This window comes from Pseudorca crassidens, chromosome 10, assembly GCF_039906515.1.
Source record: "Pseudorca crassidens isolate mPseCra1 chromosome 10, mPseCra1.hap1, whole genome shotgun sequence".
Taxonomy (NCBI): Eukaryota; Metazoa; Chordata; class Mammalia; order Artiodactyla; family Delphinidae; genus Pseudorca; species Pseudorca crassidens.
The window spans coordinates 24,927,988-25,000,076 of NC_090305.1; positions in this window are offsets into that span (position 1 = coordinate 24,927,988).

Consider the following 72,089-nt stretch of genomic DNA (forward strand, 5'->3'; position numbering starts at 1 on the left):
CACCCGTCCCCTAATCCTAACCCGTACGCTAACACTAACCCGCGCCCTCACACGTACGCTCCCCCTAAAGCATTGTCGTACCCTCACCTGGACCCTAAACCCTCCCCGTGCCCTAACCCTAACCCTAGCCCGAACCCTAACCCTAACCCTTCCCCGAAGCCTGACCCTCACCGGTCCCCTAATCCTAACCCGTACGCTAACACTAACCCGCACCCTCACACGTACGCTCCCCCTAAAGCGTTGTCGTACCCTCACCTGGACCCTAAGCCGTCCCCGTCCCCTAACCCTAAGCCTAACCCGAACCCTAACCCTAACCCTTCCCCAAAGCCTGACCCTCACCCGTCCCATAATCCTAACCCGTACGCTAACACTAACCCGCGCCCTCACACATACGCTCCCCCTAAAGCGTTGTCGTACCCTCATCTGGACCCTAAACCCTCCCCGTCCCCTAACCCTAACCCTAGCCCGAACCCTAACCCTAACCCTTCCCCGAAGCCAGACCCTCACCCGTCCCCTAATCCTAACCCGTACGCTAACAGTAACCCGCGCCATCACACGTACGCTCCGCCTAAAGCGTAGTCGTACCCTCACCTGGACCCTAAACCGTCCCCGTCCCCTAACCCTAACCCTAGCCCGAACCCTAACCCTAACCCTTCCCCGAAACCGGACCCTCACCCGTCCCCTAATCCTAACCCGTACGCTAACACTAACCCGCGCCCTCACTCGTACGCTCCACTTAAAGTGTTGTCGTACCCTCACCTGGACCCTAAACCGTCCCTGTCCCCTAACCCTAACCCTAGCCCGAACCCTAACCCTAACCCTTCCTCGAAGCCTGACACTCACCCGTCCCCTAATCCTAACCCGTACGCTAACAATAACCCGCGCCCTCACACGTACGCTCCCCCTAAAGCGTTGTCGTACCCTCACCTGGACCCTAAACCGTCCCCGTCCCCTAACCCTAACCCTAGCCCGAACCCTAACCCTAACCGTTCCCCGAAGCCTGACCCTCACCCGTCCCCTAATCCTAACCCGTACGCTAACACTAACCCGCGCCCTCACACGTACGCTCCCCCTAAAGCGTTGTCGTACCCTCACCTGGACCCTAAACCCTCCCCGTCCCCTAACCCTAACCCTAAACCTTCCCCGAAGCCTGACCCTCACCCGTCCCCTAATCCTAACCCGTACGCTAACACTAACCCGCGCCCTCACACGTACGCTCCCCCTAAAGCGTTGTCGTACCCCCACCTGGACCCTAAACCGTCCCCGTCCCCTAACCCTAACCCTAGCCCGAACCCTAACCCTAACCCTTCCACGAAGCCTGACCCGTACCCGTCACCTAATCCTAACCCGTACGCTAACACTAACCCGCGCCCTCACACGTACGCTCCCCCTAAAGCGTTGTCGTACCCTCACCTGGACCCTAAACCATCCCCGTCCCCTAACCCTAACCCTAGACCGAACCCTAACCCTAACCCTTCCCCGAAGCCTGACCCTCAACAGTCCCCTAATCCTAACCCGTACGTTAACACTAACCCGCGCCCTCACACGTACGCTCCCCCTAAAGCATTGTCGTACCCTCACCTGGACCCTAAACCGTCTCCGTCCCCTAACCCTAACCCTAGCCCGAACCCTAACCCTAACCCTTCCCCGAAGCCTGACCCTCACCCGTCCCCTAATCCTAACCCGTACGCTAACACTAACCCGCGCCCTCACACGTATGCTCCCCCTAAAGCGTTGTCGTACCCTCACATGGACCCTAAAACGTCCCCGTCCCCTAACCCTAACCCTAGCCCGAACCCTAACCCTAACCCTTCCCCGAAGCCTGACCCTCACCCGTCCCCTAATCCTAACCCGTACGCTAACACTAACCCCCGCCCTCACACGTAAGCTCCCCCTAAAGCGTTGTCGTACCCTCACCTGGACCCTAAACCCTCCCCGTCCCCTAACCCTAACCCTAGCCCGAACCCTAACCCTAACCCTTCCCCGAAGCCTGACCCTCACCCGTCCCCTAATCCTAACCCGTACGCTAACACTAACCCGCGCCCTCACACGTACGCTGCCTGTAAAGCGTTGTCGTACCCTCACCTGGACCCTAAACCCTCCCCTAACACTAACCCTAGCCCGAACCCTAACCCTAACCCTTCCCCGAAGCCTCACCCTCACCCGTCCCCTAATCCTAACCCGTACGCTAACACTAACCCGCGCCCTCATATGTACGCTCCCCCTAAAGCGTTGTCGTACCCTCACCTGGACCCTAAGCCGTCCCCGTCCCCTAACCCTAACCCTAGCCCAAATCCGAACCCTAACCCTTCCCCGAAGCCTGACCCTCACCCGTCCCCTAATCCTAACCCGTACGCTAACACTAACCCGCGCACTCACACGTACGCTCCCCCTAAAGCGTTGTCGTACCCTCACCTGGACCCTAAGCCATCCCCGTCCCCTAAACATAACCCTAGCCCGAACCCTAACCCTAACACTTCCCCGAAGCCTGACCCTCACCCGTCCCCTAATCCTAACCCGTACGCTAACACTAACCCGCGCCCTCACTCGTACGCTCCCCCTAAGGCGTTGTCGTACTCTCACCTGGACCCTAAACCCTCCCCGTCCCCTAACCCTAACCCTAGCCTGAACCCTAAGCCTAACCCTTCCCCGAAGCCTGACCCTCACCCGTCCCCTTATCCTAACCCGTACGCTAACACTAACCGCGCCCTCACATGTACGTTCCCCCTAAGGCGTTGTCGTACCCTCACCTGGACGCTAAACCCTCCCCGTCCCCTAACCCTAACCCTAGCCCGAACCCTAACCCTAACCCTTCCCAGAAGCCTGACCCTCACCCGTCCCCTAATCCTAAACCGTACGCTAACACTAACCCGCGCCCTCACACGTACGCTCCGCCTAAAGCGTTGTCGTACCCTCACCTGGACCCTAAACCCTCCCCTAACCCTAACCCTAGCCCAAACCCTAACCCTAACCCTTCCCCGAAGCCTGACCCTCACCCATCCCCTAATCCTAACCCGTACACTAACACTAACCCGCGCCCTCACACGTACGCTCCCCCTAAAGCGTTGTCGTACCCTCACCTGGACCCTAAACCATCCCCGTCCCCTAACCCTAACCCTAGCCCGAACCCTAACCCTAACCCTTCCCAGAAGCCTGACCCTCACCCGTCCCCTAATCCTAACCTGTACGCTAACACTAACCCGCGCCCTCACATGTACGCTCCCCCTAAAGCATTGTCGTACCCTCACCTGGACCCTAAACCATCCCCGTCCCCTAACCCTAACCCTAGCCCGAACCCTAACCCTAACACTTCCCCGAAGGCTGACCCTCAACCGTCCCCTAATCCTAACCCGTACGCTAACACTAACCCTCGACCTCACACGTACGCTCCCCCTAAACCGTTGTCGTACCCTCACCTGGACCCTAAACCGTCCCTGTCCCCTAACCCTAACCCTAGCCCGAACCCTAACCCTAACCCTTCCCCGAAGCCTGACCCTCACCCGTCCCCTATTCCTAACCCGTACGCTAACACTAACCCGCGCCCTCACACGTACGCTCCCCCTAAAGCGTTGTCGTACCCTCACCTGGACCCTAAACCATCCCCGTCCCCTAACCCAAACCCTAGCCCGAACCCTAACCATAACTCTTCCCCGAAGCCTGACCCGTACCCGTCACCTAATCCTAACCCGTACGGTAACACTAACCCGCGCCCTCACACGTACGCTCCCCCTAAAGCGTTGTCGTACCCTCACCTGGACCCTAAACCATCCCCGTCCCCTAACCCTAACCCTAGCCCGAACCTTAACCCTAACACTTCCCCGAAGCCTGACCCTCACCCGTCCCCTAATCCTAACCCGTACGCTAACACGAACGCGCGCCCTCACACGTACGCACCCCCTAAAGCGTTGTCGTACCCTCAACTGGACCCTAAACCGTCCCCGTCCCCTAACCCTAACCCTGGTCCGAACCCTATCCCTAACCCTTCCCCGAAGCCTGACCCTCACCTGTCCCCTAATCCTAACCGGTACGCTAACACTAACCCGTGCCCTCACACGTACGCTCCCCCTAAAGCGTTGTCGTACCCTCACCTGGACCCTAAACCCTCCCCGTCCCCTAACCCTAACCCTAGCCCGAACCCTAACCCTTCCCCGAAGCCTGACCCTCACCCGTCCCCTAATCCTAACCCGTACGCTAACACTAACCCACGCCCTCACACGTACGCTCCCCCTAAAGCGTTGTCGTACCCTCACCTGGACCTTAAACCCTCCCCGTCCCCTATCCCTAACCCTAGCCCGAACCCTAACACTAACCCTTCCCCGAAACCTGACCCTCATCCGTCCCCTAATCCTAACCTGTACGCTAACACTAACCCCCGCCCTCACACGTAAGCTCCCCCTAAAGCGTTGTCGTACCCTCACCTGGACCCTAAACCCTCCCCGTCCCCTAACCCTAACCCTAGCCCGAACCCTAACCCTAACCCTTCCCCGAAGCCTGACCCTCACCCGTCCCCTAATCCTAACCCGTACGCAAACACTAACCCGCGCCCTCACACGTACGCTGCCCCTAAAGCGTTGTCGTACCCTCACCTGGACCCTAAACCCTCCCCTAACCCTAACCCTAGCCCGAATCCTAACCCTAACCCTTCCCCGAAGCCTGACCCTCACCCGTCCCCTAATCCTAACCCGTACGCTAACACTAACCCGCGCCCTCACACGTACGCTCCCCCTAAAGCGTTGTCGTACCCTCACCTGGACCATAAAGAGTCCCCGTCACCTAACCCTAACCCTAGCCCGAACCCTAACCCTAACCCTTCCCCGAAGCCTGACACTCACCCGTCCCCTAATCCTAACCCGTACGCTAACACTAACCCGAGCCCTCACACGTACGCTCCCCCTAAAGCGTTGTCGTACCCTCACCTGGACCCAAAACCGTCCCCGTCCCCTAACCCAAACCCTAGCCCGAACCCTAACCCTAACCCTTCCCCGAAGCCTGACCCGTACCCGTCACCTAATCCTAACCCGTACGCTAACACTAACCCGTGCCCTCACACGTACGCTCCCCCTAAAGCGTTGTCGTACCCTCACCTGGACCCTAAACCATCCCCGTCCCCTAACCCAAACCCTAGCCCGAACCCTAACCATAACTCTTGCCCGAAGCCTGACCCGTACCCGTCACCTAATCCTAACCCGTACGGTAACACTAACCCGCGCCCTCACACGTACGCTCCCCCTAAAGCGTTGTCGTACCCTCACCTGGACCCTAAACCATCCCCGTCCCCTAACCCTAACCCTAGCCCGAACCTTAACCCTAACACTTCCCCGAAGCCTGACCCTCACACGTCCCCTAATCCTAACCCGTACGCTAACACGAACGCGCGCCCTCACACGTACGCACCCCCTAAAGCGTTGTCGTACCCTCAACTGGACCCTAAACCGTCCCCGTCCCCTAACCCTAACCCTGGTCCGAACCCTATCCCTAACCCTTCCCCGAAGCCTGACCCTCACCTGTCCCCTAATCCTAACCGGTACGCTAACACTAACCCGTGCCCTCACACGTACGCTCCCCCTAAAGCGTTGTCGTACCCTCACCTGGACCCTAAACCCTCCCCGTCCCCTAACCCTAACCCTAGCCCGAACCCTAACCCTTCCCCGAAGCCTGACCCTCACCCGTCCCCTAATCCTAACCCGTACGCTAACACTAACCCGCGCCCTCACACGTACGCTCCCCCTAAAGCGTTGTCGTACCCTCACCTGGACCTTAAACCCTCCCCGTCCCCTATCCCTAACCCTAGCCCGAACCCTAACACTAACCCTTCCCCGAAACCTGACCCTCATCCGTCCCCTAATCCTAACCCGTACGCTAACACTAACCCCCGCCCTCACACGTAAGCTCCCCCTAAAGCGTTGTCGTACCCTCACCTGGACCCTAAACCCTCCCCGTCCCCTAACCCTAACCCTAGCCCGAACCCTAACCCTAACCCTTCCCCGAAGCCTGACCCTCACCCGTCCCCTAATCCTAACCCGTACGCAAACACTAACCCGCGCCCTCACACGTACGCTGCCCCTAAAGCGTTGTCGTACCCTCACCTGGACCCTAAACCCTCCCCTAACCCTAACCCTAGCCCGAATCCTAACCCTAACCCTTCCCCGAAGCCTGACCCTCACCCGTCCCCTAATCCTAACCCGTACGCTAACACTAACCCGCGCCCTCACACGTACGCTCCCCCTAAAGCGTTGTCGTACCCTCACCTGGACCATAAAGAGTCCCCGTCACCTAACCCTAACCCTAGCCCGAACCCTAACCCTAACCCTTCCCCGAAGCCTGACACTCACCCGTCCCCTAATCCTAACCCGTACGCTAACACTAACCCGCGCCCTCACACGTACGCTCCCCCTAAAGCGTTGTCGTACCCTCACCTGGACCCAAAACCGTCCCCGTCCCCTAACCCGAACCCTAGCCCGAACCCTAACCCTAACCCTTCCCCGAAGCCTGACCCGTACCCGTCACCTAATCCTAACCCGTACGCTAACACTAACCCGCGCCCTCACACGTACGCTCCCCCTAAAGCGTTGTCGTACCCTCACCTGGACCCTAAACCATCCTCGTCCCCTAACCCTTACCCTAGCCCGAACCCTAACCCTAACCCTTCCCCGAAGCCTGACCCTCACCCGTCCCCTAATCCTAACCCGTACGCTAACACTAACCCGCGCCCTCACATGTACGCTCCCCCTAAAGCGTTGTCGTACCCTCACCTGGACCCTAAACCGTCCCGGTCCCCTAACCCTAACCCTAGCCCGAACCCTAACCCTAACACTTCCCCGAAGCCTGACCCTCACCCGTCCCCTAATCCTAACCCGTACGCTAACACTAACCCGCGCCCTCACACATACGCTCCCCCTAAAGCGTTTTCGTACCCTCACCTGGACCCTAAACCGTCCCCGTCCCCTAACCCTAACCCTAGCCCGAACCCTAACCCTAACCCTTCCCCGAAGCCTGACCATCACCCGTCCCCTAATCCTAACCCATACGCTAACACGAACCCGCGCCCTCACACGTACGCTCCCCCTAAAGCGTTGTCGTACCCTCACCTGGACCCTAAACCGTCCCCGTCCCCTAACCCTAACCCTAGCCCGAACCCTAACACTAACACTTCCCCGAAGCCTGAACCTCATCCGTCCCCTAATCCTAACCCGTACGCTAACACTAACCCACGCCCTCACACGTAAACACCCCCTAAAGCGTTGTCGTACCCTCACCTGAACCCTAAACCCTCCCCGTCCCCTAACCCTAACCCTAGCCCGAACCCTAACCCTAAACCTTCCCCGAAGCCTGACCCTCACCCGTCCCCTAATCCTAACCCGTACGCTAACACTAACCCGCGCCCTCACACGTACGCTGCCCCTAAAGCGTTGTCGTACCCTCACCTGGACCCTAAACCCTCCCCTAACCCTAACCCTAGCCCGAAAAATAACCCTAACACTTCCCCGAAGCCTGACCCTCACCCGTCCGCTAATCCTAACCCGTACGCTAACACTAACCCGCGCCCTCACACTTACGCTCCCCCTAAAGCGTTGTCGTACCCTCACCTGGACCCTAAACCATCCCCGTCCCCTAACCCAAACCCTAGCCCGAACCCTAACCATAACTCTTCCCCGAAGCCTGACCCGTACCCGTCACCTAATCCTAACCCGTACGCTAACACTAACCCGCGCCCTCACACGTACGGTCCCCCTAAAGCGTTGTCGTACCCTCACCTGGACCCTAAACCATCCCCGTCCCCTAACCCTAACCCTAGCCCGAACCCTAACCCTAACCCTTCCCCGAAGCCTGACCCTCACCCGTCCCCTAATCCTAACCCGTACGCTAACACTATCCCGCGCCCTCACACGTTCGCACTCCCTAAAGCGTTGTCGTACCCTCACCTGGACCCTAAGCCGTCCCCGTCCCCTAACCCTAACCCTAGCCCGAACCCTATCCCTAACCCTTCCCCGAAGCCTGACCCTCACCCGTCCCCTAATCCTAACCCGTACGCTAACACTAACCCGCGCACTCACACGTACGCTCCCCCTAAAGCGTTGTCGTACCCTCACCTGGACCCTAAGCCATCCCCGTCCCCTAAACATAACCCTAGCCCGAACCCTAACCCTAACACTTCCCCGAAGCCTGACCCTCACCCGTCCCCTAATCCTAACCCGTACGCTAACACTAACCCGCGCCCTCACTCGTACGCTCCCCCTAAGGCGTTGTCGTACTCTCACCTGGACCCTAAACCCTCCCCGTCCCCTAACCCTAACCCTAGCCTGAACCCTAAGCCTAACCCTTCCCCGAAGCCTGACCCTCACCCGTCCCCTTATCCTAACCCGTACGCTAACACTAACCGCGCCCTCACATGTACGCTCCCCCTAAGGCGTTGTCGTACCCTCACCTGGACGCTAAACCCTCCCCGTCCCCTAACCCTAACCCTAGCCCGAACCCTAACCCTAACCCTTCCCAGAAGCCTGACCCTCACCCGTCCCCTAATCCTAAACCGTACGCTAACACTAACCCGCGCCCTCACACGTACGCTCCGCCTAAAGCGTTGTCGTACCCTCACCTGGACCCTAAACCCTCCCCTAACCCTAACCCTAGCCCAAACCCTAACCCTAACCCTTCCCCGAAGCCTGACCCTCACCCATCCCCTAATCCTAACCCGTACGCTAACACTAACCCGCGCCCTCACACGTACGCACCCCCTAAAGCGTTGTCGTACCCTCACCTGGACCCTAAACCATCCCCGTCCCCTAACCCTAACCCTAGCCCGAACCCTAACCCTAACCCTTCCCAGAAGCCTGATCCTCACCCGTCCCCTAATCCTAACCTGTACGCTAACACTAACCCGCGCCCTCACATGTACGCTCCCCCTAAAGCATTGTCGTACCCTCACCTGGACCCTAAACCCTCCCCTAACCCTAACCCTAGCCCAAACCCTAACCCTAACCCTTCCCCGAAGCCTGACCCTCACCCATCCCCTAATCCTAACCCGTACGCTAACACTAACCCACGCCCTCACACGTACTCTCCCCCGAAAGCGTTGTCGTACCCTCACCTGGACCCTAAACCGTCCCCGTCCCCTAACCCTAACCCTAGCCCGAACCCTAACCCTAACACTTCCCCGAAGCCTGACCCTCAACCGTCCCCTAATCCTAACCCGTACGCTAACACTAACCCTCGCCCTCACACGTACGCTCCCCCTAAACCGTTGTCGTACCCTCACCTGGACCCTAAACCGTCCCTGTCCCCTAACCCTAACCCTAGCCCGAACCCTAACCCTAACCCTTCCCCGAAGCCTGACCCTCACCCGTCCCCTATTCCTAACCCGTACGCTAACACTAACCCGCGCCCTCACACGTACGCTCCCCCTAAAGCGTTGTCGTACCCTCACCTGGACCCTAAACCATCCCCGTCCCCTAACCCAAACCCTAGCCCGAACCCTAACCATAACTCTTCCCCGAAGCCTGACCCGTACCCGTCACCTAATCCTAACCCGTACGGTAACACTAACCCGCGCCCTCACACGTACGCTCCCCCTAAAGCGTTGTCGTACCCTCACCTGGACCCTAAACCATCCCCGTCCCCTAACCCTAACCCTAGCCCGAACCTTAACCCTAACACTTCCCCGAAGCCTGACCCTCACCCGTCCCCTAATCCTAACCCGTACGCTAACACGAACGCGCGCCCTCACACGTACGCACCCCCTAAAGCGTTGTCGTACCCTCAACTGGACCCTAAACCGTCCCCGTCCCCTAACCCTAACCCTGGTCCGAACCCTATCCCTAACCCTTCCCCGAAGCCTGACCCTCACCTGTCCCCTAATCCTAACCGGTACGCTAACACTAACCCGTGCCCTCACACGTACGCTCCCCCTAAAGCGTTGTCGTACCCTCACCTGGACCCTAAACCCTCCCCGTCCCCTAACCCTAACCCTAGCCCGAACCCTAACCCTAACCCTTCCCCGAAGCCTGACCCTCACCCGTCCCCTAATCCTAACCCGTACGCAAACACTAACCCGCGCCCTCACACGTACGCTGCCCCTAAAGCGTTGTCGTACCCTCACCTGGACCCTAAACCCTCCCCTAACCCTAACCCTAGCCCGAATCCTAACCCTAACCCTTCCCCGAAGCCTGACCCTCACCCGTCCCCTAATCCTAACCCGTACGTTAACACTATCCCGCGCCCTCACACGTTCGCACTCCCTAAAGCGTTGTCGTACCCTCACCTGGACCCTAAGCCGTCCCCGTCCCCTAACCCTAACCCTAGCCCGAACCCTATCCCTAACCCTTCCCCGAAGCCTGACCCTCACCCGTCCCCTAATCCTAACCCGTACGCTAACACTAACCCGCGCACTCACACGTACGCTCCCCCTAAAGCGTTGTCGTACCCTCACCTGGACCCTAAGCCATCCCCGTCCCCTAAACATAACCCTAGCCCGAACCCTAACCCTAACACTTCCCCGAAGCCTGACCCTCACCCGTCCCCTAATCCTAACCCGTACGCTAACACTAACCCGCGCCCTCACTCGTACGCTCCCCCTAAGGCGTTGTCGTACTCTCACCTGGACCCTAAACCCTCCCCGTCCCCTAACCCTAACCCTAGCCTGAACCCTAAGCCTAACCCTTCCCCGAAGCCTGACCCTCACCCGTCCCCTTATCCTAACCCGTACGCTAACACTAACCGCGCCCTCACATGTACGCTCCCCCTAAGGCGTTGTCGTACCCTCACCTGGACGCTAAACCCTCCCCGTCCCCTAACCCTAACCCTAGCCCGAACCCTAACCCTAACCCTTCCCAGAAGCCTGACCCTCACCCGTCCCCTAATCCTAAACCGTACGCTAACACTAACCCGCGCCCTCACACGTACGCTCCGCCTAAAGCGTTGTCGTACCCTCACCTGGACCCTAAACCCTCCCCTAACCCTAACCCTAGCCCAAACCCTAACCCTAACCCTTCCCCGAAGCCTGACCCTCACCCATCCCCTAATCCTAACCCGTACGCTAACACTAACCCGCGCCCTCACACGTACGCACCCCCTAAAGCGTTGTCGTACCCTCACCTGGACCCTAAACCATCCCCGTCCCCTAACCCTAACCCTAGCCCGAACCCTAACCCTAACCCTTCCCAGAAGCCTGATCCTCACCCGTCCCCTAATCCTAACCTGTACGCTAACACTAACCCGCGCCCTCACATGTACGCTCCCCCTAAAGCATTGTCGTACCCTCACCTGGACCCTAAACCCTCCCCTAACCCTAACCCTAGCCCAAACCCTAACCCTAACCCTTCCCCGAAGCCTGACCCTCACCCATCCCCTAATCCTAACCCGTACGCTAACACTAACCCACGCCCTCACACGTACTCTCCCCCGAAAGCGTTGTCGTACCCTCACCTGGACCCTAAACCGTCCCCGTCCCCTAACCCTAACCCTAGCCCGAACCCTAACCCTAACACTTCCCCGAAGCCTGACCCTCAACCGTCCCCTAATCCTAACCCGTACGCTAACACTAACCCTCGCCCTCACACGTACGCTCCCCCTAAACCGTTGTCGTACCCTCACCTGGACCCTAAACCGTCCCTGTCCCCTAACCCTAACCCTAGCCCGAACCCTAACCCTAACCCTTCCCCGAAGCCTGACCCTCACCCGTCCCCTATTCCTAACCCGTACGCTAACACTAACCCGCGCCCTCACACGTACGCTCCCCCTAAAGCGTTGTCGTACCCTCACCTGGACCCTAAACCATCCCCGTCCCCTAACCCAAACCCTAGCCCGAACCCTAACCATAACTCTTCCCCGAAGCCTGACCCGTACCCGTCACCTAATCCTAACCCGTACGGTAACACTAACCCGCGCCCTCACACGTACGCTCCCCCTAAAGCGTTGTCGTACCCTCACCTGGACCCTAAACCATCCCCGTCCCCTAACCCTAACCCTAGCCCGAACCTTAACCCTAACACTTCCCCGAAGCCTGACCCTCACCCGTCCCCTAATCCTAACCCGTACGCTAACACGAACGCGCGCCCTCACACGTACGCACCCCCTAAAGCGTTGTCGTACCCTCAACTGGACCCTAAACCGTCCCCGTCCCCTAACCCTAACCCTGGTCCGAACCCTATCCCTAACCCTTCCCCGAAGCCTGACCCTCACCTGTCCCCTAATCCTAACCGGTACGCTAACACTAACCCGTGCCCTCACACGTACGCTCCCCCTAAAGCGTTGTCGTACCCTCACCTGGACCCTAAACCCTCCCCGTCCCCTAACCCTAACCCTAGCCCGAACCCTAACCCTAACCCTTCCCCGAAGCCTGACCCTCACCCGTCCCCTAATCCTAACCCGTACGCAAACACTAACCCGCGCCCTCACACGTACGCTGCCCCTAAAGCGTTGTCGTACCCTCACCTGGACCCTAAACCCTCCCCTAACCCTAACCCTAGCCCGAATCCTAACCCTAACCCTTCCCCGAAGCCTGACCCTCACCCGTCCCCTAATCCTAACCCGTACGCTAACACTAACCCGCGCCCTCACACGTACGCTCCCCCTAAAGCGTTGTCGTACCCTCACCTGGACCATAAAGAGTCCCCGTCACCTAACCCTAACCCTAGCCCGAACCCTAACCCTAACCCTTCCCCGAAGCCTGACCCTCACCCGTCCCCTAATCCTAACCCGTACGCAAACACTAACCCGCGCCCTCACACGTACGCTGCCCCTAAAGCGTTGTCGTACCCTCACCTGGACCCTAAACCCTCCCCGTCCCCTAACCCTAACCCTAGCCTGAACCCTAAGCCTAACCCTTCCCCGAAGCCTGACCCTCACCCGTCCCCTTATCCTAACCCGTACGCTAACACTAACCGCGCCCTCACATGTACGCTCCCCCTAAGGCGTTGTCGTACCCTCACCTGGACGCTAAACCCTCCCCGTCCCCTAACCCTAACCCTAGCCCGAACCCTAACCCTAACCCTTCCCAGAAGCCTGACCCTCACCCGTCCCCTAATCCTAAACCGTACGCTAACACTAACCCGCGCCCTCACACGTACGCTCCGCCTAAAGCGTTGTCGTACCCTCACCTGGACCCTAAACCCTCCCCTAACCCTAACCCTAGCCCAAACCCTAACCCTAACCCTTCCCCGAAGCCTGACCCTCACCCATCCCCTAATCCTAACCCGTACGCTAACACTAACCCGCGCCCTCACACGTACGCACCCCCTAAAGCGTTGTCGTACCCTCACCTGGACCCTAAACCATCCCCGTCCCCTAACCCTAACCCTAGCCCGAACCCTAACCCTAACCCTTCCCAGAAGCCTGATCCTCACCCGTCCCCTAATCCTAACCTGTACGCTAACACTAACCCGCGCCCTCACATGTACGCTCCCCCTAAAGCATTGTCGTACCCTCACCTGGACCCTAAACCCTCCCCTAACCCTAACCCTAGCCCAAACCCTAACCCTAACCCTTCCCCGAAGCCTGACCCTCACCCATCCCCTAATCCTAACCCGTACGCTAACACTAACCCACGCCCTCACACGTACTCTCCCCCGAAAGCGTTGTCGTACCCTCACCTGGACCCTAAACCGTCCCCGTCCCCTAACCCTAACCCTAGCCCGAACCCTAACCCTAACACTTCCCCGAAGCCTGACCCTCAACCGTCCCCTAATCCTAACCCGTACGCTAACACTAACCCTCGCCCTCACACGTACGCTCCCCCTAAACCGTTGTCGTACCCTCACCTGGACCCTAAACCGTCCCTGTCCCCTAACCCTAACCCTAGCCCGAACCCTAACCCTAACCCTTCCCCGAAGCCTGACCCTCACCCGTCCCCTATTCCTAACCCGTACGCTAACACTAACCCGCGCCCTCACACGTACGCTCCCCCTAAAGCGTTGTCGTACCCTCACCTGGACCCTAAACCATCCCCGTCCCCTAACCCAAACCCTAGCCCGAACCCTAACCATAACTCTTCCCCGAAGCCTGACCCGTACCCGTCACCTAATCCTAACCCGTACGGTAACACTAACCCGCGCCCTCACACGTACGCTCCCCCTAAAGCGTTGTCGTACCCTCACCTGGACCCTAAACCATCCCCGTCCCCTAACCCTAACCCTAGCCCGAACCTTAACCCTAACACTTCCCCGAAGCCTGACCCTCACCCGTCCCCTAATCCTAACCCGTACGCTAACACGAACGCGCGCCCTCACACGTACGCACCCCCTAAAGCGTTGTCGTACCCTCAACTGGACCCTAAACCGTCCCCGTCCCCTAACCCTAACCCTGGTCCGAACCCTATCCCTAACCCTTCCCCGAAGCCTGACCCTCACCTGTCCCCTAATCCTAACCGGTACGCTAACACTAACCCGTGCCCTCACACGTACGCTCCCCCTAAAGCGTTGTCGTACCCTCACCTGGACCCTAAACCCTCCCCGTCCCCTAACCCTAACCCTAGCCCGAACCCTAACCCTTCCCCGAAGCCTGACCCTCACCCGTCCCCTAATCCTAACCCGTACGCTAACACTAACCCGCGCCCTCACACGTACGCTCCCCCTAAAGCGTTGTCGTACCCTCACCTGGACCTTAAACCCTCCCCGTCCCCTATCCCTAACCCTAGCCCGAACCCTAACACTAACCCTTCCCCGAAACCTGACCCTCATCCGTCCCCTAATCCTAACCCGTACGCTAACACTAACCCCCGCCCTCACACGTAAGCTCCCCCTAAAGCGTTGTCGTACCCTCACCTGGACCCTAAACCCTCCCCGTCCCCTAACCCTAACCCTAGCCCGAACCCTAACCCTAACCCTTCCCCGAAGCCTGACCCTCACCCGTCCCCTAATCCTAACCCGTACGCAAACACTAACCCGCGCCCTCACACGTACGCTGCCCCTAAAGCGTTGTCGTACCCTCACCTGGACCCTAAACCCTCCCCTAACCCTAACCCTAGCCCGAATCCTAACCCTAACCCTTCCCCGAAGCCTGACCCTCACCCGTCCCCTAATCCTAACCCGTACGCTAACACTAACCCGCGCCCTCACACGTACGCTCCCCCTAAAGCGTTGTCGTACCCTCACCTGGACCATAAAGAGTCCCCGTCACCTAACCCTAACCCTAGCCCGAACCCTAACCCTAACCCTTCCCCGAAGCCTGACACTCACCCGTCCCCTAATCCTAACCCGTACGCTAACACTAACCCGCGCCCTCACACGTACGCTCCCCCTAAAGCGTTGTCGTACCCTCACCTGGACCCAAAACCGTCCCCGTCCCCTAACCCAAACCCTAGCCCGAACCCTAAACCTAACCCTTCCCCGAAGCCTGACCCGTACCCGTCACCTAATCCTAACCCGTACGCTAACACTAACCCGCGCCCTCACACGTACGCTCCCCCTAAAGCGTTGTCGTACCCTCACCTGGACCCTAAACCATCCTCGTCCCCTAACCCTTACCCTAGCCCGAACCCTAACCCTAACCCTTCCCCGAAGCCTGACCCTCACCCGTCCCCTAATCCTAACCCGTACGCTAACACTAACCCGCGCCCTCACATGTACGCTCCCCCTAAAGCGTTGTCGTACCCTCACCTGGACCCTAAACCGTCCCCGTCCCCTAACCCTAACCCTAGCCCGAACCCTAACCCTAACACTTCCCCGAAGCCTGACCCTCACCCGTCCCCTAATCCTAACCCGTACGCTAACACTAACCCGCGCCCTCACACATACGCTCCCCCTAAAGCGTTGTCGTACCCTCACCTGGACCCTAAACCGTCCCCGTCCCCTAACCCTAACCCTAGCCCGAACCCTAACCCTAACCCTTCCCCGAAGCCTGACCATCACCCGTCCCCTAATCCTAACCCGTACGCTAACACGAACCCGCGCCCTCACACGTACGCTCCCCCTAAAGCGTTGTCGTACCCTCACCTGGACCCTAAACCGTCCCCGTCCCCTAACCCTAACCCTAGCCCGAACCCTAACACTAACACTTCCCCGAAGCCTGAACCTCATCCGTCCCCTAATCCTAACCCGTACGCTAACACTAACCCACGCCCTCACACGTAAACACCCCCTAAAGCGTTGTCGTACCCTCACCTGAACCCTAAACCCTCCCCGTCCCCTAACCCTAACCCTAGCCCGAACCCTAACCCTAAACCTTCCCCGAAGCCTGACCCTCACCCGTCCCCTAATCCTAACCCGTACGCTAACACTAACCCGCGCCCTCACACGTACGCTGCCCCTAAAGCGTTGTCGTACCCTCACCTGGACCCTAAACCCTCCCCTAACCCTAACCCTAGCCCGAAAAATAACCCTAACACTTCCCCGAAGCCTGACCCTCACCCGTCCGCTAATCCTAACCCGTACGCTAACACTAACCCGCGCCCTCACACTTACGCTCCCCCTAAAGCGTTGTCGTACCCTCACCTGGACCCTAAACCATCCCCGTCCCCTAACCCAAACCCTAGCCCGAACCCTAACCATAACTCTTCCCCGAAGCCTGACCCGTACCCGTCACCTAATCCTAACCCGTACGCTAACACTAACCCGCGCCCTCACACGTACGCTCCCCCTAAAGCGTTGTCGTACCCTCACCTGGACCCTAAACCATCCCCGTCCCCTAACCCTAACCCTAGCCCGAACCCTAACCCTAACCCTTCCCCGAAGCCTGACCCTCACCCGTCCCCTAATCCTAACCCGTACGCTAACACTAACCCGCGCCCTCACACGTTCGCACTCCCTAAAGCGTTGTCGTACCCTCACCTGGACCCTAAGCCGTCCCCGTCCCCTAACCCTAACCCTAGCCCGAACCCTATCCCTAACCCTTCCCCGAAGCCTGACCCTCACCCGTCCCCTAATCCTAACCCGTACGCTAACACTAACCCGTGCCCTCACACGTACGCTCCCCCTAAAGCGTTGTCGTACCCTCACCTGGACCCTAAACCGTCCCCGTCCCCTAACCCTAACCCTAGCCCGAACCCTAACCCTTCCCCGAAGCCTGACCCTCACACGTCCCCTAATCCTAACCCGTACGCTAACACTAACCCGCGCCCTCACACGTACGCTCCACCTAAAGCGTTGTCGTACCCTCACCTGGACCCTAAACCCTCCCCGTCCCCTAACCCTAACCCTAGCCCGAACCCTAACACTAACCCTTCCCCGAAACCTGACCCTCATCCGTCCCCTAATCCTAACCCGTACGCTAACACTAACCCCGGTCCTCACACGTAAGCTCCCCCTAAAGCGTTGTCGTACCCTCACCTGGACCCTAAACCCTCCCCGTCCCCTAACCCTAACCGTAGCCCGAACCCTAACCCTAACCCTTCCCCGAAGCCTGACCCTCACCCATCCCCTAATCCTAACCCGTACGCAAACACTAACCCGCGCCCTCACACGTACGCTGCCCCTAAAGCGTTGTCGTACCCTCACCTGGACCCTAAACCCTCCCCTAACCCTAACCCTAGCCCGAATCCTAACCCTAACCCTTCCCCGAAGCCTGACCCTCACCCGTCCCCTAATCCTAACCCGTACGCTAACACTAACCCGCGCCCTCACATGTACGCTCCCCCTAAAGCGTTGTCGTACCCTCACCTGGACCATAAACAGTCCCCGTCACCTAACCCTAACCCTAGCCCGAACCCTAACCCTAACCCTTCCCCGAAGCCTGACACTCACTCGTCCCCTAATCCTAACCCGTATGCTAACACTAACCCGCGCCCTCACACGTACGCTCCCACTAAAGCGTTGTCGTACCCTCACCTGGACCCAAAACCGTCCCCGTCCCCTAACCCAAACCCTAGCCCTAACCCTAACCCTAACCCTTCCCCGAAGCCTGACCCGTACCCGTCACCTAATCCTAACCCGTACGCTAACACTAACCTGCGCCCTCACACGTACGCTCCCCCTAAAGCGTTGTCGTACCCTCACCTGGACCCTAAACCATCCTCGTCCCCTAACCCTAACCCTAGCCCGAACCCTAAGCCTAACCCTTCCCCGAAGCCTGACCCTCACCCGTCCCCTAATCCTAACCCGTACGCTAACACTAACCCGCGCCCTCACATGTACGCTCCCCCTAAAGCGTTGTCGTACCCTCACCTGGACCCTAAACCGTCCCCGTCCCCTAACCCTAACCCTAGCCCGAACCCTAACCCTAACACTTCCCCGAAGCCTGACCCTCACCCGTCCCATAATCCTAACCCGTACGCTAACACTAACCCGCGCCCTCACACATACGCTCCCCCTAAAGCGTTGTCGTACCCTCACCTGGACCCTAAACCGTCCCCGTCCCCTAACCCTAACCCTAGCCCGAACCCTAACCCTAACCCTTCCCCGAAGCCTGACCCTCACCCGTCCCCTAATCCTAACCCGTACGCTAACACAAACCCGCGCCCTCACACGTACGCTCCCCCTAAAGCGTTGTCGTACCCTCACCTGGACCCTAAACCGTCCCCGTCCCCTAACCCTAACCCTAGCCCGAACCCTAACACTAACCCTTCCCCGAAGCCTGACCCTCACCCGTCCCCTGATCCTAACCCTTACGCTAACACTAACCCACGCCCTCACACGTAAACACCCCCTAAAGCGTTGTCGTACCCTCACCTGGACCCTAAACCCTCCCCGTCCCCTAACCCTAACCCTAGCCCGAACCCTAACCCTAACCCTTCCCCGAAGCCTGACCCTCACCCGTCCCCTAATCCTAACCCGTACGCTAACACTAACCCGCGCCCTCACACGTACGCTGCCCCTAAAGCGTTGTCGTACCCTCACCTGGACCCTAAACCCTCCCCTAACCCTAACCCTAGCCCGAAAAATAACCCTAACCCTGCCCCGAAGCCTGACCCTCACCCGTCCGCTAATCCTAACCCGTACGCTAACACTAACCCGCGCCCTCACACATACGCTCCCCCTAAAGCGTTGTCGTACCCTCACCTGGACCATAAACATTCCCCGTCACCTAACCCAAACCCTAGCCCGAACCCTAACCCTAACCCTTCCCCGAAGCCTGACCCTCACCCGTCCCCTAATCCTAACCTGTACGCTAACACTAACCCGCGCCCTCACACGTACGCTCCCCCTAAAGCGTTGTCGTACCCTCACCTGGACCCTAAACCATCCCCGTCCCCTAACCCAAACCCTAGCCCGAACCCTAACCCTAACCCTTCCCCGAAGCCTGACCCGTACCCGTCACCTAATCCTAACCCGTACGCTAACACTAACCCACGCCCTCACACGTACGCTCCCCCTAAAGCGTTGTCGTACCCTCACCTGGAACCTAAACCATCCCCGTCCCCTAACCCTAACCCTAGCCCGAACCCTAACCCTAACCCTTCCCCGAAGCCTGAACCTCACCCGTCCGCTAATCCTAACCCGTACGCTAACACTAACCCGCGCCCTCTCACGTACGCACTCCCTAAAGCATTGTCGTACCCTCACCTGGACCCTAAACCGTCCCCGTCCCCTAACCCTAACCCTAGCCCGAACCCTATCCCTAACCCTTCCCCGAAACCTGACCCTCACCCGTCCCCTAATCCTAACCCGTACGCTAACACTAACCCATGCCCTCACACGTACGCTCCCCCTAAAGCGTTGTCGTACCCTCACCTGGAGCCTAAACCGTCCCCGTCCCCTAACCCTAACCCTAGCCCGAACCCTAACCCTTCCCCGAAGCCTGACCCTCACCCGTCCCCTAATCCTAACCCGTACGCTAACACTAACCCGCGCCCTCACACGTACGCTCCCCCTAAAGCGTTGTCGTACCCTCACCTGGACCCTAATCCCTCCCCGTCCCCTAACCCTAACCCTAGCCCGAACCCTAACACTAACCCTTCCCCGAAACCTGACCCTCATCCGTCCCCTAATCCTAACCCGTACGCTAACACTAACCCCCGCCCTCACACGTAAGCTCCCCCTAAACCGTTGTCGTACCCTCACCTGGACCCTAAACCCTCCCCGTCCCCTAACCCTAACCCTAGCCCGAACCATAACCCTAACCCTTCCCCGAAGCCTGACCCTCACCCGTCCCCTAATCCTAACCCGTACGCAAACACTAACCCGCGCCCTCACACGTACGCTGCCCCTAAAACGTTGTCGTACCCTCACCTGGACCCTAAATCCTCCCCTAACCCTAACCCTAGCCCGAACCCTAACCCTAACCCTTCCCCGAAGCCTGACCCTCACCCGTCCGCTAATCCTAACCCGTACGCTAACACTAACCCGCGCCCTCACACATACGCTCCCCGTAAAGCGTTGTCGTACCCTCACCTGGACCATAAACATTCCCCGTCACCTAACCCAAACCCTAGCCCGAACCCTAACCCTAACCCTTCCCCGAAGCCTGACCCTCACCCGTCCCCTAATCCTAACCTGTACGCTAACACTAACCCGCGCCCTCACACGTACGCTCCCCCTAAAGCGTTGTCGTACCCTCACCTGGACCCTAAACCATCCCCGTCCCCTAACCCAAACCCTAGCCCGAACCCTAACCCTAACCCTTCCCCGAAGCCTGACCCGTACCCGTCACCTAATCCTAACCCGTACGCTAACACTAACCCGCGCCCTCACACGTACGCTCCCCCTAAAGCGTTGTCGTACCCTCACCTGGACCCTAAACCATCCCAGTCCCCTAACCCTAACCCTAGCCCGAACCCTAACCCTAACCCTTCCCCGAAGCCTGACCCTCACCCGTCCCCTAATCCTAACCCGTACGCTAACACTAACCCGCGCCCTCACATGTACGCTCCCCCTAAAGCGTTGTCGTACCCTCACCTAGACCCTAAACCGTCCCCGTCCCCTAACCCTAACCCTAGCCCGAACCCTAACCCTAACACTTCCCCGAAGCCTGACCCTCACCCCTCTCCTAATCCTAACACGTACGCAAACACTGACCCGCACCCTCAAACGTACGCTGCCCCTAAAGCGTTGTCGTACCCTCACCTGGACCCTAAACCCTCCCCTAACCCTAAACCTAGCCCGAACCCTAACCCTAACCCTTCCCCGAAGCCTGACCCTCACCCGTCCCCTAAACCTATCCCGTACGCTAACACTAACCCGCGCCCTCACACGTACGCTCCCCCTAAAGCGTTGTCGTACCCTCACCTGGACCCTAAACCGTCCCCGTCCCCTAACCCAAACCCTAGCCCGAACCCTAACCCTAACCCTTCCCCGAAGCCTGACCCGTACCCGTCACCTAATCCTAACCCGTACGCTAACACTAACCCACGCCCTCACACGTACGCTCCCCCTAAAGCGTTGTCGTACCCTCACCTGGACCCTAAACCCTCCCCGTCCCCTAACCCTAACCCTAGCCCGAACCCTAACCCTAACCCTTCCCCGAAGCCTGACCCTCACCCGTCCCCTAATCCTAACCCGTACGCTAACCCTAACCCGCGCCCTCACACGTACGCTCCCCCTAAAGCGTTGTCGTACCCTCACCTGGACCCTAAACCGTCCCCGTCCCCTAACCCTAACCCTAGCCCGAACCCTAACACTAACCCTTCCCCGAAACCTGACCCTCATCCGTCCCCTAATCCTAACCCGTACGCTAACACTAACCCCCGCCCTCACACGTAAGCTCCCCCTAAAGCGTTGTCGTACCCTCACCTTGACCCTAAACCCTCCCCGTCCCCTAACCCTAACCCTAGCCCGAACCCTAACCCTAACCCTTCCCCGAAGCCTGACCCTCACCCGTCCCCTAATCCTAACCCGTACGCAAACACTAACCCGCGCCCTCACACGTACGCTGCCCCTAAAGCGTTGTCGTACCCTCACCTGGACCCTAAATCCTCCCCTAACCCTAACCCTAGCCCGAACCCTAACCCTAACACTTCCCCAAAGCCTGACCCTCACCCGTCCCCTAATCCTAACCCGTACGCTAACACTAACCCGCGCCCTCACACGTACGCTGCCCCTAAAGCGTTGTCGTACCCTCACCTGGACCCTAAACCCTCCCCTCACCCTAACCCTAGCCCGAAAAATAACCCTAACCCTTCCCCGAAGCCTGACCCTCACCCGTCCGCTAATCCTAACCCGTACGCTAACACTAACCCGCGCCCTCACACATACGCTCCCCCTAAAGCGTTGTCGTACCCTCACCTGGACCATAAACATTCCCCGTCACCTAACCCAAACCCTAGCCCGAACCCTAACCCTAACCCTTCCCCGAAGCCTGACCCTCACCCGTCCCCTAATCCTAACCTTTACGCTAACACTAACCCGCTCCCTCACACGTACGCTCCCCCTAAAGCGTTGTCGTACCCTCACCTGGACCCTAAACCATCCCCGTCCCCTAACCCAAACCCTAGCCCGAACCCTAACCCTAACCCTTCCCCGAAGCCTGACCCGTACCCGTCACCTAATCCTAACCCGTACGCTAACACTAACCCGCGCCCTCACACGTACGCTCCCCCTAAAGCGTTGTAGTACCCTCACCTGGACCCTAAACCATCCCAGTCCCCTAACCCTAACCCTAGCCCGAACCCTAACCCTAACCCTTCCCCGAAGCCTGACCCTCACCCGTCCCCTAATCCTAACCCGTACGCTAACACTAACCCGCGCCCTCACATGTACGCTCCCCCTAAAGCGTTGTCGTACCCTCACCTGGACCCTAAACCGTCCCCGTCCCCTAACCCTAACCCTAGCCCGAACCCTAACCCTAACACTTCCCCGAAGCCTGACCCTCACCCCTCTCCTAATCCTAACACGTACGCAAACACTGACCCGCGCCCTCACACGTACGCTGCCCCTAAAGCGTTGTCGTACCCTCACCTGGACCCTAAACCCTCCCCTAACCCTAAACCTAGCCCGAACCCTAACCCTAACCCTTCCCCGAAGCCTGACCCTCACCCGTCCCCTAATCCTATCCCGTACGCTAACACTAACCCGCGCCCTCACACGTACGCTCCCCCTAAAGCGTTGTCGTACCCTCACCTGGACCCTAAACCGTCCCCGTCCCCTAACCCAAACCCTAGCCCGAACCCTAACCCTAACCCTTCCCCGAAGCCTGACCCTCATCCGTCCCCTAATCCTAACCCGTACGCTAACACTAACCCGCGCCCTCACACGTACGCTCCCCCTAAAGCGTTGTCGTACCCTCACCTGGACCCTAAACCATCCCCGTCCCCTAAACCTAACCCTAGCCCGAACCCTAACCCTAACCCTTCCCCGAAGCCTGACCCTCACCCGTCCCCTAATCCTAACCCGTACGCTAACACTAACCCGCGCCCTCACATGTATGCTCCCCCTAAAGCGTTGTCATACCCTCACCTGGACCCTAAACCATCCCCGTCCCCTAACCCTAACCCTAGCCCGAACCCTAACCCTAACACTTCCCCGAAGCCTGACCCTCACCCGTCCCCTAATCCTAACCCGTACGCTAACCCTAACCCGCGCCCTCACACGTACGCTCCCCCTAAAGCGTTGTCGTACCCTCACCTGGACCCTAAACCGTCCCCGTCCCCTAACCCTAACCCTAGCCCGAACCCTAACCCTAAACCTTCCCCGAAGCCTGACCCTCACCCGTCCCCTAATCCTAACCCGTACGCTAACACTAACCCGCGCCCTCACACATACGCTCCCCCTAAAGCGTTGTCGTACCCTCACCTGGACCATAAACATTCCCCGTCACCTAACCCTAACCCTAGCCCGAACCCTAACCCTAACCCTTCCCCGAAGCCTGACCCTCACCCGTCCCCTAATCCTAACCCGTACGCTAACACTAACCCGCGCCCTCACACGTACGCTCCCCCTAAAGCGTTGTCGTACCCTCACCTGGACCCTAAACCGTCCCCGTCCCCTAACCCTAACCCTAGCCCGAACCCTAACCCTAACCCTTCCCCGAAGCCTGACTCGTACCCGTCACCTAATCCTAACCCGTACGCTAACACTAACCCGCGCCCTCACACGTACGCTCCCCCTAAAGCGTTGTCGTACCCTCACCTGGACCCTAAACCATCCCAGTCCCGTAACCCTAACCCTAGCCCGAACCCTAACCCTAACCCTTCCCCGAAGCCTGACCCTCACCCGTCCCCTAATCCTAACCCGTACGCTAACACTAACCCGCGCCCTCACATGTACGCTCCCCCTAAAGCGTTGTCGTACCCTCACCTGGACCCTAAACCGTCCCCGTCCCCTAACCCTAACCCTAGCCCGAACCCTAACACTAACACTTCCCCGAAGCCTGACCCTCACCCCTCTCCTAATCCTAACACGTACGCAAACACTGACCCGCGCCCTCACACGTACGCTGCCCCTAAAGCGTTGCCGTACCCTCACCTGGACACTAAACCCTCCCCTAACCCTAAACCTAGCCCGAACCCTAACCCTAACCCTTCCCCGAAGCCTGACCCTCACCCGTCCCCTAATCCTATCCCGTACGCTAACACTATCCCGCGCCCTCACATGTACGCTCCCCCTAAAGCGTTGTCGTACCCTCACCTGGACCCTAAACCGTCCCCGTCCCCTAACCCAAACCCTAGCCCGAACCCTAACCCTAACCCTTCCCCGAAGCCTGACCCGTACCCGTCACCTAATCCTAACCCGTACGCTAACACTAACCCGCGCCCTCACACGTACGCTCCCCCTAAAGCGTTGTCGTACCCTCACCTGGACCCTAAACCATCCCCGTCCCCTAACCCTAACCCTAGCCCGAACCCTAACCCTAAACCTTCCCCGAAGCCTGACCCTCACCCGTCCCCTAATCCTAACCCGTACGCTAACACGAACCCGCGCCCTCACACGTACGCTCCCCCTAAAGCGTTGTCGTACCCTCACCTGGACCCTAAACTGTCCCCGTCCCCTAACCCTAACCCTAGCCCGAACCCTAACACTAACCCTTCCCCGAAACCTGACCCTCATCCGTCCCCTAATCCTAACCCGTACGCTAACACTAACCCCGCCCTCACACGTAAACTCCCCCTAAAGCGTTGTCGTACCCTCACCTGGACCCTAAACCCTTCCCGTCCCCTAACCCTAACCCTAGACCGAACCCTAACCCTAACCCTTCCCCGAAGCCTGACCCTCACCCGTCCCCTAATCCTAACCCGTACGCTAACACTAACCCGCGCCCTCACACATACGCTCCCCCTAAAGCGTTGTCGTACCCTCACCTGGACCATAAACATTCCCCGTCCCCTAACCCTAACCCTAGCCCGAACCCTAACCCTAACCCTTCCCCGAAGCCTGACCCTCACCCGTCCCCTAATCCTAACCCGTACGCTAACACTAACCCGCGCCCTCACACGTACGCTCCCCCTAAAGCGTTGTCGTACCCTCACCTGGACCCTAAACCGTCCCCGTCCCCTGACCCAAACCCTAGCCCGAACCCTAACCCTAACCCTTCCCCGAAGCCTGACCCGTATCCGTCACCTAATCCTAACCCGTACGCTAACACTAACCCGCGCCCTCACACGTACGCTCCCCCTAAAGCGTTGTCGTACCCTCACCTGGACCCTAAACCATCCAAGTCCCCTAACCCTAACCCTAGCCCGAACCCTAACCCTAACCCTTCCCCGAAGCCTGACCCTCACCCGTCCCCTAATCCTAACCCGTACGCTAACACTAACCCACGCCCTCACATGTACGCTCCCCCTAAAGCGTTGTCGTACCCTCACCTGGACCCTAAACCGTCCCCGTCCCCTAACCCTAACCGTAGCCCGAACCCTAACCCTAACACTTCCCCGAAGCCTGACCCTCACCCATCCCCTAATCCTAACCCGTACGCAAACACTGACCCGCGCCCTCACACGTACGCTGCCCCTAAAGCGTTGTCGTACCCTCACCTGGACCCTAAACCCTCCCCTAACCCTAACCCTAGCCCGAACCCTAACCCTAACCCTTCCCCGAAGCCTGACTCGTACCCGTCACCTAATCCTAACCCGTACGCTAACACTAACCCGCGCCCTCACACGTACGCTCCCCCTAAAGCGTTGTCGTACCCTCACCTGGACCCTAAACCGTCCCCGTCCCCTAACCCTAACCCTAGCCCGAAACCTAACCCTAACACTTCCCCGAAGCCTGACCCTCACCCGTCCCCTAATCCTAACCCGTACGCTAACACTAACCCGCGCCCTCACACGTACGCTGCCCCTAAAGCGTTGTCGTACCCTCACCTGGACCCTAAACCGTCCCCGTCCCCTAACCCTAACCCTAGCCCGAACCCTAACCCTAACCCTTCCCCGAAGCCTGACCCTCACCCGTCCCCTAATCCTAACCCGTACGCTAACACGAACCCGCGCCCTCACACGTACGCTCCCCCTAAAGCGTTGTCATACCCTCACCTGGACCCTAAACCGTCCCCGTCCCCTAACCCTAACCCTAGCCCGAACCCTAACACTAACACTTCCCCGAAGCCTGACCCTCACCCGTCCCCTAATCCTAACCCGTACGCTAACACTAACCCCCGCCCTCACACGTAAACTCCCCCTAAAGCGTTGTCGTACCCTCACCTGGACCCTAAACCGTCCCCGGCCCCTAACACTAACCGTAGCCCGAACCCTAACCCTAACACTTCCCCGAAGCCTGACCCTCATCCGTCCCCTAATCCTAACACGTACGCAAACACTAACCAGCGCCCTCACACGTACGCTGCCCCTAAAGCGTTGTCGTACCCTCACCTGGACCCTAAACCCTCCCCTAACCCTAGCCCGAAAAATAACCCTAACCCTTCCCCGAAGCCTGACCCTCACCCGTCCCCTAATCCTAACCCGTACTCTAACACTAACCCGTACGCTAACACTAACCCGCGCCCTCACACATACGCTCCTCCTAAAGCGTTGTCGTACCCTCACCTGGACCATAAACATTCCCCGTCACCTAACCCTAACCCTAGCCCGAACCCTAACCCTAACCCTTCCCCGAAGCCTGACCCTCACCCGTCCCCTAATCCTAACCCGTACGCTAACACTAACCAGCGCCCTCACACGTACGCTCCCCCTAAAGCGTTGTGGTACCCTCACCTGGACCCTAAACCGTCCCCGTCCCCTAACCCTAACCCTACCCCGAACCCTAACCCTAACCCTTCCCCGAAGCCTGACCCGTACCCGTCACCTAATCCTAACCCGTACGCTAACACTAACCCGCGCCCTCACACGTACGCTCCCCCTAAAGCGTTGTCGTACCCTCACCTGGACCCTAAACCATCCCAGTCCCGTAACCCTAACCCTAGCCCGAACCCTAACCCTAACCCTTCCCCGAAGCCTGACCCTCACCCGTCCCCTAATCCTAACCCGTACGCTAACACTAACCCGCGCCCTCACATGTACGCTCCCCCTAAAGCGTTGTCGTACCCTCACCTGGACCCTAAACCGTCCCCGTCCCCTAACCCTAACCCTAGCCCGAACCCTAACCCTAACACTTCCCCGAAGCCTGACCCTCACCCCTCTCCTAATCCTAACACGTACGCAAACACTGACCCGCGCCCTCACACGTACGCTGCCCCTAAAGCGTTGCCGTACCCTCACCTGGACACTAAACCCTCCCCTAACCCTAAACCTAGCCCGAACCCTAACCCTAACCCTTCCCCGAAGCCTGACACTCACCCGTCCCCTAATCCTATCCCGTACGCTAACACTAACCCGCGCCCTCACATGTACGCTCCCCCTAAAGCGTTGTCGTACCCTCACCTGGACCCTAAACCGTCCCCGTCCCCTAACCCAAACCCTAGCCCAAACCCTAACCCTAACCCTTCCCCGAAGCCTGACCCGTACCCGTCACCTAATCCTAACCCGTACGCTAACACTAACCCGCGCCCTCACACGTACGCTCCCCCTAAAGCGTTGTCGTACCCTCACCTGGACCCTAAACCATCCCCGTCCCCTAACCCTAACCCTAGCCCGAACCCTAACCCTAAACCTTCCCCGAAGCCTGACCCTCACCCGTCCCCTAATCCTAACCCGTACGCTAACACGAACCCGCGCCCTCACACGTACGCTCCCCCTAAAGCGTTGTCGTACCCTCACCTGGACCCTAAACCGTCCCCGTCCCCTAACCCTAACCCTAGCCCGAAACCTAACACTAACCCTTCCCCGAAGCCTGACCCTCATCCGTCCCCTAATCCTAACCCGTACGCTAACACTAACCCCGCCCTCACACGTAAACTCCCCCTAAAGCGTTGTCGTACCCTCACCTGGACCCTAAACCCTTCCCGTCCCCTAACCCTAACCCTAGACCGAACCCTAACCCTAACCCTTCCCCGAAGCCTGACCCTCACCCGTCCCCTAATCCTAACCCGTACGCTAACACTAACCCGCGCCCTCACACATACGCTCCCCCTAAAGCGTTGTCGTACCCTCACCTGGACCATAAACATTCCCCGTCACCTAACCCTAACCCTAGCCCGAACCCTAACCCTAACCCTTCCCCGAAGCCTGACCCTCACCCGTCCCCTAATCCTAACCCGTACGCTAACACTAACCCGCGCCCTCACACGTACGCTCCCCCTAAAGCGTTGTCGTACCCTCACCTGGACCCTAAACCGTCCCCGTCCCCTAACCCAAACCCTAGCCCGAACCCTAACCCTAACCCTTCCCCGAAGCCTGACCCGTATCCGTCACCTAATCCTAACCCGTACGCTAACACTAACCCGCGCCCTCACACGTACGCTCCCCCTAAAGCGTTGTCGTACCCTCACCTGGACCCTAAACCATCCAAGTCCCCTAACCCTAACCCTAGCCCGAACCCTAACCCTAACCCTTCCCCGAAGCCTGACCCTCACCCGTCCCCTAATCCTAACCCGTACGCTAACACTAACCCACGCCCTCACATGTACGCTCCCCCTAAAGCGTTGTCGTACCCTCACCTGGACCCTAAACCGTCCCCGTCCCCTAACCCTAACCGTAGCCCGAACCCTAACCCTAACACTTCCCCGAAGCCTGACCCTCACCCATCCCCTAATCCTAACCCGTACGCAAACACTGACCCGCGCCCTCACACGTACGCTGCCCCTAAAGCGTTGTCGTACCCTCACCTGGACCCTAAACCCTCCCCTAACCCTAACCCTAGCCCGAACCCTAACCCTAACCCTTCCCCGAAGCCTGACTCGTACCCGTCACCTAATCCTAACCCGTACGCTAACACTAACCCGCGCCCTCACACGTACGCTCCCCCTAAAGCGTTGTCGTACCCTCACCTGGACCCTAAACCGTCCCCGTCCCCTAACCCTAACCCTAGCCCGAAACCTAACCCTAACACTTCCCCGAAGCCTGACCCTCACCCGTCCCCTAATCCTAACCCGTACGCTAACACTAACCCGCGCCCTCACACGTACGCTGCCCCTAAAGCGTTGTCGTACCCTCACCTGGACCCTAAACCGTCCCCGTCCCCTAACCCTAACCCTAGCCCGAACCCTAACCCTAACCCTTCCCCGAAGCCTGACCCTCACCCGTCCCCTAATCCTAACCCGTACGCTAACACGAACCCGCGCCCTCACACGTACGCTCCCCCTAAAGCGTTGTCATACCCTCACCTGGACCCTAAACCGTCCCCGTCCCCTAACCCTAACCCTAGCCCGAACCCTAAAACTAACCCTTCCCCGAAGCCTGACCCTCACCCGTCCCCTAATCCTAACCCGTACGCTAACACTAACCCCCGCCCTCACACGTAAACTCCCCCTAAAGCGTTGTCGTACCCTCACCTGGACCCTAAACCGTCCCCGGCCCCTAACCCTAACCGTAGCCCGAACCCTAACCCTAACACTTCCCCGAAGCCTGACCCTCATCCGTCCCCTAATCCTAACACGTACGCAAACACTAACCAGCGCCCTCACACGTACGCTGCCCCTAAAGCGTTGTCGTACCCTCACCTGGACCCTAAACCCTCCCCTAACCCTAGCCCGAAAAATAACCCTAACCCTTCCCCGAAGCCTGACCCTCACCCGTCCCCTAATCCTAACCCGTACTCTAACACTAACCCGTACGCTAACACTAACCCGCGCCCTCACACATACGCTCCCCCTAAAGCGTTGTCGTACCCTCACCTGGACCATAAACATTCCCCGTCACCTAACCCTATCCCTAGACCGAACCCTAACCCTAACCCTTCCCCGAAGCCTGACCCTCACCCGTCCCCTAATCCTAACCCGTACGCTAACACTAACCCGCGCCCTCACACGTACGCTCCCCCTAAAGCGTTATCGTACCCTCACCTGGAACCTAAACCGTCCCCGTCCCCTAACCCAAACCCTAGCCCGAATCCTAACCCTAACCCTTCCCCGAAGCCTGACCCGTATCCGTCACCTAATCCTAACCCGTACGCTAACACTAACCCGCGCCCTCACACGTACGCTCCCCCTAAATCGTTGTCGTACCCTCACCTGGACCCTAAACCATCCCAGTCCCCTAACCCTAACCCTAGCCCGAACCCTAACCCTAACCCTTCCCCGAAGCCTGACCCTCACCCGTCCCCTAATCCTAACCCGTACGCTAACACTAACCCACGCCCTCACATGTACGCTCCCCCTAAAGCGTTGTCGTACCCTCACCTGGACCCTAAACCGTCCCCGTCCCCTAACCCTAACCGTAGCCCGAACCCTAACCCTAACACTTCCCCGAAGCCTGACACTCACCCATCCCCTAATCCTAACCCGTACGCAAACACTGACCCGCGCCCTCACACGTACGCTGCCCCTAAAGCGTTGTCGTACCCTCACCTGGACCCTAAACCCTCCCCTAACCCTAACCCTAGCCCGAACCCTAACCCTAACCCTTCCCCGAAGCCTGACCCTCACCCGTCCCCTAATCCTAACCGTACGCTAACACTAACCCGCGCCCTCACACGTACGCTCCCCCTAAATTGTTGTCGTACCCTCACCTGGACCCTAAACCGTCCCCGTCCCCTAACCCTAACCCTAGCCCGAACCCTAACCCTAACCCTTCCCCGAAGCCTGACTCATACCCGTCACCTAATCCTAACCCGTACGCTAACACTAACCCGCGCCCTCACACGTACGCTCCCCCTAAAGTGTTGTCGTACCCTCACCTGGACCCTAAACCATCCCCGTCCCCTAACCCTAACCCTAGCCCGAACCCTAACCCTAACACTTCCCCGAAGCCTGACCCTCACCCGTCCCCTAATCCTAACCCGTACGCTAACCCTAACCCGCGCCCTCACACGTACGCTCCCCCTAAAGCGTTGTCGTACCCTCACCTGGACCCTAAACCGTCCCCGTCCCCTAACCCTAACCCTAGCCCGAACCCTAACCCTAAACCTTCCCCGAAGCCTGACCCTCACCCGTCCCCTAATCCTAACCCGTACGCTAACACTAACCCGCGCCCTCACACATACGCTCCCCCTAAAGCGTTGTCGTACCCTCACCTGGACCATAAACATTCCCCGTCACCTAACCCTAACCCTAGCCCGAACCCTAACCCTAACCCTTCCCCGAAGCCTGACCCTCACCCGTCCCCTAATCCTAACCCGTACGCTAACACTAACCCGCGCCCTCACACGTACGCTCCCCCTAAAGCGTTGTCGTACCCTCACCTGGACCCTAAACCGTCCCCGTCCCCTAACCCTAACCCTAGCCCGAACCCTAACCCTAACCCTTCCCCGAAGCCTGACTCGTACCCGTCACCTAATCCTAACCCGTACGCTAACACTAACCCGCGCCCTCACACGTACGCTCCCCCTAAAGCGTTGTCGTACCCTCACCTGGACCCTAAACCATCCCAGTCCCGTAACCCTAACCCTAGCCCGAACCCTAACCCTAACCCTTCCCCGAAGCCTGACCCTCACCCGTCCCCTAATCCTAACCCGTACGCTAACACTAACCCGCGCCCTCACATGTACGCTCCCCCTAAAGCGTTGTCGTACCCTCACCTGGACCCTAAACCGTCCCCGTCCCCTAACCCTAACCCTAGCCCGAACCCTAACACTAACACTTCCCCGAAGCCTGACCCTCACCCCTCTCCTAATCCTAACACGTACGCAAACACTGACCCGCGCCCTCACACGTACGCTGCCCCTAAAGCGTTGCCGTACCCTCACCTGGACACTAAACCCTCCCCTAACCCTAAACCTAGCCCGAACCCTAACCCTAACCCTTCCCCGAAGCCTGACCCTCACCCGTCCCATAATCCTATCCCGTACGCTAACACTATCCCGCGCCCTCACATGTACGCTCCCCCTAAAGCGTTGTCGTACCCTCACCTGGACCCTAAACCGTCCCCGTCCCCTAACCCAAACCCTAGCCCGAACCCTAACCCTAACCCTTCCCCGAAGCCTGACCCGTACCCGTCACCTAATCCTAACCCGTACGCTAACACTAACCCGCGCCCTCACACGTACGCTCCCCCTAAAGCGTTGTCGTACCCTCACCTGGACCCTAAACCATCCCCGTCCCCTAACCCTAACCCTAGCCCGAACCCTAACCCTAAACCTTCCCCGAAGCCTGACCCTCACCCGTCCCCTAATCCTAACCCGTACGCTAACACGAACCCGCGCCCTCACACGTACGCTCCCCCTAAAGCGTTGTCGTACCCTCACCTGGACCCTAAACTGTCCCCGTCCCCTAACCCTAACCCTAGCCCGAACCCTAACACTAACCCTTCCCCGAAACCTGACCCTCATCCGTCCCCTAATCCTAACCCGTACGCTAACACTAACCCCGCCCTCACACGTAAACTCCCCCTAAAGCGTTGTCGTACCCTCACCTGGACCCTAAACCCTTCCCGTCCCCTAACCCTAACCCTAGACCGAACCCTAACCCTAACCCTTCCCCGAAGCCTGACCCTCACCCGTCCCCTAATCCTAACCCGTACGCTAACACTAACCCGCGCCCTCACACATACGCTCCCCCTAAAGCGTTGTCGTACCCTCACCTGGACCATAAACATTCCCCGTCCCCTAACCCTAACCCTAGCCCGAACCCTAACCCTAACCCTTCCCCGAAGCCTGACCCTCACCCGTCCCCTAATCCTAACCCGTACGCTAACACTAACCCGCGCCCTCACACGTACGCTCCCCCTAAAGCGTTGTCGTACCCTCACCTGGACCCTAAACCGTCCCCGTCCCCTGACCCAAACCCTAGCCCGAACCCTAACCCTAACCCTTCCCCGAAGCCTGACCCGTATCCGTCACCTAATCCTAACCCGTACGCTAACACTAACCCGCGCCCTCACACGTACGCTCCCCCTAAAGCGTTGTCGTACCCTCACCTGGACCCTAAACCATCCAAGTCCCCTAACCCTAACCCTAGCCCGAACCCTAACCCTAACCCTTCCCCGAAGCCTGACCCTCACCCGTCCCCTAATCCTAACCCGTACGCTAACACTAACCCACGCCCTCACATGTACGCTCCCCCTAAAGCGTTGTCGTACCCTCACCTGGACCCTAAACCGTCCCCGTCCCCTAACCCTAACCGTAGCCCGAACCCTAACCCTAACACTTCCCCGAAGCCTGACCCTCACCCATCCCCTAATCCTAACCCGTACGCAAACACTGACCCGCGCCCTCACACGTACGCTGCCCCTAAAGCGTTGTCGTACCCTCACCTGGACCCTAAACCCTCCCCTAACCCTAACCCTAGCCCGAACCCTAACCCTAACCCTTCCCCGAAGCCTGACTCGTACCCGTCACCTAATCCTAACCCGTACGCTAACACTAACCCGCGCCCTCACACGTACGCTCCCCCTAAAGCGTTGTCGTACCCTCACCTGGACCCTAAACCGTCCCCGTCCCCTAACCCTAACCCTAGCCCGAAACCTAACCCTAACACTTCCCCGAAGCCTGACCCTCACCCGTCCCCTAATCCTAACCCGTACGCTAACACTAACCCGCGCCCTCACACGTACGCTGCCCCTAAAGCGTTGTCGTACCCTCACCTGGACCCTAAACCGTCCCCGTCCCCTAACCCTAACCCTAGCCCGAACCCTAACCCTAACCCTTCCCCGAAGCCTGACCCTCACCCGTCCCCTAATCCTAACCCGTACGCTAACACGAACCCGCGCCCTCACACGTACGCTCCCCCTAAAGCGTTGTCATACCCTCACCTGGACCCTAAACCGTCCCCGTCCCCTAACCCTAACCCTAGCCCGAACCCTAACACTAACACTTCCCCGAAGCCTGACCCTCACCCGTCCCCTAATCCTAACCCGTACGCTAACACTAACCCCCGCCCTCACACGTAAACTCCCCCTAAAGCGTTGTCGTACCCTCACCTGGACCCTAAACCGTCCCCGGCCCCTAACCCTAACCGTAGCCCGAACCCTAACCCTAACACTTCCCCGAAGCCTGACCCTCATCCGTCCCCTAATCCTAACACGTACGCAAACACTAACCAGCGCCCTCACACGTACGCTGCCCCTAAAGCGTTGTCGTACCCTCACCTGGACCCTAAACCCTCCCCTAACCCTAGCCCGAAAAATAACCCTAACCCTTCCCCGAAGCCTGACCCTCACCCGTCCCCTAATCCTAACCCGTACTCTAACACTAACCCGTACGCTAACACTAACCCGCGCCCTCACACATACGCTCCTCCTAAAGCGTTGTCGTACCCTCACCTGGACCATAAACATTCCCCGTCACCTAACCCTAACCCTAGCCCGAACCCTAACCCTAACCCTTCCCCGAAGCCTGACCCTCACCCGTCCCCTAATCCTAACCCGTACGCTAACACTAACCAGCGCCCTCACACGTACGCTCCCCCTAAAGCGTTGTGGTACCCTCACCTGGACCCTAAACCGTCCCCGTCCCCTAACCCTAACCCTACCCCGAACCCTAACCCTAACCCTTCCCCGAAGCCTGACCCGTACCCGTCACCTAATCCTAACCCGTACGCTAACACTAACCCGCGCCCTCACACGTACGCTCCCCCTAAAGCGTTGTCGTACCCTCACCTGGACCCTAAACCATCCCAGTCCCGTAACCCTAACCCTAGCCCGAACCCTAACCCTAACCCTTCCCCGAAGCCTGACCCTCACCCGTCCCCTAATCCTAACCCGTACGCTAACACTAACCCGCGCCCTCACATGTACGCTCCCCCTAAAGCGTTGTCGTACCCTCACCTGGACCCTAAACCGTCCCCGTCCCCTAACCCTAACCCTAGCCCGAACCCTAACCCTAACACTTCCCCGAAGCCTGACCCTCACCCCTCTCCTAATCCTAACACGTACGCAAACACTGACCCGCGCCCTCACACGTACGCTGCCCCTAAAGCGTTGCCGTACCCTCACCTGGACACTAAACCCTCCCCTAACCCTAAACCTAGCCCGAACCCTAACCCTAACCCTTCCCCGAAGCCTGACACTCACCCGTCCCCTAATCCTATCCCGTACGCTAACACTAACCCGCGCCCTCACATGTACGCTCCCCCTAAAGCGTTGTCGTACCCTCACCTGGACCCTAAACCGTCCCCGTCCCCTAACCCAAACCCTAGCCCAAACCCTAACCCTAACCCTTCCCCGAAGCCTGACCCGTACCCGTCACCTAATCCTAACCCGTACGCTAACACTAACCCGCGCCCTCACACGTACGCTCCCCCTAAAGCGTTGTCGTACCCTCACCTGGACCCTAAACCATCCCCGTCCCCTAACCCTAACCCTAGCCCGAACCCTAACCCTAAACCTTCCCCGAAGCCTGACCCTCACCCGTCCCCTAATCCTAACCCGTACGCTAACACGAACCCGCGCCCTCACACGTACGCTCCCCCTAAAGCGTTGTCGTACCCTCACCTGGACCCTAAACCGTCCCCGTCCCCTAACCCTAACCCTAGCCCGAAACCTAACACTAACCCTTCCCCGAAGCCTGACCCTCATCCGTCCCCTAATCCTAACCCGTACGCTAACACTAACCCCGCCCTCACACGTAAACTCCCCCTAAAGCGTTGTCGTACCCTCACCTGGACCCTAAACCCTTCCCGTCCCCTAACCCTAACCCTAGACCGAACCCTAACCCTAACCCTTCCCCGAAGCCTGACCCTCACCCGTCCCCTAATCCTAACCCGTACGCTAACACTAACCCGCGCCCTCACACATACGCTCCCCCTAAAGCGTTGTCGTACCCTCACCTGGACCATAAACATTCCCCGTCACCTAACCCTAACCCTAGCCCGAACCCTAACCCTAACCCTTCCCCGAAGCCTGACCCTCACCCGTCCCCTAATCCTAACCCGTACGCTAACACTAACCCGCGCCCTCACACGTACGCTCCCCCTAAAGCGTTGTCGTACCCTCACCTGGACCCTAAACCGTCCCCGTCCCCTAACCCAAACCCTAGCCCGAACCCTAACCCTAACCCTTCCCCGAAGCCTGACCCGTATCCGTCACCTAATCCTAACCCGTACGCTAACACTAACCCGCGCCCTCACACGTACGCTCCCCCTAAAGCGTTGTCGTACCCTCACCTGGACCCTAAACCATCCAAGTCCCCTAACCCTAACCCTAGCCCGAACCCTAACCCTAACCCTTCCCCGAAGCCTGACCCTCACCCGTCCCCTAATCCTAACCCGTACGCTAACACTAACCCACGCCCTCACATGTACGCTCCCCCTAAAGCGTTGTCGTACCCTCACCTGGACCCTAAACCGTCCCCGTCCCCTAACCCTAACCGTAGCCCGAACCCTAACCCTAACACTTCCCCGAAGCCTGACCCTCACCCATCCCCTAATCCTAACCCGTACGCAAACACTGACCCGCGCCCTCACACGTACGCTGCCCCTAAAGCGTTGTCGTACCCTCACCTGGACCCTAAACCCTCCCCTAACCCTAACCCTAGCCCGAACCCTAACCCTAACCCTTCCCCGAAGCCTGACTCGTACCCGTCACCTAATCCTAACCCGTACGCTAACACTAACCCGCGCCCTCACACGTACGCTCCCCCTAAAGCGTTGTCGTACCCTCACCTGGACCCTAAACCGTCCCCGTCCCCTAACCCTAACCCTAGCCCGAAACCTAACCCTAACACTTCCCCGAAGCCTGACCCTCACCCGTCCCCTAATCCTAACCCGTACGCTAACACTAACCCGCGCCCTCACACGTACGCTGCCCCTAAAGCGTTGTCGTACCCTCACCTGGACCCTAAACCGTCCCCGTCCCCTAACCCTAACCCTAGCCCGAACCCTAACCCTAACCCTTCCCCGAAGCCTGACCCTCACCCGTCCCCTAATCCTAACCCGTACGCTAACACGAACCCGCGCCCTCACACGTACGCTCCCCCTAAAGCGTTGTCATACCCTCACCTGGACCCTAAACCGTCCCCGTCCCCTAACCCTAACCCTAGCCCGAACCCTAAAACTAACCCTTCCCCGAAGCCTGACCCTCACCCGTCCCCTAATCCTAACCCGTACGCTAACACTAACCCCCGCCCTCACACGTAAACTCCCCCTAAAGCGTTGTCGTACCCTCACCTGGACCCTAAACCGTCCCCGGCCCCTAACCCTAACCGTAGCCCGAACCCTAACCCTAACACTTCCCCGAAGCCTGACCCTCATCCGTCCCCTAATCCTAACACGTACGCAAACACTAACCAGCGCCCTCACACGTACGCTGCCCCTAAAGCATTGTCGTACCCTCACCTGGACCCTAAACCCTCCCCTAACCCTAGCCCGAAAAATAACCCTAACCCTTCCCCGAAGCCTGACCCTCACCCGTCCCCTAATCCTAACCCGTACTCTAACACTAACCCGTACGCTAACACTAACCCGCGCCCTCACACATACGCTCCCCCTAAAGCGTTGTCGTACCCTCACCTGGACCATAAACATTCCCCGTCACCTAACCCTATCCCTAGACCGAACACTAACCCTAACCCTTCCCCGAAGCCTGACCCTCACCCGTCCCCTAATCCTAACCCGTACGCTAACACTAACCCGCGCCCTCACACGTACGCTCCCCCTAAAGCGTTATCGTACCCTCACCTGGAACCTAAACCGTCCCCGTCCCCTAACCCAAACCCTAGCCCGAATCCTAACCCTAACCCTTCCCCGAAGCCTGACCCGTATCCGTCACCTAATCCTAACCCGTACGCTAACACTAACCCGCGCCCTCACACGTACGCTCCCCCTAAATCGTTGTCGTACCCTCACCTGGACCCTAAACCATCCCAGTCCCCTAACCCTAACCCTAGCCCGAACCCTAACCCTAACCCTTCCCCGAAGCCTGACCCTCACCCGTCCCCTAATCCTAACCCGTACGCTAACACTAACCCACGCCCTCACATGTACGCTCCCCCTAAAGCGTTGTCGTACCCTCACCTGGACCCTAAACCGTCCCCGTCCCCTAACCCTAACCGTAGCCCGAACCCTAACCCTAACACTTCCCCGAAGCCTGACACTCACCCATCCCCTAATCCTAACCCGTACGCAAACACTGACCCGCGCCCTCACACGTACGCTGCCCCTAAAGCGTTGTCGTACCCTCACCTGGACCCTAAACCCTCCCCTAACCCTAACCCTAGCCCGAACCCTAACCCTAACCCTTCCCCGAAGCCTGACCCTCACCCGTCCCCTAATCCTAACCGTACGCTAACACTAACCCGCGCCCTCACACGTACGCTCCCCCTAAATTGTTGTCGTACCCTCACCTGGACCCTAAACCGTCCCCGTCCCCTAACCCTAACCCTAGCCCGAACCCTAACCCTAACCCTTCCCCGAAGCCTGACTCATACCCGTCACCTAATCCTAACCCGTACGCTAACACTAACCCGCGCCCTCACACGTACGCTCCCCCTAAAGTGTTGTCGTACCCTCACCTGGACCCTAAACCGTCCCCGTCCCCTAACCCTAACCCTAGCCCGAACCCTAACCCTAACACTTCCCCGAAGCCTGACCCTCACCCGTCCCCTAATCCTAACCCGTACGCTAACACTAACCCGCGCCCTCACACGTACGCTGCCCCTAAAGCGTTGTCGTAACCTCACCTGGACCCTAAACCGTCCCCGTCCCCTAACCCTAACCCTAGCCCGAACCCTAACCCTAACCCTTCCCCGAAGCCTGACCCTCACCCGTCCCCTAATCCTAACCCGTACGCTAACACGAACCCGCGCCCTCACACGTACGCTCCCCCTAAAGCGTTGTCGTACCCTCACCTGGACCCTAAACCGTCCCCGTCCCCTAACCCTAGCCCGAACCCTAACACTAACCCTTCCCCGAAGCCTGACCCTCACCCGTCCCCTAATCCTAACGCGTACGGTAACACTAACCCCCGCCCTCACACGTAAACTCCCCCTAAAGCGTTGTCGTACCCTCACCTGGACCCTAAACCGTCCCCGGCCCCTAACCCTAACCGTAGCCCGAACCCTAACCCTAACACTTCCCCGAAGCCTGACCCTCATCCGTCCCCTAATCCTAACACGTACGCAAACACTAACCCGCGCCCTCACACGTACGCTGCCCCTAAAGCGTTGTCGTACCCTCACCTGCACCCTAAACCCTCCCCTAACCCTTACCCTAGCCCGAACCCTAACCCTAACGCTTCCCCGAAGCCTGACCCTCACCCGTCCCCTAATCCTAACCCGTACGCTAACACTAACCCGCGCCCTCACACGTACGCTCCCCCTAAAGCGTTGTCGTACCCTCACCTGGACCCTAAACCCTCCCCGTCCACTATCCCTAACCCTAGCCCGAACCCTAACCCTAACCCTTCCCCGAAGCCTGACCCTCACCCGTCACCTAATCCTAACCCGTACGCTAACACTAACCCGCGCCCTCACACGTACGCTCCCCCTAAAGCGTTGTCGTACGCTCCCCTGGACCATAAACAGTCCCCGTCCCCTAACCCTAACCCTAGCCCGAACCCTAACCCTAACCCTTCCCCGAAGCCTGACCCTCACCCGTCCCCTAATCCTAACCCGTACGCTAAAACTAACCCGCGCCCTCACACGTACGCTCCCCCTAAAGCGTTGTCGTACCCTCACCTGGACCCTAAACCATCCCCGTCCCCTAACCCTAACCCTAGCCCGAACCCTAACCCTAACCCTTCCCAGAAGCCTGACCCTCACCCGTCCCCTAATCCTAACCTGTACGCTAACACTAACCCACGCCCTCACATATACGCTCCCCCTAAAGCATTGTCGTACCCTCACCTGGACCCTAAACCTTCCCCGTCCCCTAACCCTAACCCTAGCCCGAACACTAACCCTAACACTTCCCCGAAGCCTGACCCTCAACCGTCCCCTAATCCTAACCCGTACGCTAACACTAACCCTCGCCCTCACACGTACGCTCCCCCTAAACCGTTGTCGTACCCTCACCTGGACCCTAAACCGTCCCTGTCCCCTAACCCTAACCCTAGCCCGAACCCTAACCCTAACCCTTCCCCGAAGCCTGACCCTCACCCGTCCCCTATTCCTAACCCGTACGCTAACACTAACCCGCGCCCTCACACGTACGCTCCCCCTAAAGCGTTGTCGTATCCTCACCTGGACCCTAAACCATCCCCGTCCCCTAACCCAAACCCTAGCCCGAACCCTAACCCTAACCCTTCCCCGAAGCCTGACCCGTATCCGTCACCTAATCCTAACCCGTACGCTACCACTAACCCGCGCCCTCACACGTACGCTCCCCCTAAAGCGTTGTCGTGTTCTCACCTGGACCCTAAACCATCCCAGTCCCCTAACCCTAACCCTAGCCCGAACCCTAACCCTAACCCTTCCCCGAAGCCTGACCCTCACCCGTCCCCTAATCCTAACCCGTACGCTAACACTAACCCACGCCCTCACATGTACGCTCCCCCTAAAGCGTTGTCGTACCCTCACCTGGACCCTAAACCGTCCCCGTCCCCTAACCCTAACCGTAGCCCGAACCCTAACCCTAACACTTCCCCGAAGCCTGACCCTCACCCATCCCCTAATCCTAACCCGTACGCAAACACTGACCCGCGCCCTCACACGTACGCTGCCCCTAAAGCGTTGTCGTACCCTCACCTGGACCCTAAACCCTCCCCTAACCCTAACCCTAGCCCGAACCCTAACCCTAACCCTTCCCCGAAGCCTGACCCTCACCCGTCCCCTCATCCTAACCCGTACGCTAACACTAACCCGCGCCCTCACACGTACGCTCCCCCTAAAGCGTTGTCGTACCCTCACCTGGACCTTAAACCGTCCCCGTCCCCTAACCCTAACCCTAGCCCGAACCCTAACCCTAACCCTTCCCCGAAGCCTGACTCATACCCGTCACCTAATCCTAACCCGTACGCTAACACTAACCCGCGCCCTCACACGTACGCTCCCCCTAAAGCGTTGTCGTACCCTCACCTGGACCCTAAACCCTTCCCGTCCCCTAACCCTAACCCTAGCCCGAAGCCTAACCCTAACCCTTCCCCGAAGCCTGACCCTCACCCGTCCCCTAATCCTAACCCGTACGCTAACACTAACCCGTGCCCTCACACGTACGCACCCCCTAAAGCGTTGTCGTACCCTCACCTGGACCCTAAGCCGTCCCCGTCCCCTAATCCTAACCCTAGCCCGAATCCTAACCCTAACCCTTCCCCGAAGCCTGACCCTCACCTGTCCCCTAATCCTAACCCGTACGCTAACACTAACCCGCGCCCTCACACGTACGCTCCCCCTAAAGCGTTGTCGTACCCTCACCTGGACCCTAAACCGTCCCCGTCCCCTAACCCTAACCCTAGCCCGAACCCTAACCCTAACCCTTCCCCGAAGCCTGACCCTCACCCGTCCCCTAATCCTAACCCGTACGCTAACACTAACCCCCGCCCTCACACGTAAGCTCCCCCTAAAGCGTTGTCGTACCCTCACCTGGACCCTAAACCCTCCCCGTCCCCTAACCCTAACCCTAGCCCGAACCCTAACCCTAACCCTTCCCCGAAGCCTGACCCTCACCCGTCCCCTAATCCTAACCCGTACGCTAACACTAACCCGCGCCCTCACACGTACGCTGCCTGTAAAGCGTTGTCGTACCCTCACCTGGACCCTAAACCCTCCCCTAACACTAACCCTAGCCCGAACCCTAACCCTAACCCTTCCCCGAAGCCTCACCCTCACCCGTCCCCTAATCCTAACCCGTACGCTAACACTAACCCGCGCCCTCATATGTACGCTCCCCCTAAAGCGTTGTCGTACTCTCACCTGGACCCTAAACCCTCCCCGTCCCCTAACCCTAACCCTAGCCCGAACCCTAAGCCTAACCCTTCCCCGAAGCCTGACCCTCACCCGTCCCCTTATCCTAACCCGTACGCTAACACTAACCGCGCCCTCACATGTACGCTCCCCCTAAGGCGTTGTCGTACCCTCACCTGGACGCTAAACCCTCCCCGTCCCCTAACCCTAACCCTAGCCCGAACCCTAACCCTAAACCTTCCCCGAAGCCTGACCCTCACCCGTCCCCTAATCCTAACCCGTACGCTAACACTAACCCGCGCCCTCACACTTACGCTGCCCCTAAAGCGTTGTCGTACCCTCACCTGGACCCTAAACCCTCCCCTAACCCTAACCCTAGCCCGAAAAATAACCCTAACACTTCCCCGAAGCCTGACCCTCACCCGTCCGCTAATCCTAACCCGTACGCTAACACTAACCCGCGCCCTCACACTTACGCTCCCCCTAAAGCGTTGTCGTACCCTCACCTGGACCCTAAACCATCCCTGTCCCCTAACCCAAACCCTAGCCCGAACCCTAACCATAACTCTTCCCCGAAGCCTGACCCGTACCCGTCACCTAATCCTAACCCGTACGCTAACACTAACCCGCGCCCTCACAAGTACGCTCCCCCTAAAGCGTTGTCGTACCCTCACTGGACCCTAAACCATCCCCGTCCCCTAACCCTAACCCTAGCCCGAACCCTAACCCTAACCCTTCCCCGAAGCCTGACCCTCACCCGTCCCCTAATCCTAACCCGTACGCTAACACTAACCCGCGCCCTCACACGTACGCACTCCCTAAAGCGTTGTCGTACCGTCACCTGGACCCTAAACCGTCCCCGTCCCCTAACCCTAACCCTAGCCCGAACCCTATCCCTAACCCTTCCCCGAAGCCTGACCCTCACCCGTCCCCTAATCCTAACCCGTACGCTAACACTAACCCGTGCCCTCACACGTACGCTCCCCCTAAAGCGTTGTCGTACCCTCACCTGGACCCTAAACCGTCCCCGTCCCCTAACCCTAACCCTAGCCCGAACCCTAACCCTTCCCCGAAGCCTGACCCTCACCCGTCCCCTAATCCTAACCCGTACGCTAACACTAACCCGCGCCCTCACACGTACGCTCCCCCTAAAGCGTTGTCATACCCTCACCTGGACCCTAAACCCTCCCCGTCCCCTAACCCTAACCCTAGCCCGAACCCTAACACTAACCCTTCCCCGAAACCTGACCCTCATCCGTCCCCTAATCCTAACCCGTACGCTAACACTAACCCCCGCCCTCACACGTAAGCTCCCCCTAAAGCGTTGTCGTACCCTCACCTGGACCCTAAACCCTCCCCGTCCCCTAACCCTAACCCTAGCCCGAACCCTAACCGTAACCCTTCCCCGAAGCCTGACCCTCACCCATCCCCTAATCCTAACCCGTACGCAAACACTAACCCGCGCCCTCACACGTACGCTGCCCCTAAAGCGTTGTCGTACCCTCACCTGGACCCTAAACCGTCCCCTAACCCTAACCCTAGCCCGAATCCTAACCCTAACCCTTCCCCGAAGCCTGACCCTCACCCGTCCCCTAATCCTAACCCGTACGCTAACACTAACCCGCGCCCTCACACGTACGCTCCCCCTAAGGCGTTGTCGTACCCTCACCTGGACCATAAACAGTCCCCGTCACCTAACCCTAACCCTAGCCCGAACCCTAACCCTAACCCTTCCCCGAAGCCTGACACTCACCCGTCCCCTAATCCTAACCCGTACGCTAACACTAACCCGCGCCCTCACACGTACGCTCCCCCTAAAGCGTTGTCGTACCCTCACCTGGACCCAAAACCGTCCCCGTCCCCTAACCCAAACCCTAGCCCGAACCCTAACCCTAACCCTTCCCCGAAGCCTGAACCGTACCCGTCACCTAATCCTAACCCGTACGCTAACACTAACCTGCGCCCTCACACGTACGCTCCCCCTAAAGCGTTGTCGTACCCTCACCTGGACCCTAAACCATCCTCGTCCCCTAACCCTAACCCTAGCCCGAACCCTAACCCTAACCCTTCCCCGAAGCCTGACCCTCACCCGTCCCCTAATCCTAACCCGTACGCTAACACTAACCCGCGCCCTCACATGTACGCTCCCCCTAAAGCGTTGTCGTACCCTCACCTGGACCCTAAACCGTCCCCGTCCCCTAACCCTAACCCTAGCCCGAACCCTAACCCTAACACTTCCCCGAAGCCTGACCCTCACCCGTCCCCTAATCCTAACCCGTACGCTAACACTAACCCGCGCCCTCACACATACGCTCCCCCTAAAGCGTTGTCGTACCCTCACCTGGACCCTAAACCGTCCCCGTCCCCTAACCCTAACCCTAGCCCGAACCCTAACCCTAACCCTTCCCCGAAGCCTGACCCTCACCCGTCCCCTAATCCTAACCCGTACGCTAACACGAACCCGCGCCCTCACACGTACGCTCCCCCTAAAGCGTTGTCGTACCCTCACCTGGACCCTAAACCCTCCCCTAACCCTAACCCTAGCCCGAACCCTAACCCTAACCCTTCCCCGAAGCCTGACCCTCACCCGTCCCCTCATCCTAACCCGTACGCTAACACTAACCCGCGCCCTCACACGTACGCTCCCCCTAAAGCGTTGTCGTACCCTCACCTGGACCTTAAACCGTCCCCGTCCCCTAACCCTAACCCTAGCCCGAACCCTAACCCTAACCCTTCCCCGAAGCCTGACTCATACCCGTCACCTAATCCTAACCCGTACGCTAACACTAACCCGCGCCCTCACACGTACGCTCCCCCTAAAGCGTTGTCGTACCCTCACCTGGACCCTAAACCCTTCCCGTCCCCTAACCCTAACCCTAGCCCGAAGCCTAACCCTAACCCTTCCCCGAAGCCTGACCCTCACCCGTCCCCTAATCCTAACCCGTACGCTAACACTAACCCGTGCCCTCACACGTACGCACCCCCTAAAGCGTTGTCGTACCCTCACCTGGACCCTAAGCCGTCCCCGTCCCCTAATCCTAACCCTAGCCCGAATCCTAACCCTAACCCTTCCCCGAAGCCTGACCCTCACCTGTCCCCTAATCCTAACCCGTACGCTAACACTAACCCGCGCCATCACACGTACGCTCCCCCTAAAGCGTTGTCGTACCCTCACCTGGACCCTAAACCGTCCCCGTCCCCTAACCCTAACCCTAGCCCGAACCCTAACCCTAACCCTTCCCCGAAGCCTGACCCTCACCCGTCCCCTAATCCTAACCCGTACGCTAACACTAACCCCCGCCCTCACACGTAAGCTCCCCCTAAAGCGTTGTCGTACCCTCACCTGGACCCTAAACCCTCCCCGTCCCCTAACCCTAACCCTAGCCCGAACCCTAACCCTAACCCTTCCCCGAAGCCTGACCCTCACCCGTCCCCTAATCCTAACCCGTACGCTAACACTAACCCGCGCCCTCACACGTACGCTGCCTGTAAAGCGTTGTCGTACCCTCACCTGGACCCTAAACCCTCCCCTAACACTAACCCTAGCCCGAACCCTAACCCTAACCCTTCCCCGAAGCCTCACCCTCACCCGTCCCCTAATCCTAACCCGTACGCTAACACTAACCCGCGCCCTCATATGTACGCTCCCCCTAAAGCGTTGTCGTACTCTCACCTGGACCCTAAACCCTCCCCGTCCCCTAACCCTAACCCTAGCCCGAACCCTAAGCCTAACCCTTCCCCGAAGCCTGACCCTCACCCGTCCCCTTATCCTAACCCGTACGCTAACACTAACCGCGCCCTCACATGTACGCTCCCCCTAAGGCGTTGTCGTACCCTCACCTGGACGCTAAACCCTCCCCGTCCCCTAACCCTAACCCTAGCCCGAACCCTAACCCTAAACCTTCCCCGAAGCCTGACCCTCACCCGTCCCCTAATCCTAACCCGTACGCTAACACTAACCCGCGCCCTCACACGTACGCTGCCCCTAAAGCGTTGTCGTACCCTCACCTGGACCCTAAACCCTCCCCTAACCCTAACCCTAGCCCGAAAAATAACCCTAACACTTCCCCGAAGCCTGACCCTCACCCGTCCGCTAATCCTAACCCGTACGCTAACACTAACCCGCGCCCTCACACTTACGCTCCCCCTAAAGCGTTGTCGTACCCTCACCTGGACCCTAAACCATCCCTGTCCCCTAACCCAAACCCTAGCCCGAACCCTAACCATAACTCTTCCCCGAAGCCTGACCCGTACCCGTCACCTAATCCTAACCCGTACGCTAACACTAACCCGCGCCCTCACAAGTACGCTCCCCCTAAAGCGTTGTCGTACCCTCACTGGACCCTAAACCATCCCCGTCCCCTAACCCTAACCCTAGCCCGAACCCTAACCCTAACCCTTCCCCGAAGCCTGACCCTCACCCGTCCCCTAATCCTAACCCGTACGCTAACACTAACCCGCGCCCTCACACGTACGCACTCCCTAAAGCGTTGTCGTACCGTCACCTGGACCCTAAACCGTCCCCGTCCCCTAACCCTAACCCTAGCCCGAACCCTATCCCTAACCCTTCCCCGAAGCCTGACCCTCACCCGTCCCCTAATCCTAACCCGTACGCTAACACTAACCCGTGCCCTCACACGTACGCTCCCCCTAAAGCGTTGTCGTACCCTCACCTGGACCCTAAACCGTCCCCGTCCCCTAACCCTAACCCTAGCCCGAACCCTAACCCTTCCCCGAAGCCTGACCCTCACCCGTCCCCTAATCCTAACCCGTACGCTAACACTAACCCGCGCCCTCACACGTACGCTCCCCCTAAAGCGTTGTCATACCCTCACCTGGACCCTAAACCCTCCCCGTCCCCTAACCCTAACCCTAGCCCGAACCCTAACACTAACCCTTCCCCGAAACCTGACCCTCATCCGTCCCCTAATCCTAACCCGTACGCTAACACTAACCCCCGCCCTCACACGTAAGCTCCCCCTAAAGCGTTGTCGTACCCTCACCTGGACCCTAAACCCTCCCCGTCCCCTAACCCTAACCCTAGCCCGAACCCTAACCGTAACCCTTCCCCGAAGCCTGACCCTCACCCATCCCCTAATCCTAACCCGTACGCAAACACTAACCCGCGCCCTCACACGTACGCTGCCCCTAAAGCGTTGTCGTACCCTCACCTGGACCCTAAACCGTCCCCTAACCCTAACCCTAGCCCGAATCCTAACCCTAACCCTTCCCCGAAGCCTGACCCTCACCCGTCCCCTAATCCTAACCCGTACGCTAACACTAACCCGCGCCCTCACACGTACGCTCCCCCTAAGGCGTTGTCGTACCCTCACCTGGACCATAAACAGTCCCCGTCACCTAACCCTAACCCTAGCCCGAACCCTAACCCTAACCCTTCCCCGAAGCCTGACACTCACCCGTCCCCTAATCCTAACCCGTACGCTAACACTAACCCGCGCCCTCACACGTACGCTCCCCCTAAAGCGTTGTCGTACCCTCACCTGGACCCAAAACCGTCCCCGTCCCCTAACCCAAACCCTAGCCCGAACCCTAACCCTAACCCTTCCCCGAAGCCTGAACCGTACCCGTCACCTAATCCTAACCCGTACGCTAACACTAACCTGCGCCCTCACACGTACGCTCCCCCTAAAGCGTTGTCGTACCCTCACCTGGACCCTAAACCATCCTCGTCCCCTAACCCTAACCCTAGCCCGAACCCTAACCCTAACCCTTCCCCGAAGCCTGACCCTCACCCGTCCCCTAATCCTAACCCGTACGCTAACACTAACCCGCGCCCTCACATGTACGCTCCCCCTAAAGCGTTGTCGTACCCTCACCTGGACCCTAAACCGTCCCCGTCCCCTAACCCTAACCCTAGCCCGAACCCTAACCCTAACACTTCCCCGAAGCCTGACCCTCACCCGTCCCCTAATCCTAACCCGTACGCTAACACTAACCCGCGCCCTCACACATACGCTCCCCCTAAAGCGTTGTCGTACCCTCACCTGGACCCTAAACCGTCCCCGTCCCCTAACCCTAACCCTAGCCCGAACCCTAACCCTAACCCTTCCCCGAAGCCTGACCCTCACCCGTCCCCTAATCCTAACCCGTACGCTAACACGAACCCGCGCCCTCACACGTACGCTCCCCCTAAAGCGTTGTCGTACCCTCACCTGGACCCTAAACCGTCCCCGTCCCCTAACCCTAACCCTAGCCCGAACCCTAACACTAACCCTTCCCCGAAGCCTGACCCTCACCCGTCCCCTAATCCTAACCCGTACGCTAACACTAACCCGCGCCCTCACACGTACGCTCCCCCTAAAGCGTTGTCGTACCCTCACCTGGACCATAAACATTCCCCGTCACCTAACCCTAAACCTAGCCCGAACCCTAACCCTAACCCTTCCAGGAAGCCTGACCCTCACCCGTCCCCTAATCCTAACCCGTACGTTAACACTAACCCGCGCCCTCACACGTACGCTCCCCCTAAAGCGTTGTCGTACCCTCACCTGGACCCTAAACCGTCCCCGTCCCCTATTCCAAACCCTAGCCCGAACCCTAACCCTAACTCTTCCCCGAAGCCTGACCCGTATCCGTCACCTAATCCTAACCCGTACGCTAACACTAACCCGCGCCCTCACACGTACGCTCCCCCTAAAGCGTTGTCGTACCCTCACCTGGACCCTAAACCGTCCCCGTCCCCTAACCCAAACCCTAGCCCGAACCCTAACCCTAACACTTCCCCGAAGCCTGACCCGTATCCGTCCCCTAATCCTAACCCGTACGCTAACACTAACCCGCGCCCTCACACGTACGCTCCCCCTAAAGCGTTGTCGTACCCTCACCTGGACCCTAAACCATCCCAGTCCCCTAACCCTAACCCTAGCCCGAACCCTAACCCTAACCCTTCCCCGAAGCCTGACCCTCACCCGTCCCCTAATCCTAACCCGTACGCTAACACTAACCCACGCCCTCACATGTACGCTCCCCCTAAAGCGTTGTCGTACCCTCAACTGGACCCTAAACCGTCCCCGTCCCCTAACCCTAACCGTAGCCCGAACCCTAACCCTAACACTTCCCCGAAGCCTGACCCTCACCCATCCCCTAATCCTAACCCGTACGCAAACACTGACCCGCGCCCTCACACGTACGCTGCCCCTAAAGCGTTGTCGTACCCTCACCTGGACCCTAAACCCTCCCCTAACCCTAACCCTAGCCCGAACCCTAACCCTAACCCTTCCCCGAAGCCTGACCCTCACCCGTCCCCTAATCCTAACCCGTACGCTAACACTAACCCGCGCCCTCACACGTACGCTCCCCCTAAAGCGTTGTCGTACCCTCACCTGGACCCTAAACCGTCCCCGTCCCCTAACACAAACCCTAGCCCGAACCCTAACCCTAACCCTTCCCCGAAGCCTGACTCGTACCCGTCACCTAATCCTAACCCGTACGCTAACACTAACCCGCGCCCTCACACGTACGCTCCCCCTAAAGCGTTGTCGTACCCTCACCTGGACCCTAAACCGTCCCCGTCCCCTAACCCTAACCATAGTCCGAACCCTAACCCTAACACATCCCCGAAGCCTGACCCTCACCCGTCCCCTAATCCTAACCCGTACGCTAACCCTAACCCGCGCCCTCACACGTACGCTCCCCCTAAAGCGTTGTCGTACCCTCACCTGGACCCTAAACCGTCCCCGTCCCCTAACCCTAACCCTAGCCCGAACCCTAACCCTAAACCTTCCCCGAAGCCTGACCCTCACCCGTCCCCTAATCCTAACCCGTACGCTAACACGAACCCGCCCCCTCACACGTACGCTCCCCCTAAAGCGTTGTCGTACCCTCACCTGGACCCTAAACCGTCCCCGTCCCCTAACCCTAACCCTAGCCCGAACCCTAACACTAACACTTCCCTGAAGCCTGACCCTCACCCGTCCCCTAATCCTAACCCGTACGCTAACACTAACCCCCACCCTCACACGTAAACTCCCCCTAAAGCGTTGTCGTACCCTCACCTGGACCCTAAAGCCTCCCCATCCCCTAACCCTAACCCTAGCCCGAACCCTAACCCTAACCCTTCCCCGAAGCCTGACCCTCACCCGTCCCCTAATCCTAACCCGTACGCTAACACTAACCCGCGCCCTCACACGTACGCTGCCCCTAAAGCGTTGTCGTACCCTCACCTGGACCCTAAACCCTCCCCTAACCCTAACCCTAGCCCGAAAAATAACCCTAACCCTTCCCCGAAGCCTGACCCTCACCCGTCCGCTAATCCTAAGCCGTACGCTAACACTAACCCGCGCCCTCACACATACGCTCCCCCTAAAGCGTTGTTGTACCCTCACCTGGACCATAAACATTCCCCGTCACCTAACCCTAACCCTAGCCCGAACCCTAACCCTAACCCTTCCCCGAAGCCTGACCCTCACCCGTCCCCTAATCCTAACCCGTACGCTAACACTAACCCGGGCCCTCACACGTACGCTGCCCCGAAAGCGTTGTCGTACCCTCACCTGGACCCTAAACCGTCCCCGTCCCCTAACCCTAACCCTAGCCCGAACCCTAACCCTAACCCTTCCCCGAAGCCTGACCCTCACCCGTCCCCTAATCCTAACCCGTACGCTAACACGAACCCGCGCCCTCACACGTACGCTCCCCCTAAAGCGTTGTCGTACCGTCACCTGGACCCTAAACCGTCCCCGGCCCCAACCCTAACCCTAGCCCGAACCCTAACACTAACCCTTCCCCGAAGCCTGACCCTCACCCGTCCCCTAATCCTAACCTGTACGCTAACACTAACCCCCGCCCTCACACGTAAACTCCCCCTAAAGCGTTGTCGTACCCTCACCTGGACCCTAAACCGTCCCCGGCCCCTAACCCTAACCGTAGCCCGAACCCTAACCCTAACACTTCCCCGAAGCCTGACCCTCATCCGTCCCCTAATCCTAACACGTACGCAAACACTAACCCGCGCCCTCACACGTACGCTGCCCCTAAAGCGTTGTCGTACCCTCACCTGGACCCTAAACCCTCCCCTAACCCTTACCCTAGCCCGAAAAATAACCCTAACCCTTCCCCGAAGCCTGACCCTCACCCGTCCGCTAATCCTAACCCGTACGCTAACACTAACCCGCGCCCTCACACGTACGCACTCCCTAAAGCGTTGTCGTACCCTCACCTGGACCCTAAACCGTCCCCGTCCCCTAACCCTAACCCTAGCCCGAACCCTATCCCTAACCATTCCCCGAAGCCTGACCCTCACCCGTCCCCTAATCCTAACCCGTACGCTAACACTAACCCGTGCCCTCACACGTACGCTCCCCCTAAAGCGTTGTCGTACCCTCACCTGGAGCCTAAACCGTCCCCGTCCCCTAACCCTAACCCTAGCCCGAACCCTAACCCTTCCCCGAAGCCTGACCCTCACCCGTCCCCTAATCCTAACCCATACGCTAACACTAACCCGCGCCCTCACACGTACGCTCCCCCTAAAGCGTTGTCGTACCCTCACCTGGACCCTAAACCCTCCCCGTCCCCTAACCCAAACCCTAGCCCGAACCCTAACCCTAACCCTTCCCCGAAGCCTGACCCTTACCCGTCACCTAATCCTAACCCGTACGCTAACACTAACCCGCGCCCTCACACGTACGCTCCCCCTAAAGCGTTGTCGTACCCTCACCTGGACCCTAAACCATCCCCGTCCCCTAACCCTAACCCTAGCCCGAACCCTAACCCTAACCCTTCCCCGAAGCCTGACCCTCACCCGTCCCCTAATCCTAACCCGTACGCTAACACTAACCCGCGCCCTCACATGTATGCTCCCCCTAAAGCGTTGTCATACCCTCACCTGGACCCTAAACCATCCCCGTCCCCTAACCCTAACCCTAGCCCGAACCCTAACCCTAACACTTCCCCGAAGCCTGACCCTCACCCGTCCCCTAATCCTAACCCGTACGCTAACCCTAACCCGCGCCCTCACACGTACGCTCCCCCTAAAGCGTTGTCGTACCCTCACCTGGACCCTAAACCGTCCCCGTCCCCTAACCCTAACCCTAGCCCGAACCCTAACCCTAAACCTTCCCCGAAGCCTGACCCTCACCCGTCCCCTAATCCTAACCCGTACGCTAACACGAACCCGCGCCCTCACACGTACGCTCCCCCTAAAGCGTTGTCGTACCCTCACCTGGACCCTAAACCGTCCCCGTCCCCTAACCCTAACCCTAGCCCGAACCCTAACACTAACCCTTCCCCGAAGCCTGACCCTCATCCGTCCCCTAATCCTAACCCGTACGCTAACACTAACCCCCGCCCTCACACGTAAACTCCCCCTAAAGCGTTGTCATACCCTCACCTGGACCCTAAACCCTCCCCGTCCCCTAACCCTAACCCTAGCCCGAACCCTAACCCTAACCCTTCCCCGAAGCCTGACCCTCACCCGTCCCCTAATCCTAACCCGTACGCTAACACTAACCCGCGCCCTCACACATACGCTCCCCCTAAAGCGTTGTCGTACCCTCACCTGGACCATAAACATTCCCCGTCACCTAACCCTAACCCTAGCCCGAACCCTAACCCTAACCCTTCCCCGAAGCCTGACCCTCACCCGTCCCCTAATCCTAACCCGTACGCTAACACTAACCCGCGCCCTCACACGTACGCTCCCCCTAAAGCGTTGTCGTACCCTCACCTGGACCCTAAACCGTCCCCGTCCCCTAACCCAAACCCTAGCCCGAACCCTAACCCTAACCCTTCCCCGAAGCCTGACCCGTATCCGTCACCTAATCCTAACCCGTACGCTAACACTAACCCGCGCCCTCACACGTACGCTCCCCCTAAAGCGTTGTCGTACCCTCACCTGGACCCTAAACCATCCCAGTCCCCTAACCCTAACCCTAGCCCGAACCCTAACCCTAACCCTTCCCCGAAGCCTGACCCTCACCCGTCCCCTAATCCTAACCCGTACGCTAACACTAACCCACGCCCTCACATGTACGCTCCCCCTAAAGCGTTGTGGTACCCTCACCTGGACCCTAAACCGTCCCCGTCCCCTAACCCTAACCGTAGCCCGAACCCTAACCCTAACACTTCCCCGAAGCCTGACCCTCACCCATCCCCTAATCCTAACCCGTACGCAAACACTGACCCGCGCCCTCACACGTACGCTGCCCCTAAAGCGTTGTCGTACCCTCACCTGGACCCTAAACCCTCCCCTAACCCTAACCCTAGCCCGAACCCTAACACTTCCCCGAAGCCTGACCCTCACCCGTCCCCAATCCTAACCCGTACGCTAACACTAACCCGCGCCCTCACACGTACGCTCCCCCAAAATCGTTGTCGTACCCTCACCTGGACCCTAAACCGTCCCCGTCCCCTAACCCTAACCCTAGCTCGAACCCTAACCCTAACCCTTCCCCGAAGCCTGACCCTCACCCGTCCCCTAATACTAACCCGTACGCTAACACTAACCCGTGCCCTCACACGTACACTCCCCCTAAAGCGTTGTCGTACCCTCACCTGGACCGTAAACCGTCCCCGTCCCCTAACCCTAACCCTAGCACGAACCCTAACCCTAACCCTTCCCCAAAGCCTGACCCTCACCCGTCCCCTAATCCTAACCCGTACGCTAACACTAACCCGCGCCCTCACTCGTACGCTTCCCCTAAAGCGTTGTCGTACCCTCACCTGGACCCTAAACCGTCCCCGTCCCCTAACCCTAACCCTAGACGGAACCCTAACCCTAAACGTTCCCCGAAGCCTGACCCTCACCCGTCCCCTAATCCTAACCCGTACGCTAACACTAACCCGCGCCCTCACACGTACGCTGCCCCTAAAGCGTTGTCGTACCCTCACCTGGACCCTAAACCCTCCCCTAACCCTAACCCTAGCCCGAACCCTAATCCTAACCCTTCCCCGAAGCCTGACCCTCACCCGTCCCCTAATCCTAACCCGTACGCTAACACTAACCCGCGCCCTCACACGTAAGCTCCCCCTAAAGCGTTGTCGTACCCTCACCTGGACCATAAACAGTCCCCGTCCCCTAACCCTAACCCTAGCCCGAACCCTAACCCTAACCCTTCACCGAAGCCTGACCCTCACCCGTCCCCTAATCCTAACCCGTACACTAACACTAACCCGCGCCCTCACACGTACGCTCCCCCTAAAGCGTTGTCGTACCCTCACCTGGACCCTAAACCGTCCCCGTCCCCTAACACAAACCCTAGCCCGAACCCGAAGCCTGACCCTCACCCGTCCCCTAATCCTAACCCGTACGCTAACACTAACCCATGCCCTCACACGTACGCTCCCCCTAAAGCGTTGTCGTACCCTCAACTGGACCCTAAACCGTCCCCGTCCCCTAACCCTAACCCTAGCCCGAACCCTAACACTAACCTTTCCCCGAAGCCTGACCCTCATCCGTCCCCTAATCCTAACCCGTACGCTAACACTAACCCCCGCCCTCACACGTAAGCACCCCCTAAAGCGTTGTCGTACCCTCACCTGGACCCTAAACCCTCCCCGTCCCCTAACCCTAACGCTAGCCCGAACCCTAACCCTAACCCTTCCCCGAAGCCTGACCCTCACCCGTCCCCTAATCCTAACCCGTACGCTAACACTAACCCGCGCCCTCACACGTACACTGCCCCTAAAGCGTTGTCGTACCCTCACCTGGACCCTAAACCCTCCCCTAACCCTAACCCTAGCCCGAACCCTAACCCTAACACTTCCCCGAAGCCTGACCCTCACCCGTCCCCTAATCCTAACCCGTACGCTAACACTAACCCGCGCCCTCACACGTACGCTCCCCCTAAAGCGTTGTCGTACCCTCACCTGGACCCTAAACCGTCCCCGTCCCCTAACCCTAACCCTAACCCGAACCCTAACCCTAACCCTTCCCCGAAGCCTGACCCTCACCCGTCCCCTAATCCTAACCTGTACGCTAACACTAACCCGCGCCCTCACACGTACGCTCCCCCTAAAGCACTGTCGTACCCTCACCTGGACTCTAAACCGTCCCCGTCCCCTAACCCTAACCCTAGCCCGAACCCTAACCCTAACCCTTCCCCGAAGCCTGACGCTCACCCGTCCCCTAATCCTAACCCCTACGCTAACACTAACCCGTGCCCTCACACGTACGCTCCCCCTAAAGCGTTGTCGTACCCTCACCTGGACCCTAAACCCTCCCCGTCCCCTAAACCTAACCCTAGCCCGAACCCTAACCCTAACACTTCCCCGAAGCCTGACCCTCACCCGTCCCCTAATCCTAAACCGTACGCTAACTCTAACCCGCGCCCTCACACGTACACTCCCCTTAAAGCGTTGTCGTACCCTCATCTGGACCCTAAACCGTCCCTGTCCCCTAAACCTAACCCTAGCCCGAAACCTAACCCTAACCCTTCCCCGAAACCTGACACTCACCCGTCCCCTAATCGTAACCCGTACGCTAACACTAACCCGTGCCCTCACACGTACGCTCCCCCTAAATCGTTGTCGTACCCTCACCTGGACCCTAAACCCTCCCCATCCCCTAACCCTAACCCTAGCCCGAACCCTAACCCTAACCCTTCCCCGAAGCCTGACCCTCACCCGTCCCCTAATCCTAACCCGTACGCTAACACTAACCTGTGCCCTCAAACGTACGCTCCCCCTAAAGCGTTGTCGTACCCTCACCTGGACCCTAAACCCTCCCCGTCCCCTAACCCTAACCCTAGCCCGAACCCTAACCCTAACACTTCCCCGAAGCCTGACCCTCACCCGTCCCCTAATCCTAACCCGTACGCTAACACTAATCCGCGCTCTCACACGTATGCTCCCCCTAAAGCGTTGTCGTACCCTCACCTGGACCCTAAACCCTCCCCATCCCCTAACCCTAACCCTAGCCCGAACCCTAAACCTAACCCTTCCCGGAAGCCTGACCCTCACCCGTCCTATAATCCTAACCCGTACGCTAACACTAACCCGCGCCCTCACACGTACGCGCCCCCTAAAGCATTGGCGTACCGTCACCTGGACCCTAAACCGTCCCTGTCCCCTAACCCTAACCCTAGCCCGAACCCTAACCCTAACACTTCCCCGAAGCCTGACCCTCACCCGTCCCCTAATCCTAACCCGTACGCTAACATTAACCTGCGCCCTCACACGTACGCTCCCCCTAAAGCGTTGTCGTACCCTCACCTGGACCCTAAACCGTCCCCGTCCCCTAACCCTAACCCTAGCCCGAACCCTAACCCTAACCCTTCCCCGAAGCCTGACCCTCACCCGTCCCCTAATCCTAACCCGTACGCTAACACTAACCCGCGCCCTCACTCGTACGCTTCCCCTAAAGCGTTGTCGTACCCTCACCTGGACCCTAAACCCTCCCCGTCCCCTAACCCTAACCCTAGCCCGAACCCTAACCCTAACCCTTCCCCGAAGCCTGACCCTCACCCGTCCCCTAATCCTAACACGTACGCTAACACTAACCCGCGCCCTCACACGTACGCTCCCCCTAAAGCATTGTCGTACCCTCACCTGGACCCTAAACCGTCCCCGTCCCCTAACCCTAACCCTAGACCGAACCCTAACCCTAACCCTTCCCCGAAGCCTGACCCTCACCCGTCCCCTAATCCTAACCCGTACGCTAACACTAACCCGCGCCCTCACACGTACGCTCCCCCTAAAGCGTTGTCGTACCCTCACCTGGACCCTAAACCCTCCCCGTCCCCTAACCCTAAACCTAGCCCGAACCCTAACCCTAACACTTCCCCGAAGCCTGACCCTCACCCGTCCCCTAATCCTAACCCGTACGCTAGCACTAACCCGCGCCCTCACACGTACGCTCCCCCTAAAGCGTTGTCGTACCCTCACCTGGACCCTAAACCCTCCCCGTCCCCTAACCCTAACCCTAGACCGAACCCTAACCCTAACCCTTCCCCGAAGCCTGACCCTCACCCGTCCCCTAATCCTAACCCGTACGCTAACACTAACCCGCGCCCTCACACGTACGCTCCCCCTAAAGCGTTGTCGTACCCTCACCTGGACCCTAAACCCTCCCCGTCCCCTAACCATAACCCTAGCCTGAACCCTAACCCTAACACTTCCCCGAAGCCTGACCCACACCCGTCCCCTAATCCTAACCCGTACGCTAACACTAACCCGCGCCCTCACACGTACGCTCCCCCTAAAGCGTTGTCGTACCCTCACCTGGACCCTAAACCGTCCCCGTCCCCTAACCCTAACCCTAGCCCGAACCCTAACCCTAAACCTTCCCCGAAGCCTGACCCTCACCCGTCCCCTAATCCTAACCCGTACGCTAACACTAACCCGCGCCCTCACACGTACGCTCCCCCTAAAGCGTTGTCGTACCCTCACCTGGACCCTAAACCCTCCCCGTCCCCTAGCCCTAACCCAAGCCCGAACCCTAACCCTAACCCTTCCCCAAAGCCTGACCCTCACCCGTCCCCTAATCCTAACCCGTACGCTAACACTAACCCGCGCCCTCACACGTACGCTCCCCCTAAAGCGTTGTCGTACCCTCACCTGGACCCTAAACCATCCCCGTCCCCTAACCCTAACCCTAGCCCGAACCCTAACCCTAACCCTTCCCCGAAGCCTGACCCTCACCCGTCCCCTAATCCTAACCCGTACGCTAACACTAACCCGCGCCCTCACACGTACGCTCCCCCTAAAGCGTTGTCGTACCCTCACCTGGACCCTAAACCCTCCCCGTCCCCTAACCCTAACCCTAGCCCGAACCCTAACCCTAACCCTTCCCCGAAGCCTGACCCTCACACGTCCCCTAATCCTAACCCGTACGCTAACACTAACCCGTGCCCTCACACGTACGCTCCCCCTAAATCGTTGTCGTACCCTCACCTGGACCCTAAACCCTCCCCGTCCCCTAACCCTAACCCTAGCCAGAACCCTAACCCTAACACTTCACCGAAGCCTGACCCTCACCCGTCCCCTAATCCTAACCCGTACGCTAACACTAACCCGCGCTCTCACACGTATGCTCTCCCTAAAGCGTTGTCGTACCCTCACCTGGACCCTAAACCCTCCCCATCCCCTAACCCTAACCCTAGCCCGAACCCTAACCCTAACCCTTCCCCGAAGCCTGACCCTCACCCGTCCCCTAATCCTAACCCGTACGCTAACACTAACCCGCGCCCTCACTCGTACGGTCCCCCTAAAGCGTTGTCGTGCCCTCACCTGGACCCTAAACCCTCCCCGTCCCCTAACGCTAACCCTAGCCCGAACCCTAACCCTAACCCTTCCCCGAAGACTGACCCTCACCCGTCCCCTAATCCTAACCCGTACGCTAACACTAATCCGCGCCCTCACACGTACGCTCCCCCTAAAGCGTTGTCGTACCCTCACCTGGACCCTAAACCGTCCCCGTCCCCTAACCCTAACCCTAGCCCGAACACTAACCCTAACCCTTCCCCGAAGCCTGACCCTCACCCATCCCCTAATCCTAACCCGTACGCTAACACTAACCCGCGCCCTCACACGTACGCTCCCCCTAAAGCGTTGTCGTACCCTCACCTGGACCCTAAGCCGTCCCCTAACCCTAACCCTAACCCTAGCCCGAACCCAAACCCTAACCCTTCCCCGAAGCCTGAACCTCACCCGTCCCCTAATCCTAACCCGTACGCAAACACTAACCCGCGCCCTCACACGTACGCTCCCCCTAAAGCGTTGTCGTACCCTCACCTGGACCCTAAGCCGTCCCCGTCCCCTAACCCTAACCCTAGCCCGAACCCTAACCCTAACCCTTCCCCGAAGCCTGACCCTCACCCGTCCCATAATCCTAACCCGTACGCTAACAGTAACCCACGTCCTCACATGTACGCTCCCCCTAAAGCTTTGTCGTACCCTCACCTGGACCCTAAATCCTCCTCGTCCCCTAACCGTAACCCTAGCCCGAACCCTAACCGTAACCCTTCCCCGAAGCCTGACCCTCACCCGTCCCCTAATCCTAACCCGTACGCTAACACTAACCCGCGCCCTCACACGTACGCTCCCCCTAAAGCGTTGTCATACCCTCACCTGGACCATAAACCCTCCCCGTCCCCTAACCCTAACCCTAGCCCGAACCCTAACCCTAACACTTCCCCGAAGCCTGACCCTCACCCCTCCCCAAATCCTAACCCGTACGCTAACACTAACCCACGCCCTCACACGTACGCTCCCCATAAAGCGTTGTCGTACCCTCACCTGGACCCTAAACCCTCCCCGTCCCCTAACCCTAACCCTAGCCCGAACCCTAACCCTAACCCTTCCCCGAAGCCTGACCCTCACCCGTCCCCTAATCCTAACCCGTACGCTAACACTAACCCGCTCCCTCACACGTACGCTCCCCCTAAAGCATTGTCGTACCCTCACCTGGACCCTAAACCCTCCCCTAACCCTAGCCCGAACCCTAACCCTAACCCTTCCCCGAAGCCTGACCCTCATCCGTCCCCTAATCCTAACCCGTACGCTAACACTAACCCGCGCCCTCACACGTACGCTCCCCCTAAAGTTTTGTCGTACCCACACCTGGACCCTAAGCCGTCCCCGTCCCCTAACCCTAACCCTACCCCGAACCTTAACCCTAACCCTTCCCCGAAGCCTGACCCTCACCCGTCCCCTAATCCTAACCCGTACGCTAACACTAACCCGCGCCCTCACACGTACGCTCGCCCTAAAGCGTTGTCGTACACTCACCTGGACCCTAAACCGTCCCCGTCCCCTAACCCAAACCCTAGCCCAAACCCTAACCCTAACACTTTCCCGAAGCCTGACCCTCACCCGTCCCCTAATCCTAACCCGTACGCTAACGCTAACCCGTGCCCTCACACGTACGCTCCCCCTAAAGCGTTGTCGTACCCTCACCTGGACCCTAAGCCGTCCCCGTCCCCTAACCCTAAACCTAGCCCGAACCCTAACCCTAACCCTTCCCCGAAGCCTGACCCTCACCCGTCCCTTAATCCTAACCCGTACGCTAACACTAACCCGCGCCCTCACACGTACGCTCCCCCTAAAGCGTTGTCGTACCCTCACCTGGACCCTAAGCCGTCCCCGTCCCCTAACCCTAACCCTAGCCCGAACCCTAACCCTAACCCTTCCCCGAAGCCTGACCCTCACCCGTCCCATAATCCTAACCCGTACGCTAACACTAACCCACGTCCTCACATGTACGCTCCCCCTAAAGCTTTGTCGTACCCTCACCTGGACCCTAAACCCTCCTCGTCCCCTAACCCTAACCCGAGCCCGAACCCTAACCGTAACCCTTCCCCGAAGCCTGACCCTCACCCGTCCCCTAATCCTAACCCGTACGCTAACACTAACCCGCGCCCTCACACGTACGCTCCCCCTAAAGCGTTGTCATACCCTCACCTGGACCATAAACCCTCCCCGTCCCCTAACCCTAACCCTAGCCCTAACCCTAACCCTAACACTTCCCCGAAGCCTGACCCTCACCCCTCCCCAAATCCTAACCCGTACGCTAACACTAACCCACGCCCTCACACGTACGCTCCCCCTAAAGCGTTGTCGTACCCTCACCTGGACCCTAAACCCAACCCGTCCCCTAACCCTAACCCTAACCCTAACCCTTCCCCGAAGCCTGACCCTCACCCGTCCCCTAATCCTAACCCGTACGCTAACACTAACCCGCGCCCTCACACGTACGCTTCCCCTAAAGTGTTGTCGTACCCTCACCTGGACGCTAAGCCGTCCCCGTCCCCTAACCCTAACCCTAGCCCGAACCTTAACCCTAACCCTTCCCCGAAGCCTGACCCTCACCCGTCCCCTAATCCTAACCCGTACGCTAACACTAACCCGCGCCCTCACACGTACGCTCGCCCTAAAGCGTTGTCGTACACTCACCTGGACCCTAAACCGTCCCCGTCCCCTAACCCAAACCCTAGCCCAAACCCTAACCCTAACCCTTCCCCGAAGCCTGACCCGTACCCGTCCCCTAATCCTAACCCGTACGCTAACAGTAACCCGCGCCCTCACACCTACGCTCCCCGTAAAGCGTTGTCGTACCCTCACCTGGACCCTAAACCATCCCCGTCGCCTAACCCTAACCCTAGCCCGAACCCTAACCCTAACCCTTCCCCGAAGCCTGACCCTCACCCGTCCCCTAATCCTAACCCGTACGCTAACACTAACCCGCGCCCTCACATGTACGCTCCCCCAAAAGCGTTGTCGTACCCTCACCAGGACCCTAAACCGTCCCCGTCCCCTAACCCTAACCCTAGCCCGAACCCTAACCCTAACACTTCCCCGAAGCCTGACCCTCACCCGTCCCCTAATCCTAACCCGTACGCTAACACTAACCCGCGCCCTCACACGTACGCTCCCCCTAAAGCGTTGTCGTACCCTCACCTGGACCCTAAACCGTCCCCGTCCCCTAACCCTAACCCTAGCCCGAACCCTAACCCTAACCGTTCCCCGAAGCCTGACCCTCACCCGTCCCCTAATCCTAACCCGTACGCTAACACTAACCCGCGCCCTCAAACGTACGCTCCCCCTAAAGCATTGTCGTACCCTCAACTGGACCCTAAACCCTCCCCGTCCCCTAAACCTAACCCTAGCCCGAACCCTAACCCTAACACTTCCCCGAAGCCTGACCCTCACCCGTCCCCTAATCCTAACCCGTACGCTAACACTAACCCGCGCCCTCACTCGTACGGTCCCCCTAAAGCGTTCTCGTGCCCTCACCTGGACCCTAAACCCTCCCCGTCCCCTAACGCTAACCCTAGCCCGAACCCTAACCCTAACCCTTCCCCGAAGACTGACCCTCACCCGTCCCCTAATCCTAACCCGTACGCTAACACTAACCCGCGCCCTCACACGTACGCTCCCCCTAAAGCGTTGTCGTACCCTCACCTGGACCCTAAACCGTCCCCGGCCCCTAACCCTAACCCTAGCCCGAACCCTAACCCTAATCCTTCCCCGAAGCCTGACCCTCACCCGTCCCCTAATCCTAACCCATACGCTAACACTAACCCGCGCCCTCACACGTACGCTCCCCCTAAAGCGTTGTCGTACCCTCACCTGGACCCTAAACCGTCCCCGGCCCCTAACCCTAAACCTAGCCCGAACCCTAACCCTAACACTTCCCCGAAGCCTGACCCTCACCCGTCCCCTAATCCTAACCCGTACGCTAACACTAACCCGCGCCCTCACACGTACGCTCCCCCTAAAGCGTTGTCGTACCCTCACCTGGACCCTAAACCGTCCCCGTCCCCTAACACTAACCCTAGCCCGAACCCTAACCCTAACCCTTCCCCGAAGCCTGACCCTCACCCGTCCCCTAATCCTAACCCGTACGCTAACACTAACCCGCGCCCTCACATGTACGCTCCCCCTAAAGCGTTGTCGTACCCTCACCTGGACCCTAAACCCTCCCCGTCCCCTAAACCTAACCCTAGCCCGAACCCTAACCCTAACCCTTCCCCGAAGTCTGACCCTCACCCGTCCCCTAATCCTAACCCGTACGCTAACACTAACCCGCGCCCTCACACGTACGCTCCCCCTAAAGCGTTGTCGTACCCTCATCTGGACCCTAAGCCGTCCCCTAACCCTAACCCTAACCCTAGCCCGAACCCAAACCCTAACCCTTCCCCGAAGCCTGAACCTCACCCGTCCCCTAATCCTAACCCGTACGCTAACACTAACCCGCGCCCTCACACGTACACTCGCCCTACAGCGTTGTCGTATACTCACCTGGACCCTAAACCGTCCCCGTCCCCTAACCCAAACCCTAGCCCAAACCCTAACCCTAACCCTTCCCAGAAGCCTGACCCGTAACCGTCCCCTAATCCTAACCCGTACGCTAACACTAACCCGCGCCCTCACACGTACGCTCCCCGTAAAGCGTTGTCGTACCCTCACCTGTACCCTAAGTGGTCCCCGTCCCCTAACCCTAACCCTAGCCCGAACACTAACCCTAACCCTTCCCCGAAGCCTGACCCTCACCCGTCCCCTAATCCTAACCCGTACGCTAACACTAACCCGCGCCCTCACATGTACGCTCCCCCAAAAGCGTTGTCGTACCCTCACCTGGACCCTAAACCCTCCCCGTCCCCTAACCCTAACCCTAGCCCGAAACCTAACCCTAACACTTCCCCGAAGCCTGACCCTCACCCGTCCCCTAATCGTAACCCGTACGCTAACACTAACCCGCGCCCTCACACATACGCTCCGCCTAAAGCGTAGTCGTACCCTCACCTGGACCCTAAACCGACTCCGTCCCCTAACCCTAATCCTAGCCCGAACCCTAACCCTATCGCTTCCCCGAATCCTGACCCTCACCCGTCCCCTAATCCTAACCCGTACGCTAACACTAACCCACGCCCTCACACGTACGCTCCCCCTAAAGCGTTGTCGTACCCTCACCTAGACCCTAAATCGTCCCCGTCCCCTAACCCTAACCCTAGCCCGAACTCTAACCCTAACCCTTCCCCGAAGCCTGACCCTCACCCGTCCCCTAATCCTAACCCGTACGCTAACACTAACCCACGCCCTCACACGTACGCTCCCCCTAAGGCGTTGTCGTACCCTCACCTGGACCCTAAACCCTCCCCGTCCCCTAACACTAACCCTAGCCCGAACCCTAACCCTAACCCTTCCCCGAAGCCTGACCCTCACCCGTCCGCTAATCCTAACCCGTACGCTAACACTAACCCGCGCCCTCACACGTACGCTCCGCCTAAAGCGTAGTCGTACCCTCACCTGGAACCTAAACCGTCCCCGTCCCCTAACCCTAACCCTAGCCCGAACCCTAACCCTAACCCTTCCCCGAAGCCTGACCCTCACCCGTCCCCTAATCCTAACCCGTACGCTAACACTAACCCGCGCCCTCACACGTACGCTCCCCCTAAAGCATTGTCGTACCCTCACCTGGACCCTAAACCCTCCCCGTCCCCTAACCCTAACCCTAGCCCGAACCCTAACACTAAAACTTCCCCGAAGCCTGACCCTCACCCGTCCCCTAATCCTAACCTGTACGCTAACACTAACCCGCGCCCTCACACGTACGCTCCCCCTAAAGCGTTGTCGTACCCTCACCTGGACCCTAAACCGTCCCCGTCCCCTAACCCTAACCCTAGGCAGAACCCTAAACCTAACCCTTCCCCGAAGCCTGACCCTCACCCGTCCCCTAATCGTAACCCGTATGCTAACACTAACCCACGCCCTCACACGTACGCTCCCCCTAAAGCGTTGTCGTACCCTCACCTGGACCCTAAACCCTCCCCGTCCCCTAACACTAACCCTAGCCCGAACCCTAACCCTAACCCTTCCCCGAAGCCTGACCCTCACCCGTCCCCTAATCCTAACCCGTACGCTAACACTAACCCGCGCCCTCACACGTACGCTCCCCCTAAAGCGTTGTCATACCCTCACCTGGACCCTAAGCCGCCCCCGTCCCCTAACCCTAACCCTAGCCCGAACCCGAACCCTAACCCTGCCCCGAAGCCTGACCCTCACCCGGCCCCTAATCCTAACCCGTACGCTAACACTAACCCGCACCCTCACACGTACGCTCCCCCTAAGGCGTTGTCGTACCCTCACCTGGACCCTAAACCCTCCCCGTCCCCTAAACCTAACCCTAGCCCGAAACCTAACCCTAACACTTCCCCGAAGCCTGACCCTCACCCGTCCCCTAATCCTAACCCGTACGCTAACACTAACCCGCGCCCTCACACATACGCTCCACCTAAAGCGTAGTCGTACCCTCACCTGGACCCTAAACCGACTCCGTCCCCTAACCCTAATCCTAGCCCGAACCCTAACCCTATCGCTTCCCCGAATCCTGACCCTCACCCGTCCCCTAATCCTAACCCGTACGCTAACACTAACCCACGCCCTCACACGTACGCTCCCCCTAAAGCGTTGTCGTACCCTCACCTGGACCCTAAATCGTCCCCGTCCCCTAACCCTAACCCTAGCCCGAACCCTAACCCTAACCCTTCCCCGAAGCCTGACCCTCACCCGTCCCCTAATCCTAACCCGTACGCTAACACTAACCCGCGCCCTCACACGTACGCTCCCCCTAAGGCGTTGTCGTACCCTCACCTGGACCCTAAACCCTCCCCGTCCCCTAACACTAACCCTAGCCCGAACCCTAACCCTAACCCTTCCCCGAAGCCTGACCCTCACCCGTCGGCTAATCCTAACCCGTACGCTAACACTAACCCGCGCCCTCACACGTACGCTCCGCCTAAAGCGTAGTCGTACCCTCACCTGGAACCTAAACCGTCCCCGTCCCCTAACCCTAACCCTACCCCGAACCCTAACCCTAACCCTTCCCCGAAGCCTGACCCTCACCCGTCCCCTAATCCTAACCCGTACGCTAACACTAACCCACGCCCTCACACGTACGATCCCCCTAAAGCGTTGTCCTACCCTCACCTGGACCCTAAACCCTCCCCGTCCCCTAACCCTAACCCTAGCCCGAACCCTAACCCTAACCCTTCCCCGAAGCCTGACCCTCACCCGTCCCCTAATCCTAACCCGTACGCTAACACTAACCCGCGCCCTCACACGTACGCTCCCCCTAAATTGTTGTCGTACCCTCACTTAGACCCTAAACCTTCCCCGTCCCCTAACCCTAACCCTAGCCCGAAACCTAACCCTAAAACTTCCCCGAAGTCTGACCCTCACCCGTCCCCTAATCCTAAACCGTACGCTAACACTAACCCGCGCCCTCACACGTACGCTCCCCCTAAAGCGTTGTCGTACCCTCACCTGGACCCTAAACCCTCCCAGTCCCCTAACCCTAACCCTAGCCCGAACCCTAACCCTAACCCTTCCCCGAAGCCTGACCCTCACCCGTCCCCTAATCCTAACCCGTACGCTAACACTAACCCGCACCCTCACACGTACGCTCCCCCTAAAGCGTTGTCGTACCCTCACCTGGACCCTAAACCGTCCCCGTCCCCTAACCCTAACCCTAGCCCGAACCCTAACCCTAACCCTTCCCCGAAGCCTGACCGTCACCCGTCCCCTAATCCTAACACGTACGCTAACACTAACCCGCGCCCTCACACGTACGCTCCCCCTAAGGCGTTTTCGTACCCTCACCTGGACCCTAAAGCCGTCCCTGTCCCCTAACCCTAACCCTAGCCCGAACCCTAACCCTAACCCTTCCCCGAAGCCTGAGCCTCACCCATCCCCTAATCCTAACCCGTACGCTAACACTAACCCGCGCCCTCACACTTACGCTCCCCCTAAATCGTTGTCGTACCCTCAACTGGACCCTAAATCGTCCCCGTCACCTAACCCTAACCCTAGCCCGAACCCTAACCCTAACCCTTCCCCGAAGCCTGACCCTCACCCGTCCCCTAATCCTAACCCGTACGCTATCACTAACACGCGCCCTCACACGTACGCTCCCCCTAAAGCGTTGTCGTACCCTCACCTGGACCCTAAACCGTCCCCGTCCCCTTACCCTAGCCCAAACCCTAACCCTAACCCTTCCCCGAAGCCTGACCCTCACCCGTCCCCTAATCCTAACCCGTACGCTAACACTAACCCGCGCCCTCACACGTACGCTCCCCCTAAAGCGTTGTCGTACCCTCACCTGGACCCTAAGCCGTCCCCGTCCCCTAACCCTAACCCTAGCCCGAACCCTAACCCTAACCCTTCCCCGAAGCCTGACCCTCACCCGTCCCCTAATCCTAACCCGTACGCTAACACTAACCCGCGCCCTCACACGTACGCTCCCCATAAAGCGTTGTCGTACCCTCACCTGAACCCTAAACCGTCCCCATCCCCTAACCCTAACCCTAGCCCGAACCCTAACCTTAACCCTTCCCCGAAGCCTGACCCTCACCCGTCCCCTAATCCTAACCCGTACGCTAACACTAACCCGCGCCCTCACACGTACGCTCCCCCTAAAGCGTTGTCGTACCCTCACCTAGACCCTAAACCGTCCCCGTCCCCTAACCCTAACCCTAGCCCGAACCCTAACCCTAACCCTTCCCCGAAGCCTGACCCTCACCCGTCCCCTAATCCTAACCCGTACGCTAACACTAACCCGCGCCCTCACACGTACGCTCCCCCTAAAGCGTTGTCGTACCCTCACCTGGACCCTAAGCCGTCCCCGTCCCCTAAGCCTAACCCTAGCCTGAACCCTAACCCTAACCCTGCCCCGAAGCCTGACCCTCACCCGTCCCCTAATCCTAACCCGTACGCTAACACTAACCCGCGCCCTCACAGGTACGCTCCCCCTAAAGCGTTGTCGTACCCTCACCTGGACCCTAAGCCGTCCCCGTCCCCTAACCCTAACCCTAGCCGGAACCCTAACTCTAACCCTTCCCCGAAGCCTGACACTCACCTGTCCACTAATCCTAACCCGTACGCTAACACTAACCCGCGCCCTCACACGTACGCTCCCCCTAAAGCGTTGTCGTACCCTCACCTGGACCCTAAGCCTTCCCCGACCCCTAACCCTAACCCTAGCCCGAACCCTAACCCTAAACCTTCCCCGAAGCCTGACCCTCACCCGTCCACTAATCCTAACCCGTGCGCTAACACTAACCCATGCCCTCACACGTACGCTCCCCCTAAAGCGTTGTCGTACCCTCACCTGGACCCTAAACCGTCCCCGTCCCCTAACCCTAACCCTAGCCAGAACCCTAACCCTAACCCTTCCCCGAAGCCTGACCCTCACCCGTCCCCTAATCCTAACCCGTACGCTAACACTAACCCGCGCCCTCACAGGTACGCTCCCCCTAAAGCGTTGTCGTACCCTCACCTGGACCCTAAGCTGTCCCCGTCCCCTAACACTAACCCTAGCCCGAACCCTAACCCTAACAGTTCCCCGAAGCCTGACCCTCACCCGTCCCCTAATCCTAACCCGTACGCTAACACTAACCCGCGCCCTCACAGTACGCTCCCCCTAAAGCGTTGTCGTACCCTCACCTGGACCCTAAGCCGTCCCCGTCCCCTAACCCTAACCCTAGCCCGAACCCTAACCCTAACACTTCCCCGAAGCCTGACCCTCACCCGTCCCCTAATCCTAACACGTACGCTAACACTAACCCGAGCACTCACACGTATGCTCCCCCTAAAGCGTTGTCGTACCCTCACCTGGACCCTAAGCCGTCCCCGTCCCCTAAGCCTAACCCTAGCCCGAACCCTAACCCTAACACTTCCCCGAAGCCTGACCCTCACTCGTCCCCTAATCCTAACCCGTACGCTAACACTAACCCGCGCCCTCACAGGTACGCTCCCCCTAAAGCGTTGTCGTACCCTCACCTGGACCCTAAACCGTCCCCGTCCCCTAACCCTAACCCTACCACGAACCCTAACCCTAACCCTTCCCCGAAGCCTGACCCTCACCCGTCCCCTAATCCTAACCCGTACGCTAACACTAACCCGCGCCCTCACAGGTACGCTCCCCCTAAAGCGTTGTCGTACGCTCCCCTGGACCCTAAGCCGTCCCCATCTCCTAACCCTAACCCTAGCCCGAACCCTAACCGTAACTCTTCCCCAAAGCCTGACCCTCACCCATCCCCTAATCCTAACCCGTACGCTAACACTAACCCGCGCCCTCACACGTACGCTCCCCCTAAAGCGTTGTCGTACCCTCACCTGGACCCTAAACCGTCCCTTTCCCCTAACCCTAACCCTAGCCCGCACCCTAACCCTAACCCTTCCCCGAAGCCTGACCCTCACCCGTCCCATAATCCTAACCCGTACGCTAACACTAACCCGCGCCCTCACACGTACGCTCCCCCTAAAGCGTTGTCGTACCCTCACCTGGACGCTAAGCCGTCCCCGTCCCCTAACACTAACCCTAGCCCGAACCCTAACCCTAACACTTCCCAGAAGCCTGACCCTCACCCGTCCCCTAATCCTAACCCGTACGCTAACACTAACCCGCGCCCTCACACGTATGCTCCCCCTAAAGCGTTGTCGTACCCTCACCTCGACCCTAAACCGTCCCCGTCCCCTAACCCTAACCCTAGCCCAAACCCTAACCCTAACCCTTCCCCGAAGCCTGACCCTCACCCGTCCCCTAATCCTAACCCGTACGCTAACACTAACCCGCGCCCTCACACGTACGCTCCCCCTAAAGCGTTCTCGTACCCTCACCTGGACCCTAAGCCGTCCCCGTCCCCTAAGCCTAACCCTAGCCCGAAACCTAACCCTAACCCTGCCCCGAAGCCTGACCCTCACCCGTCCCCTAATCCTAACCCGTACGCTAACACTAACCCGCGCCCTCACAGGTACGCTCCCCCTAAAGCGTTGTCGTACCCTCACCTGGACCCTAAACCGTCCCCGTCCCCTAACCCTAACCCTACCACGAACCCTAACCCTAACCTTTCCCCGAAGCCTGACCCTCACCCGTCCCCTAATCCTAACCCGTACGCTAACACTAACCCGCGCCCTCACACGTACGCTCCCCCTAAAGCGTTGTCGTACCCTCACCTGGACCCTAAGCCGTCCCCGTCCCCTAACCCTAACCCTAGCCCGAACCCTAACCCTAACCCTTCCCCGAAGCCTGACACTCACCTGTCCACTAATCCTAACCCGTACGCTAACACTAACCCGCGCCCTCACACGTACGCTCCCCCTAAAGCGTTGTCGTACCCTCACCTGGACCCTAAGCCGTCCCCGACCCCTAACCCTAACCCTAGCCCGAACCCTAAACCTAAACCTTCCCCGAAGCCTGACACTCACCCGTCCACTAATCCTAACCCGTGCGCTAACACTAACCCGTGCCCTCACACGTACGCTCCCCCTAAAGCGTTGTCGTACCCTCACCTGGACCCTAAACCATCCCCGTCCCCTAACCCTAACCCTAGCCAGAACCCTAACCCTAACCCTTCCCCGAAGCCTGACCCTCACCCGTCCCCTAATCCTAACCCGTACGCTAACACTAACCCGCGCCCTCACACGTACGCTCCCCCTAAAGCGTTGTCGTACCCTCACCTGGACCCTAAGCCGTCCCCGTCCCCTAACCCTAACCCTAGCCCGAACCCTAACCCTAACACTTCCCCGAAGCCTGACCCTCACCCGTCCCCTAATCCTAACCCGTACGCTAACACTAACCCGCGCCCTCACACGTACGCTCCCCCTAAAGCGTTGTCGTACCCTCACCTGGACCCTAAGCCGTCCCGGTCCCCTAACCCTAACCCTAGCCCGAACCCTAACCCTAACCCTTCCCCGAAGCCTGACACTCAACCGTCCCCTAATCTTAACCCGTACGCTAACACTAACCCGCCCCCTCACACGTACGCTCCCCCTAAAGCGTTGTCGTACCCTCACCTGGACCCTAAGCCGTCCCCGTCCCCTAACCCTAACCCTAGCCCGAACCCTAACCCTAACCCTTCCCCGAAGCCTGACCCTCACCCGTCCCCTAATCCTAACCCGTACGCTAACACTAACCCACGCCCTCACACGTACGCTCCCCATAAAGCGTTGTCGTACCCTCACCTGGACCCTAAACCGTCCCCATCCCCTAACCCTAACCCTAGCCCGAACCCTAACCCTAACCCTTCCCCGAAGCCTGACCCTCACCCGTCCCCTAATCCTAACATGTACGCTAACACTAACCCGTGCCCTCACACGTACCCTCCCCCTAAAGCGTTGTCGTACACTCATATGGACACTAAACCGTCCCCGTCCCCTAACCCTAACCCTAGCCCGAACCCTAACCCTAACCCTTCCCCGAAGCCTGACCCTCACCTGTCCCCTAATCCTAACCCGTACGCTAACACTAACCCGCGCCCTCACACGTACGCTCCCCCTAAAGAGTTGTCGTACCCTCACCTGGACCCTAAACCGTCCCCGTCCCCTAACCCTAACCCTAGCCCGAACCCTAACCCTAAACCTTCCCCGAGGCCTGACCCTCACCCGTCCCCTAATCCTAACCCGTACGCTAACACTAACCCGCGCCCTCACACGTACGGTCCCCCTAAAGCGTTGTCGTACCCTCACCTGGACCCTAAACCATCCCCGTCCCCTAACCCTAACCCTAGCCGGAACCCTAACCCTAACCCTTCCCCGAAGCCTGACCCTCACCCGTCCCCTAATCCTAACCCGTACGCTAACACTAACCCGCGCCCTCACACGTACCCTCCCCCTAAAGCGTTGTCGTACCCTCACCTGGACCCTAAGCCGTCCCCGTCCCCTAACCCTAACCGTAGCCCGAACCCTAACTCTAACCCTTCCCCGAAGCCTGACCCTCACCCGTCCCCAATCCTAAACCGTACGCTAACACTAACCCGCGCCCTCACACGTACGCTCCCCCTAAAGCGTTGTCGTACCCTCACCTGGACCCTAAACCGTCCCCATCCCCTAACCCTAGACCGAACCCTAACCCTAACCCTTCCCCGAAGCCTGACCCTCACCCGTCCCCTAATCCTAACCCATACGCTAACACTAACCCGCGCCCTCACACGTACACTCCCCCTAAAGCGTTGTCGTACCCTCACCTGGACCCTAAACCATCCCCGTCCCCTAACCCTAACCCTAGCCCGAACCCTAACCCTAACCCTTCCCTGAAGCCTGACCCTCACCCATCCCCTAATCCTAACCCGTACGCTAACACTAAACCGCGCCCTCACACGTACGCTCCCCCTAAAGCGTTGTCGTACCATCACCTGGACCCTAAGCCGTCCCCGTCCACTAACCCTAACCCTAGCCCGAACCCTAACCCTAACCCTTCTCCGAAGCCTGACCCTCACCCGTCCCCTAATCCTAAGCCGTACGCTAACACTAACCCGCGCCCTCACACGTACGCTCCCCCTAAAGCGTTGTCGTACCCTCACCTGGACCCTAAGCCGTCCCCGTCCCCTAACCCTAACCCTAGCCTGAACCCTAACCCTAAAACTTCCCCGAAGCCTGACCCTCACCCGTCCCCTAATCCTAACCCGTACGCTAACACTAAACCGCGCCCTCACACGTACGCTCCCCCTAAAGCGTTGTCGTACCCTCACCTGGACCCTAAACCGTCCCCGTCCCCTAACCCTAACCCTAGCCCGAAACCTAACCCTAACCCTTCCCCGAAGCCTGACCCTCAGCCGTCCCCTAATCCTAACACGTACGCTAACACTAACCCGCGCCCTCACACGTACGCTCCCCGTAAAGCGTTGTCATACCCTCACC